Source organism: Geotrypetes seraphini, chromosome 9 (genome assembly GCF_902459505.1).
Source record: "Geotrypetes seraphini chromosome 9, aGeoSer1.1, whole genome shotgun sequence".
In the NCBI taxonomy this organism is placed as follows: domain Eukaryota; kingdom Metazoa; phylum Chordata; class Amphibia; order Gymnophiona; family Dermophiidae; genus Geotrypetes; species Geotrypetes seraphini.
In genome coordinates this window covers 133,342,424-133,403,684 of record NC_047092.1, presented here as the reverse complement: position 1 = coordinate 133,403,684, position 61,261 = coordinate 133,342,424, and the positions used below count along the sequence as shown (strand labels likewise).

General features: G+C 43.6%; 2 long non-coding RNA genes across 2 annotated transcripts; one reads left to right on the top strand and one right to left on the bottom strand.

Annotated features, from left to right (window-relative positions):
* Positions 1–29,574: 29,574 nt before the first annotated feature.
* LOC117367266 lies at positions 29,575–41,839 on the bottom strand. Its single transcript, XR_004540718.1, has 3 exons — positions 41,687–41,839; positions 40,126–40,198; positions 29,575–29,842 (listed from the first exon to the last, which is right to left on the bottom strand). It is a non-coding gene; the product is annotated as an uncharacterized LOC117367266 (long non-coding RNA).
* A 38-nt stretch (positions 41,840–41,877) lies between these two features.
* On the top strand, positions 41,878–51,261 carry LOC117367267. Its single transcript, XR_004540719.1, has 3 exons — positions 41,878–42,010; positions 45,558–45,639; positions 50,765–51,261. It is a non-coding gene; the product is annotated as an uncharacterized LOC117367267 (long non-coding RNA).
* Positions 51,262–61,261: the final 10,000 nt, after the last annotated feature.

Genomic DNA, 61,261 nt, shown 5'->3' with positions numbered 1-61,261 from the left:
GGGGAAGTCCCGTCATTTTGAAGAGGCGGGCTTGCTGGCTGGAGGGAGTAGGCATCCCTTCGGCCAGTCATCATAAGCAAGGTAAGGGGGAGGGGCAGGGAGTTGTTGGAGGCACGGAGAGGTTGCGTGGTGGCGGGAAGGAGTGGGAATCTCTCCCGCTGCCAGGGGGAGTGTAGGGGTTGCGTTGCTTGGCAGCAGGAGAGAGTGGGCATATCTCTCACTACTGGGGGGGGTGTCAGGTGGGGGTGGGGGTTGCTTGACGGCAGCGGGAGGAAGTGGGCATCTCTCCTGCTGCTGGGTGGTGACGAGGGGCATTGCTTGGTGGTGGGAGGGAGTGGGCATCTCTCCCATTGCCGGGGGCGGGGGGTGCCAGGTGTGAGGTTGCTTGACTTCGGCAGCTCAATTTATTGGAAGGGTTTTTTGCATTTATTCTGTGCATATGCCCATCACTAAAGAAGGACACATGCAAATTTAGTGAATCTTTGCTGCTCTCCGCCAACCTCATTTGCATGAGCTTTTTTGGAAAATGACTCGCTTTTCTCAAATTGCTTCAATAAGAGCTGCAACAGCGGCCCATCAGTTTTTAATGTGAATTTTTGAGAATCTAGCCCCGAGTTCTTGAGCTGAATGTGAAGCTGTGTGATAGTGAGCGAGGGTCAGGCACAGAGCCTGCTTAGCCACAGCCACACAAAGATTTAAAACAAAACTCTATTACCATTCAACATGGTATACTGAAGCTTGCTCACTTCACAGGTATGGTAATTGAAAATAAAGAGGGGCATTTTCAATAGGATGTCTAAGTCTGAGTTTGGACGTTTTGGGGAAAGACATCCAGAAATCCAGTACAGAAAACGCCAATTTTCAAAACAGCAAGACATCTATCTTTTTTTCTTTCTTTTGAGAATAACCTATGTAGACATTTTGGTCCTTAGTATGTCTATCTTTTTTGGCCTTCTCAAATATAAAGACATCCACATGAAAAATGCACAAAAGCAGTCTTTTTGGATGCTCAAGCAGCTAGCACTCGTAGGAAACTGTTCACAGACAGCTGAGTATTCCTGAGCACAGCAGAAAGGCATTCTAAGGATTATTGCAGAGAATATCATATTAAAATTCCCAAGTACAGACGTCACTATAATTTGCTTATATTGTATGGTGAGCCCTCCAAAGCATATTATACCTATCTGTACACTACAACAATAACCCTTATGCCTGCAGGTGTCATCTTTATGTAAGTACAGTAGGTTATGGAGGGCTCACCATACAATATAAGCAAGTTATAGTGACATCTGCCTGGGACTTTTAATATGACGTGTCTCTACAGTAACCCTTAAGAGAGACCCTCTGCTCTGCTGTGGAGATATCAGAGGGAATTCTGAAAAGTGCTCAGTCCAACCAATTTCCTAAATCTGATATTAAAATAACACTCTTTTCAGCTACAATGGCAAAATAGTTTATTTCATTAGAGTTTGTAAATTGGCACTTTGCAAAACTAAACTACCGTAATACTCTTTTCAGCTATGCAAAATAAAGTCAGATTTAGGAAGTTGGTTCGGCTGAGAACTTTTCAGCACCTCCTTGTATGTGAGCCATGTGAATCTCAACAACAAAAAAAGGGGATCTTTTTTGATACGCTTTACTACTGTTGCTGTTGGTGAACTTGATATACACAGGCACCCCGTCGAGATTCTTCAATTTTTTTTGTGGCATTTTTTAGCCCCCCTATTTTACCATGGACCCCTGACGAAGGTTTGTCCGAAACACGGACCGTGTCGGGTCCCTTTATTGGTAAAAGGGTTTTATATATTGTGTTCTTGTCATATTAAAATTTGCCTGCATCTTGTACACAGTCTGCAGTTTTGTTTTGGTTGCTCTTAGCCATGTGAATCTGTCATACAAGCTGGAAAATATTGGGGTTGTGTTTTTACATCTTTGGGTAGTAGAAGGGGGGTCAGTGACCACTGGGGGAGTAAGGAGGGGGGATCATGCCTTAATCACTCCAGTAGTCATCTGGTCAGTTTGGACACCTTTTTAGCATTTAGACGTTTTTAAAACAGGTCTAGCTCCAAACATCTAAAAAAAAGCCCAGAACGTTTTGTTAAAGAATTGATCATGCCTGCCGAGCGTCCAAATCCTAAGCCCACCCTCAGCCTGCCCAAAACACGCCTCCTGTGGAACCCCCACATCATCAGGCCCTGGCATGGGGTCAAAGGACAAAGAGAAGCAGGCCAAGCACTGAAAATTGATTTTTACGTAGCTCCACCTATAAAACTTTAACAGACTTTCTCTCATGTACTGTGAAACTTAAAGTTCAGATGCTGTTTCTGCAAATTATGTGGCAATTTCCTACAAGACTGGACTGACCATCGAGATAAGCAGGCATACATAAGTCCCGTTTTCGGACCAACCGTCCCGTTGTCCCGACCCACCGCTTCGGGACACCGAAATGTCCCGTTTTCAGGGACAGCGTCCTGAAGCTGTGCGAGGGGACACCAGGATGGCCGATCACTTTCACTCCCTGCCATGCCGATTCAAACTCTGGCCCGCCGCCGCTGATACTTGTCTTCTTCCCGACGTCAATCTTGATATCGGAGAGGAAGTTCCGGGCCAGCCAATCGCTACCTGGCTGGCCGGAACTTCCTCTCCGATGTCAAAATTGACGTCAGGAAGAAGGCAAGAAGCAGCGGCGGCGGGCCAGGGTTTGAATCGGCGCGGCAGGGAGGCAGGCTGGCAGGCAGCGGCGGTACACGGACGGACGATCGGGGGGTTTGAATCAGGCACTGGAGGGAGGGAAGGAGGTAGGCGGGCAGGCTGGCTTCGGCGAAGGGGGTGGGACAAAGGCAAGGCAAGACATAGGAAGGATGCACTGGGGGCACTATGGACATGGAAAAGAGGCACTGGGGGCACTAAGGACACAGGACAGAGGCACTGGGGGCACTAAGGACACAGGACAGAAGCACTGGGGGCACTATTAACACAGGACAGAGGCATTGGGGGCACTATGGACATGGGAAGGAGGCACTGGGGGCACTATGGACACAGGCCAGAGGCACTGAGGGCACTAAGGACAAAGGACAGAGGCACGGGGGGGGGGCACTATGGACATAGGAAGGAGGCCCTGGGGGCACTAAGGACATAGGAAGGAAGGAGGGAGGGAATAGAAAGGGACAATTGTTGGGCCTGAGTGCAGAAAGAAAGAAATGAAAGAAGTAATACACAAACAGGAGGAAACACAACCAGAGACTCATGAAATCACCATACAGCAAAGGTAAGAAAATTGATTTTATTTTCAATTCAGTGATCAAAAGGTGTCAGTTTTGAGAATTTGTATCTGCTGTCTATATTTTGCACTATATTTGTCTATTTTTCTATAGTTACTGAGGTGACACTTCATATTTTAAAGTCATTTCCCTTGACATCTTTGAAACCCCCCCCAATATAAATGATAATTAACATTTTCTCTGCGTATAGTGTGCTTTGTGGGTTTTTAAAAATTTTATGGCTACCATTATGAATTAATAAGATATTATGTGTACATGAAAAATGAATGGAAGAAATTGGGAGTGGGATTGGGGGCGGGGCTAGGGTAGGGTTGGGGTGGGGCTAGGGCGGGATTGGGGTGGGACTGACAATTAATAGATGTCCCCTTTTGATGAAAAAAATAAATGGTCACGTTAGGCACAAGAAACAGAACAATCTGCAAATTTGCAGGGAAAGAAAGTTATAATACTATTGCCCCGAAGAAAGGCCGAGATGGACCAACAGCTATAGGATGCAGATGTGGGACCCTCCAGCACTGGACTCTAAATTCCTTGTAAAGAATTAGGCCTGGTCAAGCAAGGAAAAAAATCAGGCCAAGCATAAGGACTATGCACAACATAGACTCTGTGCATCTGAAAACTTCTAGCATTCTTATCTTACTGACAGTTTCCAAGCCACAGATGGGCCGATTTCAGAATAAGCGCTAGAGGACATTGGTACAGCATCAGTGGGTATCAGATAACACTTGAGATCAGCACAGAGAGGCAGAAATAACTGCATTTGCCTTGGCACATGGAAACTTGAACACCAGCTGGCCAGCACGTACGCACAGAAGAATAAGAAACCATGAGAGGGTGGGGGGCCACTTGGGAAAGCCAGAGGTCATGCTCAGATGACTTTAATAAAAAGCCCCCAAAGACAGGGGGTTGGGAACAGATAAGGCAGGTGGTTTTCAGCCACCACCCCAAGTTTGGAAATGGCATGTGTAAATGCTAATGATATACGCCAGCAAAGGACAATAGCCAATTAAAAGAGTAAAGATATATCTATAGCCAATTAATATACAATTAAGATACCAGGGTAACTGCCACTCATATTAGCTTAGCAACACTGTAATGCATTTGTAAAAGGATAAAAGTAGTTGTAAAAGAGGAATTTGGGAAGAGGAGACAAGCATGCATCTGGGGGTATCGTTTCTGATCCCACAGTTGCTGTGTACCTGTCTTTGTGATGCATTTCATGTAAGCTGCCATTTGCTTTATTATTCATTAAACCTAAATAATTATATGAAATAGCAACTGTGTTGGGCTAACCCCTTAAGATTTGGACACACTGGAGACAAAACAACCAGAACAATGTCTAAAAAATCTATTTTGAAAATGCCCACTTGAAAGTTTTAACTAGTAAGATGTCCAAGTGCTGGTGCTGTCTTTTGGATGTACTGTATATATTTTTTTTAATGAGCTCCAAGGTTTCTTGAATGCCAGTTACCATTTCCACAAAAGCCTGTTTCTGCCAGTGTTAAACAAATCCAGGCTTGGTCATAAAAGGATCAAGACCCACAAAATTCCAGAATAAATCATTTCCCACCTTACCCAGCTTCTGCTTCTTTATACATAGGCTGTAAGGGCTGGATTCTGTATAGGATGCCGGGTCTCAAAAGCCACCTAAGCAGTTTTTGAGAATCACACACAGGCGTCCTATATAGAATCGCGTCTGTCCTCACATAGGAGGGTACTTAGGCACCTGGGCCAAATGGAATCTTAGGCCTCTCTCCCAGTGCATTCTGGGATGTGCTGGGAGTGGCCTAAGACTCTGATTGACCAGATCCCTTAGGCCACTTCCAAAATAGTCTCTGCACACATTGACTTCAACTAATGAAAACTAAAACTAAAAGCAACATTAGCTGACTTTGCACCATTTTTGGAGTGACAGTTGATGTCATGTCTCCAGGGAGGATAATTCCTAAAGAGCTTATCATCCCAAATTATACAAAGCTGTTTCTACCATGGGCCAGTGAGGTAAATGCTCTGATGCTCATAGAATTCCTATGAGCATCAAAGCATTTACCTTTCCAGCCTGCAGTAGAAACCTCTACTGTGGCTTTCTAAAAGCCAGTGTTAAATTCCTGCTAAATTTCTGTATCAAAAGCATTGTATTTGCAACAATCTGATTACCATATAAACTACTATGCAAGATCATAACCTCATTACTTGCAATCACATTACACAAAAAATATGCAAAGAGTAGCTACCCCCACCCCAGACTACCTTATTACCTTGTGGTCTAGTAGTGTAATCAGGGCAGGATTAATCCCCAGTTGTCTTGCCCATGTCAGCTCTTCTTTCAAAATGGCTGCCATAAGAACATAAAAACAGCCGTCTAGCCCAGTTTCCTGTTTCCAACACTGACCAATCCAGGTCACAAGTACCTCTCTCTTTCCCTCACTGTGCTGGTTCTTGTGAAGCTCATTCATGTTTTGGAACCTGCAGTTGGAAGAACTTTGCTCGTTTCATCCTAGCAGATGACGATAATGTGTCTGTGAGAGTACGCCAGATGTATGTAATTGAATTTTGTGTTAAACTTCTACACTGTGAATGTACCTTTGTAACCTTTTATGGGCTCCTTTGGGAGGATGGGCTAAATATATGAAAAAATAAATAAAAATGAAACTCTTGAAATGTTATGGCAAGCAAAAGGTAGTGAAACAATTAGCCGTGCTGCATACTCTCACAGACTTGTCTTCCTCATCTGCCATGACAAAATGTGCAAAGTTCTTCCTCTCACTGTGACCCAACAATAACAAAAACCAACATAGCATTGCCATGTGTACTTTTTGGAAAGAAAACCAGAGGCAATCCTATTACTTTTCAATCAGCCCTCTTATTTAAATGCAATGTAAATTATAGTCATGGTATAATATCACTTAGGTGCCCTATTTGCACATTTGTAGGTAAGTGCAAGTATTCTATTCATGTAAGGACTAGTATTCTATACTTTTACATACACAAGAGGCGCATACATGCATGTGTCTAGTTTATAGAATTGTCCTTCATACATTATTACATATTTTTAACTACAGTATTTCAATGCTCCTGCAGAGGAGATAGTGTCCACTAAGTGGGGCTGTTGTGCTACCATGAAAAGTAGTATGACCAAGGCTATGAATTCATAGCATGACAGTTATTGTTATTATTCCCTGCCTGCACTGTTTAAAAGCTGCAGCGATTAGCAATGGATCATTTCTCTATAGATTGTGTTCTCTCTCTGTTAAATATCCAAGAATGGAAAGAAGCCATAAATTCAGACTATTTCTTTCCTAGCTATTATACTGAAAATTAATCTTCAATGCTAATTTGCTGATCCTGTTGGTGAGGATGTTAAGAGTTCTCCATTTACAAGCAGCCACACTGTTGCTTTTGGATGCAAGGCATTGTCCCCTGAATTCTATACATGGTTCCCAATTCTGTATGTCTAAATGTGGGGGTGCACCTGAGATGCACACCAAAATTAATTGGCTAATGAGCTGTTAACCGTCAATAATTGCTTGATAACTAATTATTGAAATTAATTGGCCCTCATTACAATTTGCATGCACATCTGGCTGTGCATTATTTTATAAGGCAGTGCACCTAACTTGAAATCAGTCTAGGAACTTTAACATAATATTTATATTGATGCTGTTTTCCTCTGCAGGGGACGTTTCCTTGAGAAAGCCTGACAGCGAAACTGCACTACTAAGGTCTGTATAGTCTAAAAGAGATTTACGTTGGACAAGATCTTTGAAGTATTGAATCTATGATTATTTTGCACCACCACAGCTATTAAGTAGTGCCTGGCTTTTCCTTCCAGATTTATCTTATTTGTCTCACTCCTAAGGTTGATTCAGGATTGTTTTATAACACAACATAACATTAATACAATAAGTAGAACATAGCTATTAATACAAAAAGTAGAATTTATTATTTTTTTTACAGCTGTGGTAAAAATGGCCCTAATGCTTCTTCTAATTCACTTATCTCTATGGGAAGTATTTTTCATAATGACTTCAGAAGGAAAGGAAGGTGAGATCAGGCCAATACTTTGATCACAGACCTCTAAGAGACCCTGAGGGCCAGATTCTATAAACAATGCCTAACTCAGTAGGTGCCCAATCTAGGCCCAATCTAACTGTAGGTATCTTTTATAGAATCAGGGCCTGAGTGCTGCAGTCAGTGATACTGGTGACTCAAGAAAGGCCACCCCCTGAGCTGACACAATGGGTCATTTCTGCTTGTATACTAATTGGTTAAACTGGCATTTAATTGGCAGCAATTATCAATACTTGGCACTGTTTATAGAATAGGTGAGTACCTGATTGTAACCTGCTTAGATAACTTTGATAGGCAGTATATAAAATACCTAAAAAATAAATAACCCACTTGTCTCTTTGACCATGTATCTTCTTTTGGTCAAACATTTTTTACTCTAATTTATAGAACTAATCGTATGATCTAAAACAGTCTATCTGCACACAGAATCCACGAGCTTTATAGGAGTGTAGCCCCATTCAATCTCAAGATTACAAAAATTGGATAGCTCTAAGTCTAATAGATGTTGGCACTGTCATCTTGAAGCAGGGACTTTGGATCATTTATTATTCTATTGTGCATTTATTATGAATTTTTAGAAATCAATTTGGGACCAAATTAATTGTTTATTAGACAACCCAGTGGCATTATCATATGATACTGTGCTGTTTGGTATGGCAATGAGAGCAAAAAGTCAGATTTCTTCAAATAATAACAAATTATTACTTATAATGACCGGGGTTGCCATTCAACAAATTACCTATAATTGGAAAAACTGGAGTAGATTAAATTATAATTTCTGGTGGAATTCCTTGTGTCATATTTATAAAATGGAAAGATTTATTGCAACATAGCGAAGATGTTTTAGGAAATTTCAACATGTGTGGGAGCCATTAACAAAATATTGTACTGTTTAGATGACATATTTTCCCTTAAATTTACAGGTCCAATTATGAGGGGGAGGGGGTAATTTTATTATTACATATTGTACAAGGTATTTGATTTTATAATAGGAAAGAGTGGGGAGTGTGGTTGATAGGAGCATATCATTTGTACTATTGATGATTATTAAGTGATATAATTATTGTTCATCTGTTTTAACATATTGACACACTTATTGTAAGTTTGAAAATGAATAAAGAATTAAAAAAAAAAAAAAGATTTAAACCATTTGTTTGAATGGAGTTTAATTGAAAAATCCAGTTAGAGAATTGTGCCTGCCCGATTGAGAGATCCCTTGTCATCAGCTGATTGCAGCAAGGGAATCCCCAATCAGCTGGACCGGCAGGCCTCCCCGAAGCTGCAGCTAGGGGAGGCCTGCCAGCTCAGCTCATCGGATTAAAAATCCACAATCAGCTGAGTGGCTGCAGCAAGGGTCTGCCTGACTCAGGAGGGATGCCCACTCCCTCTTGCTGCCTCCCTCTCCCCCCAAAGAAGCAACACCCCCCTGAAGCAGCCTGGCAGGAGGGATGCCCACTCCTTTCATGGGACATGTTGGGGAATCCCCTGCTGCAGCCACTCAGATGATCGTGGCAAGTGTATTTTCCACCCCATCAGCTGAGCCGGTAGGCCTCCCTGAAACTACGGCTTCGGGGAGGTCTGCTGGCTCAACTGATTGGGAATTCCCTTGCCACAATCATCTCAGCAGCCGTGTCTATTTGAAATGTAGGCCAGCATTTTGGGATTTAATGGGCGTTGGAGCATTTGCCATGTGGAGGCCCGCAACTTTGTAAAAGGGGCGAGGGAGATAATGTATTATTTGTGACATAATTCTTTTTCAAAGTTTTAATACTACATTGCTTTGCTGCTTGATTGTATTAATTTTATACTTATGTGTAATCTTGTTTCAAATTGTCTTGTTAATAATGGTAAACTAGAAATGAATAAATTAAATTGCACTGAACTGAATTTCCCCTGAAAAAGAAAAAGTAGAGAAGAAGAAAGAGAAAAGAATTTAAAAAAGGGAGATGGGGCAAGAGAGAATCTTCCATTTCCTGAGCATTAAACCAGACTTTTCCTTTCTGCCTGTAACAGCTAGAAATAAATCAGGCATTGTTTGTGTAATATATATAACCTATCAGAAATAAGTATATTATCAAATTGAGTTATTCAGTATTGCTAGCTCTTCTGGCATTCATTACCGTTTTTCTTTTGCAGTTGACATTTAATGGAACAACCCAGAATTATGATTGCTGGTGGCTGGTTTAATAGTTTCTCACTTGAGTCTCTCACTACAGAAGCTGCCAGCATTTGGTCCTCTGTTGTACGAGGTATTGTTTTTCATGTTACTTTGAGCCATAATGTGCCATGTCCAAATGGTCACCTCCATTCTGTTTCTCAGCATTTTTAAATAGGTAAGTGAACATTATGCATCAAATAGTTTTAGGTGCTGTACCCATCATGTATTTAATTTTCTTTATTTTCAGCTGTTTTATCTGAAGTCTTTTTTGGAGTGTGAGTTAATGTTTGGGGGTTATATTTTGCAAGGTATTTGGTTTACTCCATTTGAAATCTTATCTGTCACAGAAGGATCTTGGTTTGGTCAGAGATTTAATAGTAGACATTCAGAATATAGCTGTAAAAGGGGAAGTATTACTAACAGGTGATTTTAACATACTAGATCAGGGGTAGGGAACTCCGGTCCTTCGAGAGCCGTATTCCAGTCGGGTTTTCAGGATTTCCCTAATGAATATGCATTGAAAGCAGTGCAAATAGATCTCATGCATATTCATTGGGGAAATCCTGAAAACCCAACTGGAATATGGCTCTCGAGGACTGGAGTTCCCTACCCCTGTACTATTGTGGGGTCTTCTAGAAGTAGGGAGATCCTGGATTCTCTACAAGGAGAACTGTTCCAGGTTTTTCAAGTTTCAAGTTTTTATTTTGGTTTGATGAATCGCTTATTTAATTTACTAAGCGAATTACAAATTTTAAAAAGTATAAGCATATACTAATTAATTATTAAATATAATAGGTTAAACTGACAGACTTACAGACTAATAGATACATAAGGAAAGAAGGGTAGAACTACAATTCAATTTTTTAGAATATAGAAGAGAACATAAATGGAAAAAACATTAGGGAGGGGAAAGTGAAAAGTGAGAAAAAGCTAAAATAAAACTTTGAGCATATTTAAAGATCAAAGGCATCTTTAAAAAGAAAACCCTTTAAGTTACTTTTAAAGTGACTCAGATCATTTTCTTCTCTTATATATTGAGGTAAGGTATTCCATAGTTGCGGAGCCATCACTGAATACATATCCTGTCGTTGTGTTCCTATAACTTTCAATGAGGGAATTGCTAAATGTTTTTGATTTGAGGACCTAAGGGAATGCGACTTATTATGAGGAATAAGTAATTTATTAATAAATTGAGGTTCGTTAGTAGACAGAGTTTTAAATACTAAAAGTAAGATTTTAAAAGTAATGCGGTGATTAACAGGTAACCAATGGTATTTGATCAGAAGGGGAGTAACATGGTCATATTTTTTGCCGTTATGAATCAGTTTAACGGCAGTATTTTGGATTATTTGAAGATGTCTTTTTTCTTTTTGTGTAATATTTATTAATAAAGAATTACAATAATCGAGTTTAGCAATAATTAGAGAATGAATTAGTATGTTTAATGATTTTGGCTCTAGAAACTAGGAAATTGAGCGGATCATTCGTAACCTATAAAAGCAAGATTTAATGGTGTTGCTAACATGTTCATGGTAAGAGAGTCTTTCATCGATGGTAACACCCACTATTTTTAAAGATGTTACCAACTTTAAATGGATGTTATCTAAGGTGAATGGAGCACTCAGATTTATATTATTTTTCCATGGAAAAAGTAATGCTTTTGTTTTCTGAATGTTTAGCGCTAACATATTGGAATTAAGCCATTGCTTAACCTTCGCTAACTTTCTGTTAGTCTCGACTATTTCTTCATTTTCTGGATTTAAAGGGTGTAAAAGTTGAACATCATCGGCAAATGAGAAAGTAGTTGGTAATGAAACCCACGTGGGATGGAGCTACACTGAACTTACCCCCAAATTCTATTTAAAGTGCCTACATTAGGCGTCGCTAGGTGCCCTAATTCCAACTGTCTAGCGATGCCTAAGTTGGGATATGCGCCTAGCTTTTAATTGGCTTAATCAGCATGGCAATCGACCATAAGTAGACAAATGAGGTGACTTGTGATGCTCAATCTGTTTATTCACTGTTAAGATATTGATAATAAGAACGGAGAGATATTCAATATTCTTCTGTGATAGTCTCGTATCAAATAATCACATTAATCACAGAATCACATTAATGTGATTATTCACTGTTAAGACCATGCCAATATTCAGCCAATAAAAAAAGAAATAATCAATTTAAGAGTTTGGCGCTGAAATCTTAGGATACCTAGTGATTACTAAGTGGAGGCATCCTCCTACACCTAGCAATGCCTAATGATGCTTATGTTAAAAGTAGGTGTGGTTATGGGCTGAGAGCAAGTACAATTGAGTTAGATGTTGTTAGGCATCCAACATAGGCACTGCCATAATAGGTGAGTAAAAAGCTAGCCTATATAGAGGATGCCTGAGTCCACTTAGGCACCATTAGGCATGATTCTATAAATGGTACCTAGGGATTGATTGACAACTGCACTGAGTGACACCTACAATGTAGGCATGCATAGGCACCATTTGTAGGATCTGGCCCTAAATTAGTGCTTACAAATGTGAAAAGTGTTTCTGATGTTACAGTGGTTGATCATTTGTCATCCATGATCACCACGTGATGTGGTATAATATTAACACAGATGTAGAGAGGATTCATTCAAAAGTAAAAGTTCTGGACTTTAAAAATACCAACTTTGTTCAGATAGGGCAGCGGTCTCAAACTTGCGGTCCCCCAGGTACTCTTTTGTGGCCCGTAGTCTGGAGTCATTTTTCAGTTCAAAGCCATGATCAGAGAGGCTTCAGTTCAAAGCCGTGTTCAGGGAGGCTTCCGACGCAGGCGCGGATCGTGTGAGGAACCGCCACTGCCGCCTGCGGCTTTGAACTGAAAAATGACTTCAGCAAGTTTTCAGTTCAAAGCCATGAGCAGTGGCGGCTCATGTGATCCGCGCCTGTGTCAGAAACCTAACGTCAGAGAGAAAGCTTCCCACACAGGTGCAGATCACGGGAAGAGCCGCCGCCCATGGCTTTGAACTAAAAAATGACTTTAGCAAGGGAGCCAGCCAGAAACAAGGCAGAGAAATGCTGCTGCCGATGCTGCACCGGGCAGGGGGAGAGGAGGGAAGTGGGAAGAGAAATGCTGCTGTTGCTCAGGGAAGTGGGGGAGGGGAGAGAAATGCTGCTGCTGCACAGGGAGGTGGGGGGAGGGAAATGCTGCTGCTGAACAGGGAGGTGGGGGGAGGGAAATGCTGCTGCTGCTGCACAGGAAAATGCGGGGGGATGGAAATGCTGCTGCACAGGGAAGTAGGGGGGAGGGAAATGCTGTTGCTGCTGCTGGAGAGTGAAGGGGGGAAGAGAAATGCTGCTGCTGCACCCAATTGGGGACAGAGAGGGAAGGAGGGAGAAGGAAGATGAGGGAGGGAGGGAAAGGAGATATCAGACCATGGAGGGGGAGGGGGAGATGGAGACATGCTAGCCAGGGAAAGGAAGGAGGGAGAGAGAGAAAGGAAGGAGAGAGATGTCAGACCATGGAAATAGGGAGGGAAGGAGAGATAGGAAGGGAAGGTAAGACAAGGAAAAGTAGATTTTGAGAAGAAAGCAGAAAAATTCTCATAGAATTCTGAGCATCAGAGCTGCTACCACCACGGCTGGCGCTAAAAAACGCTCCACAGTTTTGTAAAAGGGGGGATAAAATAGAAATACATAGACAAAGGTTAAATTGAACCAGTAAGATGCTGGACTCTGCATACAATGCAACACCATAGAAACAGTGACATGTCTCCTAAAGCAATAAATAAATAGAAATTTTTTTTCTACCTTTGTCTTCTGTGGTTTCTGCTTTCCTCATCTTCTTGTAACTCTCTTCCTTCCATCCACTGTCTGCCGTCTCTCTTCCCCTATATGGCATCTTCTCTCCTTCTATGCCCCTTCCATCTCTCCTTTCACCCCCATTGGTCTGGCATCTCTCTCCTCTCCTTCCCTCTCCCACACCTCTCCTCTGCAATCCCTTTCCCTTTTTTCCCTCATTTTCCTTTTCAATTTATTTTCTGCATCTGTCTAGATTACGTCCTTACTACCCTCTCATCAATGTCCTTTTTTACTGTCTACCTCAGCTTGCCACCTCTTTTCCTCACCCTTTCCAGTATCTAACTCTATCCTCATCCCTCAATCCAGCATGTGCCCTTTTTTCTTTCTCCTCCCCACTTCCTTACAGCGTCTGCTCCCCCCTTTCCCTCACACTTCCATTCAGTGTCTTTCCCTCTCTCTACCCCTTCCATCTACTGTTCACTTCTGTCTTGCCCCTTCCAGTCACTGCCCTCTCTGCCCTTTCCATCCAATGTCTGCCTTCTCTCTCTTCCATACATCTTCCTTCTTTCTATGCTCCTTTCATAACTATCTATCCTGTGCCCCTTCTCTCCTTTGTACATGATTGATTTCAACTCTGTCACCTCTCCATTTTTTTCTCTCTGACACCAACCCATCCCCTATGGGCACACGACTTGATGAAACCCAGTCAACATGGATTCAGGAAAGGGAAATCATGTTTGACGAATTTACTCCAATTTTTTGAGACCGTGAACGAGCAAATTGATAGTGGGAAGCCGGTGGACATAATATACTTGGATTTCCAGAAAGCGTTCGACAAAGTTCCACACGAAAGACTTCTCAGGAAACTACAAAGCCATGGCATAGAGGGGGATATACAAAGATGGATAGGCAAATGGCTGGAAAACCGAAAGCAGAGAGTGGGCATAAATGGGAAGTTCTCCGACTGGGAGAAAGTGACTAGTGGTGTACCCCAGGGCTCGGTACTTGGGCCGATCCTTTTTAATATTTATATCAATGATCTGGAGGAAGGAACATCCAGTGAGATCATCAAGTTTGCAGACGATACAAAACTATGCCGGGCGATCAGATCGCATGAGGATAGAGAGAAACTCCAGAGCGACTTGTGTCGGTTAGAAACATGGGCGGAGAAATGGCAGATGAAGTTCAATGTGGAGAAATGCAAGGTAATGCATTTAGGCAATAAGAATAAGGAATACGAGTATACAATGTCAGGTGCAACTCTGGGGAAGAGTGAACAAGAAAAGGACCTGGGTATACTGATAGATAGGACCCTGAAGCTGTCGGCACAATGCGCGGCAGCGGCAAAGAAGGCAAATAGAATGTTGGGCATGATAAAGAAAGGAATCTCGAGTAGATCGGAGAAAGTTATAATGCCGCTTTATAGGGCAATGGTCAGACCACACTTGGAATACTGCGTCCAACATTGGTCTCCCTACCTAAAGAAGGATATAAAACTGCTGGAGAGGGTGCAGAGACGAGCAACAAAACTGGTGAAGGGTATGGAGAAACTGGAATACGAGGACAGACTTATAACACTAGGATTATTCTCCCTTGAGAAAAGGAGACTGCGTGGGGATATGATCGAGACCTTCAAAATACTGAAAGGAATCGACAAAATAGAGCAGAGAAGATTATTTACATTGTCCAATTTGACACGGACTAGAGGACATGTAATGAAGCTAAGGGGGGACAGGTTCAGGACTAATGTCAGGAAGTTCTGCTTCACTCAGAGAGTGGTTGACACCTGGAATGCCCTCCCAGATGAGATTATTGTGGAATCGACCGTCCTAGACTTCAAGAGCAAACTAGATGCATATCTCCTTAAGAGAGGCATGTAAGGATATGGTGGACTATAAATTACGACAGGTGTACACCTGGCAGGGCCTCCGCGTGTGCGGATCGCCGGACTTGATGGACCGAAGGTCTGATCCGGAGATGGCATTTCTTATGTTCTTATGTTATGCTCTGGCATCTCTCTCTTCTCCTTTCTTTCCTTCGCACCCTAGTCTAGTATCTGCCCTTCTCTGATTCTCTGGCATTTCTCTCCTTTCCTTCCATCTTTCCCTCCCCCTCCATGCTCTGAGATTTCCCCCTTCCTTTTCCCTTAGTCTGGCATACCTTCCTCCTTCCCTCCAAGCCCTGGCATCTCCTTTCATTCCCTCCCTCATCTTCCTTCTCACTACAGCTGGGTACAGCAACACTCTCCCCTGCAGCTCTGGACTTCCCCACACCTGCTCGCCCCAAATTGTCAATGCTTCGGTTAGTCTTCTTTCTTCCTCCCTCCACCCCACGCGAGACCATCAGCTCTTAGTTCTTCTAACGCCGGCCCTGCAGCTCCAGACTTCCCCACACCTGCTCCCCCCCCCCCCCCCCCCCGATCGCTATTATTTTAAACTTTATAGCAGCTGCGGCGCTGTATTAATCGAAGGAGACTTCTAACCTCGGCCTGCCCCGGAACTCTTCCTTCAACAGCAACTTCCTGTTCCCGCCTAGGCAGGAAGAGTTCCGGGGCAGGCCGAGGTTAGAAGTCTCCTTCGATTAATACAGCTCCGCAGCTGCCATAAAGTTTAAAATAATAGCGATCGGGGGGGGGGGGGGGGGGGCAGGTGTGGGGAAGTCCAGAACTGCAGGGCCGGCGTTAGAGGCAGTAGAACAGCCAGCTGTGCACCCCCCAAGACGTACACCCGGGTCAGACCCTCCCCCCCCCCCCCCCGCACCCCTCTTGGTACACTACTGCAGGTATGAGTTGGCAAGCTCAGGAGATATTATTGAAGTGGCATGAAGTTAGGGAAGAAAGGAGTGCTGCGAGTTGAAGTTTTGAAGGAATATCCCTTCCCTTTGTGTTGTAACTTAGGACTATATGGGGTTGAGATGGGGAGGGTTAGTTTCAGGATTTATGGGCAAAGTTTTTGTTTCCTGGGTAGGGTGGAAAGATTTAAGGGATGAAAGGTGTTTTACTCAGATGAAGCCAGGGAAAAGGGAACAAAGAGGGGTAAGGAAGAAATATGATATACCTGTGTCTATCGCCATAGGTGCAAGTGGGATTCCTGTGACACTGTGGATCTCATTGAAGTTAGGGAGGTGTTGATGCTTCTGCATAGGTCATTGATGAGGCCACACTTGGAGTATTGTGTTCAGTTTTGGAGGCCATATTTGGTGAAGGATATAAGAAGACTTGAAGTGGAAGGCAACAAACATGGTGGAGGGTTTGTGCCATTAGTAAGAACATAAGAATAGCCTTATTGGGTCAGACCAATGATCCATCAAGCCCAGTAGTCCGTTCTCACGGTGGCCAATCCAGGTTACTAGTACCTGGCCAAAACCCAAGGTTTAGCAATATTCCATGCTACCGATACAGGGCAAGCAGTGGCGTCCCCCGTGTCTTTCTCAATAACAGACTTCTCCTCCAGGAACTTGTCCAAACCTTTCTTAAAACCAGCTACGCTATCCGCTCTTACCACATCCTCTGGCAATGTGTTCCAGAGCGTAACTATTCTCTGAATGAAAAAAAAATTTCTTCCAATTGTTTTTAAAAGTATTTCCCTGTAACTTCATCGAGTGTCCCCTGGTCTTTGTAAATTTTGAAGGAGTGAAAAATCGATCCACTTGTACCCGTTCTACTCCACTCAGGATTTTTTAGACTTCAATCATATCTCCCCTCAGCCGTCTCTTTTCCAAGCTGAAGAGCCCTAACCTTTTTAGTCATTCCTCATACGAGAGGAGTTCCATCCCCTTTACCATCTTGGTCACTCTTTGAACCTTTTCTAACATCACTATATCTTTCTTGAGATAAGGAGACCAGAATTGAACGCAATACTCCAGATGAGGTTGCACCATGGAGCGAAACAGGGGCATTATAACATTCTCAGCCTTGTTAACCATCCCTTTTTTAAAATAATTCCTAGCATCCTATTTGCTTTTTTGGCCGCTGGCTGGAGAAGATATGACAGGGAGATATGATAAAAATCTTTCAGGTATTTAAATGTCTGTTAATACAGAAACAAATATTTTCCAAAGAAATGAAAATAGTAAAACAGGGCATGAATTAAGGTTATGGGGAGGTAGATTTAGGAGTAATATTAGGAAATTCTTTTTCATGGAAAGGAAAATGATGATGGAATTAAAAAAAACAAAACACATGGGATAAACACAGGATCTCTAATTAAAAAATAAATGGTATAAACTGAAGAACTAAGGCTGATACTGGACAGACTTGCATGCTCTGTGTCCCATATATGGCGATTCAGTATAGGATGGGCTAGGGAGGACATCGATGGGAACTCCAGTAACTTGGAACATGAGGACATTATTGGCAGACTTTACGGTATGAATTCACAAATGAGATGGTTGGATAGGCTGGAGTGAGCTTTGATGGCAATTCCAGTTGTTGAAACCAAAGGACAGTACTAGGTGGGTCTACGGCCCAGAAATATCAAAGAAAAAAAAGACAATTTAATTTAACCATGAATTTATAATGTGTGTAACTAATGGATGAACCATTCAGGTCTTTATCTGCTGTCATTTACTACGATAATGTAGATATACTGTGTCTCATCAGACTAGTTTGTCACTGAATAGCTCTGCAAGGATGGGATAAGACCACATTGAGTAAGGGTGTGTTGGAGAGAATTTGAGTTGAAATTGTCGAAAGGTATTCTTGATAATAAGACTGCAGCCAATTCTTTTGCTACACTGTGACTGTTGAGTAGCATGTGCTGTTTTGATAGGATTGATGCAATTGCCTATGTTGAAACTGCATACCACTCCAGCTTCCCTAAAATGGACTCTATTGAATACATCTTATTGTTATGAGCTGTGGATGAGCATAATGTATTTCACACAATTTTGAATCGAGGACATATGTCTGAACCATAATTAAATTTCTATTATGGACAAAAGGTCTTCCAGGAAGCAAAACATTGGTGTTTTACCAAAGTAGTAATCTTGAATTCTAAATTGTTCTCATTGAATCAATCCATTGCTCAATCTATATTTCCAATATTTTTTCTTTCATAGAAAATATTGAGTCTTCATACATGCAGAGGAGAAATACTGTAATAAATTACCTTTGGAGAAAATCTTTTTGTTAAAGAACTATGAATATCAAATGAAACTGCAGATAAGGGGCACATAGGAAGAAGGTATTTCTTTTTGGATGCTGTTAAAGCATATATTGATTTCTGAAACTTCAGCCGCCAGGTCTTATTATAGGAAGAGAGACCCAATGTTTGCCCTTGTGATAGTATCTGAATCTAGTGAATCATTAAGAATTAAATACTTATCGGCACTCTAGTAGTCAGCAGCACAAAAAGGCTCTATGTCTGCATCACAATCCACAAAATACCTGTAGAATTAGACTTTTTACAATCTTTTACAATCTGAGTTGTTTCATAGCTATTCTCTACAGTTTTGTTTTAGCATGTTTTTTAAAATTTCAGAAATAAGTAATAATGGTAGGTCGTTAATTAGGAGTAACTTGAACCCTCACTTAGAACCAAGAAAGCCAACTCCTTCTGGTCTCCCTGAATATTTAGTGTGAATGAGACAAAATGCAAAAAGTTATAAAGTGGCCTAATCTATAAATTCTCATGGAATATAAGGATAAGCCAAACCCAAATATTCTTTAGTAATCCTCAGACTTCTTAAAGTCTTTAGAGGGAAGTTGTTCCCATGCCATAAAACTTTAGTCGAGTGACCCAGTACACTGAAATTAAGTAAGCAGTAGGAATCACTAATGAATAATCAGCTCCTTGTCTATTTTGCTTGTGTAGTGGGATCACTGCAGCAGCATCATTTCATCACTGGTGCAGCAAAGAAGCGTTAGAGCAGGTCAACCTTCTCATCTGTAGTGGCATTCCTGAAGGAGGACTTTGATAAAGGAATGGCAATGGCGGACCTTAGAGTTCAAGTAGCACCATCTCTGAAACATCGGAAGTGACCAGCGGAGTGCCTCAGGGCTCAGTCCTGGGTCCACTCCTTTTTAACATATTCATAAGGGACTTGACACGAGGGCTGCAGGGTAAGGTAACATTATTCACCGATGTCGCCAAACTATGCAACATAGTAAGTGAAGGCTGTTTGCAGGATAATATGACACAGGACCTTCTTGTGTTGGAAAACTGGTCCTCAACATGGCAGCTGGGTTTCAATGCTAAGAAATGTAAGGTCATGCACCTCGGTAGCGGAAATCCATGCAGAACTTACACCTTAAATGGAGAAACATTGGCTAAGACCTCAGCAGAACGAGATTTGGGAGTAATCATCAGTGCAGACATGAAGGCTGCCAAATAAGTAGAAAAGGCCTCATCCAAGGCAAGACAAATGATGGGATGTATCAATAGAAGTTTCGTCAGCCGGAAACCAGAAGTCATAATGCCACTGTAAAGGACCATGGTGAGATCTCATCTGGAGTACTGTGTGCAATTCTGGAGGCCACATTACCGTAAAGACGTGCTTAGAGTCGAGTCGGTTCAGCGGATGGCCACTAGGATGATCTCGGGGCTCAAGGGTCTCTCGTACGAAGAGAGACTGAACAGATTGCAGCTCTACATTCTAGAACGCAGGGAGAGGGGGGACATGATTGAGACATTTAAATACATCACAGGACGTGTCGATGGAAGATGACATCCTTTTTCTGAAAGGACCCTTGGCCACAAGAGGGCATCCGCTTAAACTTAGAGGGGGGAAATTTAGTAGTGACACCAGGAAGTATTTCTTCACGGAAAGAGTGGTGGATCACTGGAACAAGCTTCCGGTGCAGGTGGTCGAGGCCACCAGCGTGCCTGACTTCAAGAATAAATGGGACATCTATGTGGGATCCCTACGAAGGTCGAGTTAAGGAACTGGGTCATTAGCATTCAGACTTATTGGGGTGGGTCAGTAGAGTGGGAAGACTTGATGGGCTATAGCCCTTTTCTGCCGTCATCTTTCTATGTTTCTATGATTCTCCTGTTTCTGGGGCTGAGAGAAGAGAGCTTTGCTAGTGGCACACCTGGACATAGCCAGACCTCCAATTCAAGAACTATTTCCATGCTGGAACCTTAATATAGTCTTTACAGGGGCTCAATAGAGCCCCTACAGCAAGTTTCCCTTATGGGCAGTCTTCTTGGTGGTGCTGAGCTGTAAGAATTTCAGAGTTCACAGTGCTTTCAACTTGTAGATCTTAACCCCTGTTTGCAAAACAAATACCTTCCAAAGCTATCCCTTGCTTATAGAAACACAGAATCTAACAAATGGCATAATTGAACCCTTTCTATTTTGCTAATCATTTTACTCTTCCCAGTTAAACGGAATGTCACCCTCTGATACTTAACCAGTTTATCTCGGAGCTTTCTGCTAACTGCTCAGCCTGTTTTGAGTCTTGTTTGGATCAGTTCATAAGCTAAATGCAAAAAATTGTCTCCTACTACGAATGACCAGTTTGTGTATTCATAATTCCAGTGGCAAGAGGTATTTCTTCACCTTTTCCTTCAAAAGTATGGATTTAATGGACTACATGAACAGATCTTGAGTGAACATTTAAGCACTCTTTTCTCTTGCAATTGAGAGATGTTTGATGTAGCACGGGCTGTATTGCACCAAGGGATATTAATTTATTAAAATAAAATGGGTGGAAGCCAGTCTTGCTATGAGAATAGGGATATATTTAATTTTACAACCCTGCTCTGACCATTCCTTCTGTTCAGAGAGGTTTTGAGATGCATAGATCATTTCAGATGAACACTCAGCTTCTCACTTGGTGCCTATTTAGCAAATGATTAACAGGCTCTACCAGCATTAATAGGACACCTTTAGTAAAATGCTCATGATGGTTTGCATTGTACCATTAAAATCATAGATATTGTGTACATGTAGAAATTTTTTTTCCAGAGAATTGAAAGAAGCTGTAAAAAATAGGGAAGCATAGCAAGGACTAGCCTATAGAGCAGGGGTGCCCAAAAGGTCAATCGCAAAGGCAACGCGAGTCGATTGTGGAGCCCGGGATAGATTTGCGTTGCCTTTGCATTATGCTCTCTCTGCTTCCCCGTCACCAGGGCAGACTTGTACAAGCACCAGGCCCAAAACCTTTTCCCCCGACATCGGAGAGGAAGTTCAATATCAGAATTGATGTCGGGGGGGAGGGGGGGAGGCCTGTGTGTCCGCCGCTTGTAAGCACCTGGTGTCGTGGAAGCAGGGAGAAATCGGCAGCGGTGGCGGTTTTGTGGGGTGGGGTGGGCAGGGAGAGAGAGAGAAAGAAAGAAAGAGGGGACAGGGAGAAACAGAGAGAGAAAAAGAAAGAAAGGGGAGGTGGCAGGGAGAGAGGAAGAAAAAGTTGAACTCATGGAGGGACAGAGAGAGGTTGGTTGGGGAATGGAATGAGGTCTGGAAGAGAGGAAGCATGCCTGCTTCGTAGGGCTTTAAACTAGGTAAGTCGGGGGAGGGTACCCACTCAGATACAAGTGCAGTAAGGAACGATCCTGACGAGGTGAGCCGAAATTCCGATTCTAAGTCCAAAGTAAGTGCCCCCATTGCAAACAATTCTCTAGGAGTCACAATACCCCAGGTGGGAAACTCCCCACAGGGACTTAGCAATCACGGGGTATGGAGGGCTATGTATGTTAATGCACACAGTTTAGGCAATAAGATTCTAGAATTAGAGACCGAAATAATGAATGCCGACCTTGACGTGGTGGCAATATCCGAAACTTGGTTCACAGACTCTCATGGGTGGGATATGGCTATACCGGGATACAACTTATTTCGTCAGGACAGAGAGGGAAAGTCAGGGGGAGGGGTGGCACTATACATTAAAGAAGACATCAAAACTACCAGAATCACAGATGTCAAGTACACTGAGGAATCCCTCTGGGTGAACCTGGCCAGAGGCAGGGAAAAATGCCTGTATCTTGGTGTAGTATATAGACCTCCAAGACAACTGGAAGACAAAGACTTCGAATTAATTGAAGACATAGAGAATATCACTCTACGGGGAGACGCTGTTCTGCTAGGGGACTTCAACATGCCTGACGCAGATTGGAACTCATACTTAGCAACAACCAGCGGCAGCAGGAGACTGTTAACATCCATAAAGGGAGCACGACTCAAACAAATGGTATTGGAACCCACTAGGGCCCAGGCGATCCTGGATCTGGTACTCACCAACGGGGATAGCGTCTCGAAGGTCTCGGTAGGAGATACGCTAGCCTCCAGCGACCACAACATGGTGTGGTTCTACCTCAGGAAAGGTTTCCCTAGATCAAACACGAAAACAAAAGTACTCAACTTCCGAGGCACTGACTTCGAACGCATGGGAGATTTCGTCCACCGGACACTGCAGAACCAAGCTACGACCGATGATGTGGAAGCTATGTGGTCATCCCTGAAATCTACCATACATGAAGCGACAAGCCTCTACATTAAATCAGTACACAAACGGCGGAGAAACAACAAACCCCAATGGTACTCCGCAGAAATCTCGCACCTAGTCAAGGAGAAGAAAAAAGCATTTATTTCCTACAAACAAACGGAGACTAGGGAAGCTAAACTAGAACATAGAGGTCTGCAGCGGTCAAAACGGCAGTCAGGGAGGCCAAACTTCGAGTGGAAGAGACTCTGGCAAAGAACATGAAGAAAGGGGACAAATCCTTCTTCAAGTATATTAGTGATAGGAAAAAGAACACAGACGGGATAGTACGCCTTAGAAAACCAGATGGGAACTGCGCAGAATCAGATTCCGATAAAGCAGAACTACTGAATGAATACTTCTGCTCGGTCTTCACCAGCGAGGCACCGGGGCACGGTCCGCAGTTGTAGACAAGACCCAGCATGGAAGACCCGTTTCAGAATTTCGAGTTCACACCTGGCGACATCTACTATGAACTGTCAAGACTCAAGGTGAACAAAGCCATGGGACCGGACAATCTACACCCCAGGGTGCTCAGTGAGTTGCGTGATGTCCTGGCAGAACCGCTATCAGAACTCTTCAATCTCTCCCTAAGTTCGGGGAGAATCCCCATAGACTGGAAAACAGCTAACGTCGTTCCAATGTAAAAAAGGGTTGCAGGGCAGAGGCTGCAAACTACAGACCGGTGAGTCTCACATCAATAGTATGCAAACTCATGGAAACACTAATCAAACGTAAATTAGATGCAATCTTGGATGAGGAGAATCTACGGGATCCCAGTCAACACGGATTCACCAAGGGTAGGTCCTGCCAATCCAATCTCATCAGCTTCTTTGACTGGGTAACAAAACAGTTAGACTTGGGAGAATCCGTGGATGTTGTATACCTAGACTTCAGCAAAGCTTTCGATAGTGTCCGGCATCGCAGGCTGTTGAGCAAGATGAAATCAATGGGGCTAGGAGAAACACTAACTACATGGGTCAATGACTGGCTGAGTGGCAGACTTCAGAGGGTGGTAGTTAACGGTACCCTCTCTAAAACATCAGAGGTGACCAGTGGAGTACCGCAGGGCTCAGTCTTGGGCCCGCTCCTTTTCAACATATTCATAGGGGACCTAACTCAGGGGCTTCAAGGTAAGGTAACGTTATTCGCTGACGACGCCAAACTATGCAATATAGTGAGAGACGGCAATTCACCCGATAGTATGACACAGGATCTACATTTGTTGAAGCTTTGGTCCTCGACCTGGCAGCTGGGCTTCAACGCTAAGAAATGCAAGCTCATGCACCTCGGCAGCAGAAATCCGTGCAGAATTTACACCTTGAATGGTGAGACCTTAGCTAGAACTTCAACAAAACGAGACTTGAGAGTGATCATCAGCGCAGACATGAAAACTGCTGATCATGTGGAGAAGGCTTCAACTAAGGCAAGACAGTTGTTAGGTTGCATCCGCAGGAGTTTCGTCAGCTGGAAGCCTGAAGTCATAATGCCATTATACAGAACCATGGTGAAGCCTCATTTGGAATACTGTGTGCAATTCTGGAGGCCACACTACCGAAAAGATGTGCTGAGAGTAGAGTCGGTGCAACGGATGGCCACCAGGATGGTCTCGGGGCTCAAGGACCTATCGTATGAGGAAAGGCTGAAAAATTTGCAGCTGTACTCACTCGAGGAATGTAGGGAGAGAGGAGACATGATCGAGACGTTTAAGTATATTACCAGCCGTATCGAGATGGAAGAAGAGATTCTCTTTCTCAAAGGACCCTCAGCCACAAGAGGGCATCCGCTCAAACTCAGGGGCGGGAAATTTCATGGCGACACCAGGAAATATTTCTTCACTGAGAGAGTGGTTGATCCTTGGAACGAGCTCCCGGTGCAGGTGATCGAGGCAGAGTGCAAGAATTTAAGAGTAAATGGGATGCCCATGTGGGATCCCTTAGAGGGTTAAGCCAAGGGATCCTGTCACCAGGAGTGGGATCCCTAGGATAGTAGGGCGGGTCAGTAGAGTGGGCAGACCTGATGGGCTATGGCCCTTATCTGCCGTCATCTTCTATGTTTCTAAAGAAAGACATATTGGATTTAGTCAGAAGGAAGTGCAACCAGAGACTCATGAAATCACCAGACAGCAAAGGTAGGAAATATGATTATATTTTAAATTTAGTGATCAAAATGTGTCCGAATTTATTTGAAATTTAATGATCAAAATGTGTCCGAATTTATATCTGCTGTCTATATTTTGCACTACGGCCCCCTTTTAGTAAACCACAATAGCAGTTTTTAGCGCAGGGAGCCTACGAGCATCTAGAGCAGCGCAGGGCATTCAGCACAGCTCTCTGTGCTAAAAACCGCTATGGCGATTTAATAAAAGGGGAGGGGGGTATATGTGTATTTTTGTATAGTTATTACTGAGGTGACATTGCATATTTTAAAGTCATCTGCCTTGACCTCTTTGAAACCCCTCCCCCCAATATAAATGATAATTAACATTTTCTCTGCGTAGTGAGCTTTGTGGGTTTTTAAAAAAATTTTTTTATTGTTGGTAGATCATTTTGACTTGGTCATTTTAAAAGTAGCTCGCAAGCCAAAAAAAGTGTGGGTACCCCTGCTATAGAGTATCCAAGGGTCGAATACGACTGAAGGGATAGTTATAGTAGAAAAAAAGCATTTGGGCAACCCAAACCTTTCTTTTACAGCAGGGGTGTCCAACCCGCAGGCCGCATGCAGCCCCAAGAAGTATGTTTTGCGGCCCCGCTCATGCTCGAGGGTGATGGGGTGTTTTCTGTCTTGCCGGCGCCCTTCTCCATCTTCCTGCAACGTTCGCTGAAAGCCGTAGGCAGGGGATCCTATGTGCCTCTTGCGGCTGACCCAGAAGTGTTCCCTCTGACATCGCAATATCAGAGGGAACGCTTCCAGATCAGCCGCAGGAGGCGCATGAAAGCCGCTGCCCGCGGCTTTCAGTGAACGCTGCAGGAAGATGGAGGAGGGCGCCAGCAAGACAGAAAACACCCTCAAGCGTGAATGGGACCGCATGCATCTTGCGGAGAGAAGCCAAACCAGTGGTTTCTAGTCCCGAAGGGCAGCATGGAGTTCATTCATTCTCCCCACCACATACCCTCCCTCCCCTCCTTCTGTACAGCTCATAGATTTGAGGGAACTTCAGGAACTAAGCCCTCTCTTCTCCATTCTCATAATGATCCAAGCTCTTCCCATGTGCTAAAATAATCTTTAAAATCAATGGACTTAGGAACTGGGCGTTACAGACACCAGCAGCAGTAGCCCTTCAGGAGAAGGCAGAGGGCTGGGAGTAGCAGTGAAGGAGACAGAATGAAGGGAAAGATAGAGGGGAGCATGAGCCATAAGATGGAAGAATGGAGGGAATGAAGGAAAGAGATGCAAAGGTGGGGGAGATAATAGAAAGGGAGAATTGGGTGTCTGAGAGAGGGAAAGAGATGGTGCAATTGGGGAGAGAGAAGGGGGAGAACATATTGGGCCAAGGAAGCCTCCTGGACTTTATTTTTTTAAGTACAGAGGGGGAGGGTATTAAAAGAAGTGCTAGATTGGATATGGGGAGATAGCTTATAGGGCCAGAAACAGATTACAGACAGATGGTGGGCAATAGTCTGAAGGGAGAAAAGTTGGACCTGGGGTGATGTGGAGGAAGAGGGAAAGAGATACTTAAAAGGAGAACTGTTGGGAAGAGAAAGGGAGAAATGGTGGACCTGGGGAAGGCAGGCAGGGGGAGAGATGGGATGGGGCAGTTGGAAAGAGAAAGGGAGAGAAGTTGGATTTGGGGATGGGAGGGAGAAATGTTAGGCCTGTGGATGGAAGACAGAGAGATGCAGCATCTCTTTTTTCCCCCTCCATTTCATTGTTCAGCATCAAGGGGGGGGGGGAAGAAAAACAAAAGAAAGGGAGCAAAATGTTGGACCATGGGGATAGAGGAGCAGAGATGGACCCAGAGGAGGAAAGAGAGCTGGGATAAGAAGATGCTAGGAGATGGAAAGAAAAGGACAGGAAATTATAGCCTGACCAGAGGAGAGATGGAAGGGGATTCTTAAAGTGGTGAGCCAGGTGGATAAGGTCAAAAGGGAGATGACAAAATGAGTGACAGAGCAGTGAGTACAGTGGTAGAAATGTGGTAATGGGAAGTAGAAAGCAGGAAATAGGAGATTGGGAAAGGAGTGAGATGGAAAATGGGAGAGTTAGGAACTGAGAGAAGATGGAGAATTAAGAGGTAGCTGATCATTTAAAAGGAAGGGTGAGAAAGAAGGCAAGATTTGAGTGGACAGAGGCAAAAAAGAAAAGAATAAGTTAAGAAAGCTGAAAAGGAAAAATCAATACATTGGAGAAAGGCATAAGAAGGAAATGGAACGAGAGAAGAGGAGAAAAAAATGGACAGCAGACACTGGAAAGAGAATTAGTTGAAGACAGACAAAAAGCTGAAAGAGAAACTGGGACCAAGATGATGGAAAAACAAAACATCCAAACAAGGTAGAAAAAAAATTTGTTTTATTTTGAATTTATTAACTGGGAAATGTGCATCACAATTATTTTTGTATTCAATGGCGTAGTAATATACAGCTGATTTGGAGGAGGGACTGGAGCCCATAATTAGTAGATGGGCACCAAAGTTTCTCCCTGCTTGAATGCTATTTATAAATACTTGAGCTAGTGGGGATTGATTCCCAAGTCCTGCCAACTAGAGACATCTTCCTCCAGTCTTGCAACCCAAAATCTCCAAGCTTTGCAGCCAATGGCAATATCCTTAAGCTGCCACTGCTTTGATGCATGCATGAATGCCAAAGGGGGGGGGGAGCAGGGAAGGCAGTCACTCTGCAATATTGCTGCCAGCTGCAGAACTTGGAAAGTTGGAGGAGGAGGAAGTGGCTGTCAGTTTGTCAGTTGGTGAGGCTTGGGGATCCCTACAGCAGGGGAGATATTCATTTTGAGGGAGCCTAAGCTCAAAGTGAGAGGCCCAAAAAAGCAGTAATATTTACCCTGATTAAACGATCCTCCACATGTGCTGCTGACAGCTGATTCAGCATCCCCACTCTGATGAGGCTCACCTCTGAAGAGGCTCACCGTAGCTGTAATAGAAGTGAATGGGAAAACCAGGAGCACGCATCTCTGCTCATCAGAGTGGGGATGAGGAAGCCTGTGGCTGCTCCCACTGTCAGCGGTACACGTGGAGGATTACTCAGTCAGGGTAAGTATTACTGCTTTTTTGGGCTCCTCTCTACAGTGTCCCTTTAATGAAGGTTTATTATTAGATATGTACATCTTCTATTAGTGATTGCAAATTTGGGACCTGCTGAACCTTTTTTTGGCTCATCGGCTAGTGTTAGTGTTTGTGCAGCCCCAGAAAAAATTTTTTCGGCCAATGCGGCCCACGGAAGCCAAAAGGTTGGACACCCCTGTTTTACAGCTATTAAATCTTGCACACCTTCTCATTTCTGATTGTATCCTGTGGAAGGAAGGCCATGCTTTTATTATTTTACAAGCATATGAATTAAAACTGTACTGCCTAATATAAGTCAACCATTTATTTTTAATTTTCCACGTTGGAAAGGATTATGCAGCAGCAGGCAAGAATGTCTATATTTGGGGGAAAAATAACTCAAAAATGTTAACAGAATTCCACCTTTTAAAACTGTCTCTTCCTGTTCTCTACTCTCCTGATCCCCCCCCAAAATAAAAGCTACCCCTTCAAACTATATCCCATCCCCTACCCCAACATGCAGAAGGACTGGAAAGAATTCCATAAACCATGTTCTACACCAGGGGTGTCCGGCCGAGGGCTGCATGCGGCCCCATGAAGCATTTTGTGTGGCCCTGGTCAAGGGCAATCCAGTGTTTTCCTCTGTTGCCCCCGGTTGTTTACCATCTTGCCGGCTCCCTCCACTGTCTTGCTGCAGTGTTTGCACGGCCCCAGAAACTTTTTTTTTCAGCTAATGTGGCCCAGGGAAGCCAAAAGGTTGGACACTCCTGTTCTACATGCTTTACCTGCTTATTTCAAAATGTGAACAATGTACAGGAGGGTGTCTTAAATGCACTAGATTCAAATGTATGTATGAGGAGCACATAATGCTGCTTCAAGAGCCCAAATGCATTTAATTTTCAGGATAATCTAAATGTGTAAATACATTTTGGCCAGGATTCTATAAATGGTGCCCTACTGCCACCTAACGTCATTGCTTTAATTGGTATTAATCAGTGTGATAATTGACCATGCCATTAAAAACCAATTAAAAAGTTTTTTTAAAACTAGGCACCGGGATCTCATCTAAGCATGACGCCTAAGGTCATATAGTAGGTGTGGTTGGAGTGGAGATGACTTTAGGGGCCGCTATGCACGATTTTCCATCAAACTTAGGCACCAATAATGTAGACCAATAATGTAGGGTTTTGAAGACCTACATTACCGATGCCTACGTTTTTCGGTAGCCACGATTCTGTTAACACTGCCTACGTGTGACATGCAGCTGCCGCTGTTTTTGAAGTCACCAGTCAATGTAAGGACTGTTCACAGAATCCATGCCTTTGAGTAAATATAACTTTAATATTGTGTAGCCTGAAACTCAAAGAAGTTTGCAGCACTTACATGTGATACATACAGCGAGAGGTCTTTCAAAGCCACCTCAACACTGCAAAAAGCGATGGATTTGTGGTTTGCTCAGTACAAATAGAATGTTGCTAGAAAGTTTGCTGGCAATAAAAAAACAACCCAGGGCTGCAATGTTAACTTTTGCAAAAGCTCTAACAAAAGAAAAGGATTTCATTTTTATAAAGCTTTAGGATTTTTCAGAATACTGTTAACAGCTGCTGATATGAAGGGGAGGGGGGGACCAATCACACACACACAACCCCTTTGCATATACACAAGTACAGTTTTACTCAAAGCATATTAACAAATTTAACAATATATATGACACCTTCCGACAGGGAAAACTTTGCCAAGCATCTATTTCAGACATATCTAAGCAGTTTCTTATCCATGACATGTAAAACTGCCTTCCTCTTTGTAAATACAGCCAACCAGTCAAAACACTAAACTACAGTTGGATTGCAGGTCTGGCATTGCACAGTTAAGTGAATTTTCACTGGATATCATCGTCATCATAAAGATCTTCAAAATCTGCAACCAAAGCCAAATGTAAAAAGTTATTGTAGAGTAAATGAATACACAGAAAAACCCCCAAAACTTGCACATAGTTTTGTACTCATAAATCAGGATTTTGAACCTTGAAACAGTAAATTAACATTGATGTATTTTAAGTGATAAGCTTTATAGTAATCAGGGTTAGAAAACAGCCTCAATGCTACATCACCCAATTGCTTAATCAGGATACCATGCCATGCAGAAAGTTAAACATATTCAAATTTTATACACAGAGGCTTGTGCAGATGAGGATGGAGCTTACAGGAATGGGGCAGCAATAGGAAAAAAAACTCACATGGACGGGAAAATGAGTTCCCGCAGGGGCGGGGAAAAATTTGTCTCCATGTCATTCTCTAATCTGTAGGGGTTTCTCTGTGAGGTGTTTGTTTTTTTTTGTCCCATCTGCCTTTTAAACTTGCAGGCACTTCCTTTCTGGTTATATGCGACAAAAAAAACCTGGCATGAAATCCTCTGTAAACTCCTCTATGGTGCCTCAGACCTGGCACAAATGTATTAATGTGCATTTTTACCCATAGGTTTTTCTTGCAGTCCCTATGTCCTTTATAGACAAGTAGCATCTATATTGATGATTAGATATGATTTGTTTTAACATATACTATCTGTTTTATTCATGTTTTCAAGTTTTATTAACCTGATGCAGACATTGGATATGAGTTTTATCCAATGTCTGCACAATAAAATTGAACTTGGTTTCTACACATCTTTTTGGCTGTGCTGCTTTTCGTTAAGACTACCATAAGGTCATTCAGGCCTTTACCAAAGAGTAACTACCCTTAAATGGCAGTTTACTAAGGGGTCCTTTTATTAAAGGTGGCTGATTTAGCACACACTAAATACTAAGGCATCCATTATATTCTATGGGCACCTTAGCATTTAGCGCCCCTTAATAAAAGGACCCCTTAGAGTCGTCTTGGAGTAAGAATCACCTGACCACTGTCAAATCCACTGCATCCTGCGGGCAGAGACAGAGTAAGCTGACAGCTTGATCACAAACCTGAAAAGGTCATAAAAGGCATCAGCACGTAATCCACTCCAGTAATCAAAAATGAAAGATTCTTGTCCACAATAGTATTTGGATCGTGGCACAACTTAGAATGACAGGCTTGGATAACAAAAGATGCCGCTATGGCTGCTTTCAAACCAGGGGCCGCAGAGTCAAAAGCAGTATTGGGCGTCCAACACCAAGCTGCTTTCACTGGGAAGAGAGGTGCGCTTGGTAACCTGTGCCAATATAGAAACCACCTTTGGGGGAACCAAGAGCTAGTTAAATGCAGCATACATCAGAGTGGCCCTTCCAGCATCTCCCAATGATCTATAAGCATCTTTGCGATGTCTGAATGTGATGGAAAACATAATACTGTGGCTTAGTGCTACTCGTAAGTGAACAATGCGTAGCTGAGGCCTGAGGAACCTCTAGCTCTAACTCCTGGAGAGATTCTGAGATCATACCTATCAGTGCTGACAGTTTAAACCAGTGTATTGCAAACCGTGTGCTGCGGCCCACTAGTGTGCCTCCTGAGATTCCAAGGGTGCCACTGCTCACAGAGGAGGAGAAGCACAGAGGAGGAGGAGAAGCACCAGCCATATGTGCACCAGCCAGCCATATGTGCCTCTCGCCACATATCTCCATGGACTCCTTCCTTCCGCTACAGAGCCACACATCCTGCACTCAAACCCACTAGTGGACAAACCTGGGACAAGCTATATTCCCAAGGGAATGGTCCCTGAGCTCCCAAACTGTTAATACAGGCTGTCCAAGTAGGTGCACTACAAAGCAGCCTACCCCTTGGAAGTAGATCTTCTGCCTTAGAGTAAGTGCTCTCCCGCAGCCAGAGCTGTCCCCCAAGGGGATCCTCTGCAGCACAAAAACAAACCTCCCAAAATAGCAGAAAAAGACTGAATTATAAAAATAAACATGAGCAGAATCGACAAACTCCTACTGTCATGCTTGTAAGAAAACAACTGAGGAATTGGAGGACAGACCAGAGGTAAGAGAGCAGAATCAAAAGTATGCAAATGAAGCTTCCTACAAGACTACCCAAAGGTTCAGAAAGAGTGGGGTTATACAGGAAAGCTAGTGATAAGCCAGAGGAAAAAGAAGATGAGGAGGGGGGGGGGGAGGGGGGAAGGAGTGTCACGCTAAATGAATTAACCTCATCAATGAAATATGTTAAATTTGAAGCTGAAGGGCTATTGGAACAAATTTTAGAGTTAGAAAGAGATGATGTAAGACCTAAGAATCTGATATCTTGTCTGATTGAGGAGCATTAATAATTGCATTGAATAAAATTTCTTTAGCACGCTGTATAACTTGTAAGATGAAGCCCAAGTTTTATGATCTATGATGTGAAGAAGCAGAATGACATTTGAACCAAATCCTTTCAGTGATGTAATTGCCTTTTTAAGACTAGTAAATCAAAAGTAAACCACAGGTCTAAATTTTCTTGAAGTAGATATTGGCAAGATTTTAGATAAGGCAAGACCACTGTAAATAGTGCATAGTTCAGTAAAAGACCTTTTTCCTGTAGAGAGAGAGATTTATAAAAGCTGAAGAGTATAAAAGATTTTTCTACATGTCAAGAGTATGCTTTAACTCACCATGATTTATTTGCCTATTGGCAGCTTTGTTGCTACGTGAGCAGATTTTTAGTCACATATTTAGTGGAAGACATTTGTGAGATACCTTCTTCTGCCTATATCCTTGGTTCTCAGTTTAAAGTTCCTTTGTGGTATCTTCATGTTACTTTGCAGAAGGCAACTGAACCGCTGGATTATGTTAATTTAGCTCAGAGATGGACTGAGGATCTGCAGCTTGTAATATCTGCTGAACTGATAGAAACCAGCCTGAAATTCACATAAGCGCTCTCTAATGTGGTAAACTGGAAGCTAAAGAACAAATTTTTATTACAGTATGTTTGTAAATTTCTCCTCGACGTTCTTGCCAAGCATACCTGCAAGCACTGGCTGCCTGTCTTAAATATGGTACTTTTTCAGCTAACTTGGGACATATATTCTCGCACTGTCTGAGGGTACTTGATTTCTGGAAACAATTCTTGAACTTTAAATTTCAGAAATGGAATTGCGAGATGGCAGGTCAGCTGGATTTAAGTTGGAGTATATAACATCCAATTTCTAATACCCAGAGGGTCGAAGCGATTTTTTGATCGAGCAATATTGGTAGCCAAGAAAACTATTCTTCTTACATGGATTTTCAGGGAAGGTGCCACCTATACCAGCAAATAAATGATCAACCTCTCATCTATATATCACTGTGAAATACTGAATATTGACTCAAAAGCATGTACAATTCCAGAGAGTGTGATAATCCTTTTAACTACTCTTAACACCCACAGCAAAAAGTAGAACTCGGACTTTTCATTAGATTTCTGTTTTGTTTATATGGTCTACCGGCATTCTCATTGTGATGGGGGGGGGAGGGGAGGAAGAGATTTTTCTGTATTCAATAGTTATATTTTCTATACTGTAGTTGGAGTTGCTGTTTCTTGTCCATGTCAGGAGTCTTGTTTATTCCTAGTAAAGATGATACTAAATAAAAAGTTGGAGAGCTCAAGAAAAGTTGTTCCTTGAGATTAATTTCAGGAAAACTTTTCAAAACCGAGTAAATTTGGGAGGAGAGTTTTAGTGGAGAATGGTTTGGGAAGCGTAAGATGATATATAATAAGGACATGGTCAGTCCAAGGAACAGCTGTGAGAGAAAAAGAGAGTATGTACTTACCCTGGAAAGTTATTTTCCAGTAGATAGGTGAGACATTCTAGACTGCTGGATTATTTCCCCATACCCAAATGCTGCAGAAGGAATCCACTATGGATTTTTCACTCTGCCTTTGGTGTACTTCACTGTGCAGTTTAGCGCCCTCTACAGCTAGTACCCAAGCACTGAGGAGCAGCCAATATACATGAAGTAGAGGCACCTGTACCAACAGGCTAAACAAATTGATCTGCCCAAAAGTAATTAAATAGTACCATTAACCATCAACACAGGCTTCAAAGGAGCGCAGAAACTACTCCCCAATAAATGGAACACATATACTAAACTAAACTAAACCTTGGGTTTATATACCGCACCATCTCCACGAATGCGGAGCTCGGCACGGTTTACAGGAAGAAAGATGAGAGAGGAACTACAGTGGAGAGATTAAAGAGTTAGGTGTAAAGGGGGAAGGTGAGAGACCTAAGAGGGGGGAAGTGTTACAGTTTTGAGAATATACAAAGTCTTCCAAGCTCTCAAGGGCCGACAAGCAACAAGAATCAGCTTGGAGAAGCATAAACAGATTAAAAACTGTAAGCAGGCGTAGGATAGACAGGCGGGGAAGTCTAGAATGCCTCACCTATCTACTGGAAAAGAGCTTACCAGGGTAAGTACATAATCTCTTTTTTCCAGTGCAACAGGTGAGACATTCTGGACAACTGGGATGTACAAAAGCAGTCCCCCAAATAACTAGGGTGGACTTGCTGCGTCAGCCCTTAGGACCACGGACTGTAGAACTTGGAAAATGTGTGCCATCTAGGAAATCACATCAGGAAAGACAGATCTAGCTTCGGCCCATGAAGAAGCCATATGCCTGGTAAACTGCACCCTGATGGAAACAGGGGTCTGTTTCCCAGAAAGAATGCAGGCTGACGAAATGGCCTTACGGATCCATCTGGAAATCGTGGCCTTGGAAGTGGGAGTGCCCCGCTTAACTGAATGAGTCAGCGCAAACAAATGGTCAGAGAGATGAAACTCTTTGGTAACACAGTACTGGGTAGAGCTTTGGATTCTTGCCCAGAAATAGCTAAGAATCTAATCTAATCTAATGCTTGACTTTATATACTGAGTCATCATTCAAGGAAAGCTTGACTCTGTTTACAATAGATAAGTTATCAAATAAAAAACCAAGAAAAGAATAAGACTAAGTTTGGTAAAGATAATTTTCAAAGTGTTTAGCAAATAAAGTAGTTTTTAAGGATTTGCAAAAAGGTTGAAGTAAGTTGGAGCTCCTTAAAAGAAGTGGAAGGTCATTCTGCAGTTGAGATAGCTTAAAAATCAAAGAGTAACTGAAAAACTTAACTCCCTTAATCCCTTTTTTTGGAAGGAAGAGATAATTTGAATTGTTGATCACTAGATTCCTTTACACATCCAGGGAGGGTGGGGGGTGGAATATTTATTTGGAAGAGTAAAATTAATTCTTTTTTATTATATTGATAGTATAATATATAATTTTATTGTTTATAATTAGGATAAGAAGGGGATAAAAATTGTTTACTGTAATAATTGTGATGATTACAATGTATTTTCATAAAGTTTTTTTTCTGATTCTTCAATTGTATACATTATAAAGTTTGAAATGTCAATAAAGATTTACAAAAGAAAATCTATAAACATTCCAGGATAGAGGAAGGAGAGGAGTAAAAATACCATGTAAAATTTTAAAAACACAGGCACACTTAAATTGATCTCTAAAACAAATTGGGAGCCAATGAAGACTCTGAAGCAACGGCGTCACGTGATCAAATTTACGTTTCCCAAAAATCAATTTCACAGCAGTATTTTGAATTAATTGCAATCTGTAGAGGCAAGTTTTTGTAACACCAAGGTAAATAACATTGCAATATTCGAGACGAGATAAAATAATTGACTGAACTAAGGTGGAAAAGTGACAATGATGAAAGAGAATTCTAACCTTCCTCAGCATACGTAGATTAAAAAAACATTTCTTGACCACGGAGTTAATTTGAGCTTTAAAAGAAGAAGAAAAAATATTTAAATTGAATCAGGTTGGGCAGACTGGATAGACCAATCGGGTCTTTATCTGCTGTCATCTACTATGTTACTATCCAAATAACACAGAAGAACTCTGCGCACAGCCAGTTTTTTCAACAGGCGATCCTGTGTCCTGGAACCTGTAGACTGAAAAGGCAGGCAATACACTTCCTTACCTTTTCCTATCGTGTGTCCCGGATGACAGGACATTCCAAAAATGACATAGACAGTGAATAAACAGTCTGAATGGACTAATAAAGAGCCAGGAACACAAAATATTTGAATTTACAGACTTATGACTTATTTACATTATGTTTACAATAGCCGTAAATGATAACGGTGAATAATACAAAACTTTGCTAAAATAATTACGATGGGAACCAGCGTAAAATTTATTACGATAGGAAAAGGTTAATAAAATGGAAAGCCGAAACCACTTCGACAGGAAGGAAGGAAGGAACCAACCATCCGAATGGAAATCCCAGCCTAAGAAATATGGAGGAAGTGGACTTAGTAAGACAAAGCCTGCAGTTCTAATACAAGTTGTGCCAAAGGAAAGGCAACCAAAAAACGGTTTTGAGGGTCAAGTCCAAGAGGGAGGCATCTCAAAGGAGCTCAAAAACAGCCTTGGTAAGGGCTAGACGGCACCAGGTTAAGGTCCCAGGAAGGGCAAGGCTGCTTAACCGGTGGTCTGACATGAAGAACCACCTTCAGAAAATCAGTGACATCAGGAAAAGACGTCCACAAGGACTGACACTCCCGGATCCAAAGATAAGTCATAGAGAAGCCTTTATCCAGACCACTTGAACCCACAGAGAAGCCATAGTAAAGCCTTTATCCAAATCAGCCTGAAGATGAGAATCAGTGAGATTGGAGCTAAATACGGATCCACCTGGTTTTGGGCCTTCCATGCCTTAGCTCAAGCCGACACAGAGAACAGCTTCTTAGATGAGAGTATCAATAACCAGGGTAGAATATCCTTTTGCTCTAAGGCTGCGCGCTCAAGAGCCATGCCAGAAGAGCAAGTGACCCAGATCCTCCATGGCAACTGGCCCCAGTGTGAAAAGGTTAGAATAGGCGCACAACTGAAGGCGGAAATCCACGTGCAGACACAGCAGATCTGCATGCCATTGGTCTGCAATGTTAAACTGTAATCACTAGAATGACACAGCCCGATGAGCCACGATCCTCCGAATGACTCGGCCGATCATTGGCCAAGGAGGAAAGACATACTGGAGAATCTCCTGAGGCCATGGCTGCACCAGAGCGTCAAGCCCCTCATTTTCAGGCTCAGATCTTCAACTGAAGAAATGATCTGCTTTCTTAATTCTTGCCATGGCCATGAAGTCAAAGTGGGGCTGCTCCCAGCGCCCCATAAGTGCTTGGAATGCCTCTAGGGACAGAACCCACTCACCCTGACCTAGAGTCAGTCTGCTGAGGAAGTCTGCTTGAACGTTGTCCACACCTGACATCTGTCAGTGCCAGGAAATCATATACTGGTTTGTCTTAATAAGTCTAACTTCAAGGACTGACAAATAATAAATTCATCCACCCTTAAGGGATGTTACAAGGTATATGCAGCTCCCTCAAATCGTTTCCCTAGACCCTGAAGAAAGGTTTCTTTTTTGAAACATGCATGTCAGGAGAGGTGAAGACAGAACAGACTCACTATAAGCTAAGTGACGGTCTGTTATTGGAAAATAGAAAGGTTTTATATATACAAAATAATGTTACTGAGATAAATAGGAGATAAATACAAAGAATTAATAAAGGCTGGACCGAAGAAGTATAAAGCAACCTGTGTTATATACCCGACTGCAGTCTGAAAGTCCATACATATGAGAAACACACCCTTAAGGGTTTATTATTAGTCAATCCTTGAAGTTAGACTTAAGACAAACCAGTATATGATTTGATTGATACAACAGTGGCTTTTTGTATATTTGAGTGCCAGGAAATGACATTCCACATAAAGCAAAAGAAGGCCGGCCTCCTGAGCCAGAGGAGTGCTCTTTGGATTCTCCATGGTGATTGGCATAGGCGACTGCCGTCGCTTGGCCCTCCAGAGTCTTTCACAATCTCATCAGAATGGCCAAGTTCCAATCGGTTGGGTCACTTTCCCTGTGGGGGTGACCAACACCTGTAAATAGGACAACGATTGCAAAGGCTCCCCAGCAGCAAAGGCTGACATCCGTCATCATCACGATCCAGGAGGCACAGAATGAGAGCGGGCAAAGCCACCAGTCCACGCTTCCTCGAGTATCCAGTGTCCACAGCAGACAAGTCTGAAAGGCATCTCGGTGTGGCGCCCAGTGAGAGGAAGGCATGCTGAAGAGGACGAATGAACGCCCTCGTCAAGGAACTACATCCAGCGATGCAACCACGGATCCTAAAACTTGAGGATAATCCCTCGTCGAAGGAGCTGACCGCTCCAGAAGAGAAGAAATCTAGGCACACAGCTTCTGTCTGTGAGGTATCAACAAATAGACATGACCCTCAGCTGTATCGAAGAGGACTCCCAGGTAATCTAGTGACTACATGGGCGTCAGATGCCTCTTCCTAAAGTCAACAATCCAGCCCTCTAGCACCATGAGATGTCCCTCGGCCAACGAAGGAACTCTGATTAGTGAGTCTGCTAAGCAAGGGTAACCATCTTTCACAGGTAAGCCACCCTTACCACCATCATCTAACTGTAAAAGCTCATATTGCAAATCTTGGAAGTACCTCATAGTACATGTCTGCTGGTAAAGTTGTACCCTCAGCTGAATTACCTACCAGCAGAAGTATGGAGCCAAACTGTGTCAAAAATTTTCATTCGTGGATTTTTTTTGCCTATTTTGCTGGCCTGTAGAAATTGAAGCACGTTCGCAAAAGATTTCAAACTTGGCACAGAAACTTGCCCCAAGGTGTTGTACCAAACTGCAAAATTTCAGACTCCTAGGTAGTTTCCTTCTGCTGCAGTGCTTAAGCAAAGCTGGCATTTTAGGTCACACGAGGAATGCTTATCTTTGAAGCTTTAATTCTCACCAAAGAAAGGTTGTGTCTAAGATGAAACAGGATAGCTTCTGTAGCAAAAAACATGCTCTTTCAAATGATATAAAAAACAAAAAAACTACACATTAGAGATATTAGAAAAACAGTGAAAATTTGCATAAAGCCATATTTTTTTGGATGGTCATATCTTCAGCTTTACTTCAGCGTAAAGGCTCGTATTGCAAATTTTGGAAGTACCTCATGGTACATGTCTGCTGGTAAAGTTGTACCCTCAGGTGACTTACCTACCAGCAACAGTATGGAGCCAAACTGTGCCAAAAATTTTCATTCGTGAATTTTTTGCCTGCTTTGCTGACCTGTAGAAATGGAAGCATGTTCGCAAAAGATTTCAAACTTGGCACAGAAACTTGACCCAAGATGTTGAACCACACTGCAAAATGTCAGACTCCTAGGTAGTTTCCTTCTGCCGCAGTGCTTAAGCAAAGTTAGTGTTTTAGGTCACAAGAGGCATGGGACTGGATCAATTGCTTTTGTTCAACCACTCCTAGCTTCTGACCAAATTGAGATAGATCCAAAAAATTTTGCAGAGTTTCATTTGAGACCCTAGACAGCACCCTGTTAAATTTGGTTGGATTTCAAGGGGGGTCAAGCATGGGCTCCTAGTCCACTTGACTTTGGAATGACCCCATAGTATGTTATTGAGATAGGCATTTTTTTTTTTTTGGGGGGGGGGGGGCTGAGCCACCACTTTCCCTGGATCAGCAGCATGGAATGTTGCTACTATTTGGGTTTCTGCTAGATACTGTGACCTGTCACTGTTGGAAACAGGAAATTGGGCTAGATGAATCATTGGCCTGACCCCGTTTGGCTGTTCTTATTTTACTATGAGAAAGAAGACTAGGTTGAACTATAAGCAATTGAAGAGTATGAAAAATATGTTAAGAAAATGGAGGAGGAGAAAAAAAATAAGGGGTCAAGTAGATAGGAATAAATAAATGCTAGCACTTCCCCCTATCTTTCCATCCAACATAACTCACCCTAAAAACTACCATAGATTCCCCTGGTGACTAGTGGGAGAGGTAGGGGGAAAGGATAAATCCTGTCGCTCCTGACCCATTGGTGCCAGGATTCAAAATGGTACCAACCCACCACCAGTTGCCATTTACCACTTCAGAAATTTTTCAGTACTTATTTCCAGCTTTCATGTTCCTCATGGCAGCACAAAGGACAACATATGGACCAGTCCTGCTCCTGTAGTGCAAATGATTAATCTGACTTTCATACTTCTGCATCTAATTGTTTTGTAATTGTACTCACGTCATCTAAAAATAACAGGTTTAAGGAACTGTTGGCATGAGGTAACAAAAATAATACAAAAAAAAAGGAAGATATATAGTCTATTCTGAACACATCAAATCCAGAATGTTCAAACTGAATTACAGTAACATATTAAAAACAAGCTACATTCCTAAAGTCTCACCATTAAAGAAATCACAATGAACTGCTTTTTCATTGGCTGCCAAATCCATCAGCAGACCAGTACTTCCTCCAGCCTAAAAGAAAAATTATGATCAGTGCCAAATTATATTATAGATTTTTACCTATGCAAAATATAAGCAAGGAAATAAGGACTCCTTTTACTAAGCCACAGTAGAGGTTTCTACCATGGAACGGGGCACTATATGCTCTGACGCTCATAGGAATTCTATGAACATTGGAGCATTTAGCACTCCAGACCACAGTAGAAACCTCTACCATGGCTTAGTAAAACCCAGCATAAATGTGCAGTCTTGTATTTATATTTTACACCAACAACTTTATCACCTTCTTTTGCAGTATTTACCTTCAAAGGTAGTTTAAGTAGGGCATAGCGAATATGGGTCTAAGGCTTTTCTCCCATTCTGGGAGTAGTTCTACAGGGACATGTTAAAAGTACAAAAAAGGGCACTTGTTTTATAAAGGCTCCTACATAAAGCCACTGAAAAGCCCCAGCAGTACACAAATTCATAACTGCTTTGAAGGTGGTGCAAATCTGTACACATATTCTATGTGGAGATCATGTAATATGTGTGATTATCTTTATGCAGGTATACCTCCACATATTTTTTATAAGAGGCTGATAAACATTAGGGTGCAAGCTTTGCTGCTCTTTTTCCCCCCATACTAATTTTCTCAAAGTGATTAAACAGGAAAGCAAAGACCAGGTTTATTCGGTTAAACCAGTGCCTCTTCTATTGGTCTGATTGATCATTTAATGTAAATCTGAGCATTAGAAGGAAGCTACTGTACTCAGTGAAGGCACTTCTGGGGCAGGGATAGATATCAGCAGACAGGGTCAAAAAGTATGATGATTGAGCTGAGGCATATGGTAGGCAGGTAAAAAGATGTCAGAAGTGGAATCGTAGAACGTAAAAATATGATTTTATAGTACAATGAATAAGCTATTAAAAGCACAGTTTAAGTACAATCTAAGGGACCCTTATATTAAAACTTAGGATTCAGGTCCCATTTATAAACTATAAAGAGTTTTACCTCATGCAAAATTGTCATTCCTTTAATAAGACATCAACTATTTTTTTTGCGGCCCTCCAAGTACCTACAAATCCAAAATGTGGCCCTGTAAAGGGTTTGAGTTTGAGACCACTGCTCTACATCATACAACTGAGGCCATAAAACAGATTTTTCAAGATAACTTGGGGTACTGGATACAGCAAAATAATTACTCAATACAGGGGGAGGGGAGACGTTTTCAAACATACACTGCAAGAAGAGATAAAATTACTATCAGCCTGTTTCTGACGATCTGTAGCCATCTAATAATTCTAAATAAGAAAAACAATATTTCACAGTAAATGTAAAGCAAAATATACATAAAAAAGAGCAAAGCGTGAGATGTAAAAGGAATCACGCTGTCATGGAAATCGGAACTATCCAACTAACCACAACAAGCCTATTCCTATCCACTACAACGGCTGTAACGGTTTCCTTAACCCACTCATGATCCCTCGTCTGTTGTGCTGTTCCCCGAGACCTATCCCCACCTCATCCAGGTCCACATAAGGCCCCGCACCCTCCGGGAACATTTCATCCACCGCCGGCTTCATGGCGCCCGCAGCTTCGGGCAAAATAAGAACACCGCCGAGCTCCAGCGATCACCGAGCTACGGACACCTGAACGCTCTCTTCCGGCTCCTCTTCCGGTCAGATGACCTCACGCAAGCGAACGCTCCCAGAGTGAAGGCGTGAGGCTAGAGAGAAACAGAAAGCCGGCCTGACCGTTGGAGGACCTCTCTCTATTGCCAATCGTTCTTGTGCTTTGCATAGGAGTGGCGCATGTCATGTTTTATTTTATTTTTAAAAAGAGAGGTAGGGGAAGGGAGATATAGGCAGTCAGTTGTTCTGATGACTGCGTGCTACGGTGGAAAGGGGGGGGGGGTCTCCTTCCATCTGCTTTATAGCAAATGCTGCCTTGAAACCAGCTTGCGTGGATTAAAGCCAAATCTTTGTCTCTTTAAAAGGAGGTTTCAAATGTTGTATTTTATCGTCATTTATAATATTTATCTTGATTTGCCGTGACTCCGCTACTCGTGGTTCTCAGCGGTATCATTTAGGTAACATTTAGGTGTGGCTGCTATTGACATGGCATAAGTAGGTTCACCTAAATGTAGGAAAAAAGATACCAACTTATGCTCTGTTACAGAATCCTGGATGCTCAGATGCTGTTATAGAATTAGCAGTCAGCATGCCGCATCTAGGGCCCTAACTTGTAGCACCCAGTTAAAGATTTGCCCCCATACCACTTACGTACTCCTCTACAGAATAGCAGTTAGATACCCTGCTAGCACCTATGCACATAAGTGTACACACCTGTGAAATTGATAGTATTCTGTACATTTACACACATAAGCAGCCTATAAATGCAGGTGACCAGTTATAGAACTAGGGGTATTCTATAATGGGTGTTCTGGGATGGGTGGTCTTCACAGAATAGTGCTGGGATTTTTACCCCACTGTGCGCAACTGAAACCAGGTACAAATCTTATCACGCAAGTTACGTGCAGATTCCCAGTATTGAGTAATACTGCACGGGTCTTTAGTGAATGCCGCTGTCCCGACCATGCTCTTCCCATGGCCACGTCCTCTTTTGAGTGGTGCACTATAAGATTTGAGTGAAATTTAAGAGACAGAATAGCTTGGTGTGTGTTAACAATCAGTAGACACTAGGTAATTTTATAGATGACATCAACCCCCTCTTTTATGAAACTGCGATAGCAGTTTCTAGCGTGAATGGCCCGTGCTGCTCCTGACGCTCATAGGAACTCATTGAGCGTCGGAAGCAGTGCGGGCCATTCAGCGTGGCTCCCTGTGCTAGAAACTGCTATCACAGTTTCATAAAAGGAGGTCCTAGTATTTTGAACTATTTCTGTGCCAATTTTTCAGTGTGGAAAAATGTTATAATGGAGGTAAGGCATCTAAATGGCACAGATTGGTATGGTATTACAGTTATGCGCCAATTTATGGAATAGTGCCTAAGTGTTTCTGCATGGATCTAAAAACAGGTCATACCATGGGAGGGACATGGATGAGTCAGAGGCGTTCCCTTAAAATGCATAATGTTATAGAATTCAGGGGATCTGTGCCTGACTTGTACATTGGGATTTACACCTGGTTTCAGTTGGTGTAAATACTTGTACCCGAAGCTGGGCACAGATATTGGTACTATGCACTATTCTATAAAGGGTGCTCATCTTGGATTGTCCTTATACAACACTGTTTAGCACCAATATGTTTCTTAGGATTTAGGGCCAGGTTCTGTAAATGGTGTCAAATTTTAGGCATCAGAAAGCATGGCCCCCAAATGGCTAGCCATCCCAGTTTCACAGATGTGCCAAGTCGCATGTTTTGGCAAGTCATCTCTTGCACTCCCGTCAAAGTGGAAAATTCTCTTCTCACTGTGCCACCACCGAACCGGCTGCCGCTTCTGCTTCCCTCAACAAGCAGTGGCAGTAGCAAAACAATTAAAAGCAAGAACAGGTCCGCAGGCTTCAAACCTGCACTGTTGGCTCTGCTGGACCCCTGACCTGAAACAGAAATTTGACATCAGAGGGGCAAAGGACCATCAGGGTCAACAGCACAGGCTTGAAGTCTGTGACCCTGTTCTTGCCTTTTATTGTTTTGCCACCACCGCTGCTGCTCGTTGGGATAAACAGCAGTAGCGGCAGGAATCAGAAAACACAATGGAGGACAGGGAAAGAGAAAAAATGGATGGAAAATGGTTAGAGAATAAGGGGACATGCTGAATGAAAAGGGCAGGAGAGATGCCGATAGGGAGAGACCCTGGAAGTGCTGAGTCAGAAAGAAGGATGCAAGGAGGGAGAGAAAGGGGAAATGCTAGAAGGATGGGGACAGAAAGCAGGGAGATATTGGATGCAAGGGGGAAGAGAAAGAGGAGAGACACTGGAAAGATGGGGACAGAAAAGGGAGACAATACAAGGAGGGAGAGAAAAAGAGGATATGCTGGATTGAAGGAAAAGAAATAGAGGCTGCTGAAGTTGGATGAAAGGATAGGGAGATGAGCGGAGATACTAGATGAAAGGATGGGGAGAGAAAGGAGACATGCTAGATGAAAGGACTGGAAGATTAAAAAAGTGCTAGATGGAAGGATGGAGTGACAGAGGACAAACTGAATGGAAGGGGGAGAGAGAAGATGCTATGTAGAAAGATGGAAAGAGATAGGGTAGATGCTAGATGGAAAGATCAGGAGAGAGGAGATGGATGGAAAGATGGAAATTAAAGTTGAGACACTGGATGGAGGGGTGGGAGAGAAAGGAGAGATGCTGAATTGAAAGGGGTGAAAGGATACAATTAGTGAAAGACTAGAGAATAAGAGGAAGGGGCATGGAGAGAACAAGGGTGAGGGAAAGATGAATGTTTGTAGGTAGATGAAGTAAAAAGGAACATTAAAGACTGGTTAGTAAGAATGAATTAAATCTGGAAAGATGGGCAGGCAGAAAAATAAATTGAATAAAACTGAAAAGAAAGGAGAAGAGAAAATTGACAAATGAACAGGAAACCCTGGCAAGAGAATTTTGAAAGGATGAAGGAAAGAACAAACCAGAAACTGGGACCAACACAATTAGAAAATCACCAGACATCAAAGGTAGAAAAACATAAGAACATATGTAAGAAGATAAGAATAGCCATACTAGGTTAGAGCAGTGGTCTCACACTTGCCGCTCGGGTGCCACATGCAGCCCGCCAGGTACTATTTTGCAGCCCGCAGCCTGTACTAGTGCTGCCCGCTTGTTGCGCCGTCCTCCGGCTTCCCCCCTGAACTCCTGCAGCCTGCAGAGAGGATTGCTGGTGCTCTAGCAATCTTTGCAGGCTGCCGTTGTCCTCAGCAGCATGTTCCCTCTGTCACGATCCTGCTCCTGACGTCGGAGGAGGGGCAGGACCACGGCAGAGGAAACGTGCTGTGGAAGCTGATGGCAGCCTGCCGTAATTAGCTAAAACTAAGACCAGGAGGCCAGGGAGGAAGCTGGAGGATGCTGCAAAGAAGGGGGGGGGGGAACATTTATAAACTATAAAGAGTTTTAACTCATCCAAAATTGTCATTTCTTTAATAAGACATTAACTTTTTTCTAAGGCCTTTCAAGTACCTACAAATCCAAAATGTGGCCCTGCAAAGGGGTTGAGTTTGAGACCACTGGATTAGAGCAATGGTCCATCTAGCCCTGTATCCTGTTTCCAACAGTGGCCAATCCAGATCACAAGTACATGGTAGAAACCTAAAAAACTAGGGCTAAGTAATATGGTAGTTGTGTTAATAAAAGTTGAGAAAATAAATAAAACAAGAAATGGAAAATAAGTTGGTACCTTTCTATTGGACTAATTTTAATACATTTTTGATTAGTTTTCTGAGATCAACACTTCCTTCCTCAAGCCAGGAGAGGATACCATAACACCAGTATGCTGTCCTGACCTGGTTTCATGTGGTATGTATGATATATGGAAATTTCGCTTTGGCTCCCCCAACACACACATATCTAACTTGGCCTCCTGTTGCCACCCCATATATTTCTGTCTAGAGACACCTCTGTCGGAAAGATCCATGCTAAACTCATTCTATAAAAGTCTCTGCTCCAAGTACCCTTTATAGAAAAATACTTAATGTTGATTCCCTCACCCAACTTTGGGCGTAAAGAATATGTTTCCTGAACCAGGTGTAAATCCTTGTGTGCAAGCTGGACCCACAATCCAGTTTAAATTTTTGTAACGCCCCTAGCCTGCCTATGCCCCCTTTGGCTTGTACACGAGGCACTTTGGATTTACAGCATTATAACACATAGGCAGATGCATAAGTCCAAATTAGTGTCAACTAACACAAATAAATGTTAATGGTTAATTACAGTAGAAGTAAAAAAAAATCTGGAAACCAGAAATCCGGACTGCCTGAGAATCCGTACTCTTCCAAATTGCACCATCTGGACTGCTGCCCAAGAATCCCTATTACATATCTTCTCCCCCCCTCCCCACACAGTCTGGTATCTTTTCCTCTACTCCCTGCCCTGCCTGCGGGCTCTCCCTTGCTCCTTGTGCAACTCCCTTGTGTATAGTATTATATCTTTTCAGAGTAAGGAAGCCTTCCACAGTTAGCCTTATGAACAGGCTGCTTCCGGCCTGCACTGTACCTTTCCCTCTGACCCATCCCGCCCTTCTAAAAACAAGAAGTTGCATCAGAAGGGATAGGGAGGGTTAGGGGGAAAAGCATAGTGCTGGTCTGAGGCAGCCTGTGAAAAAGACTGCTGCTAGTGCTACACTAAGGAAGGCTTCCTTTCTCTGAAAAGGGACAATACTTTACTCTGGAGAGCCAGGAACAGAAAATGGAGAAAGATGCCAGACTGTTCAGGGGGTATGGGGGCCCTTCTTTAGGCTCGGACCGATTCTACTTGCTTTGAATTTTAGTACTGCTGAGAATCCCCCCAAATCAGGACTGACCCGATCCCTTTTGGACTTGTACTGCAATTAATTTGAATGTGCAATTACACTGTGTACCCAAATTTGGGCAACTTATAAAGAATCTAGGGGTTAGCATGTGCTAAGCTTTAGTAAGCTTTTGTGGTTTTATAAATGACAGCAGAACTCCTACATTGCTTTGTCTGAAAATCCAGTCTACTGGTATGTGCATTTTTTCCCTAACTTGCCCGATGTCTACTCCCTGAAACACCTTTCCTGGAGTGTGCCTAAAACTACATGTACTGTGAAAACCCACATATATTTTTGGCCAGTCAAAGGAGACTCATATTCAGCCTGGCTAGAATATACAGATAAATTGCTTTGAACCCCACCCTTCTCAGGTGCATTCTAGTAACAGTAAATTAAGGCAGATAAAGACCTGAACGGGCCATCCAGTATGTCCATTAGTTATTTTCATTAAAAATACACAATTAAATTAACTTGTCTCTTCTTTGATATTTCTGGGCCATTAGCTAAAGTCCACCTAGTATTGTCCTGGGTTTCAGCTGCTGAAGTTGCCATCTTAAGCTCACTCCAGCCTATCCAACCATCCCGTTGTTTGCAGAATATCTACCGTAAAGTCTAGCCAGTAATGTTCTCATGTTCCAAGTTAGTGGAGTCCCATTGATGCCCTTCCCAGCCCATCCTACACCGAATCACCATATATGGGACACAAACCGTACAAGGCTGGCCCAATACTGGCCTTAGTTCTTTAATTTATACCATTTGTTTTCATTTGTTTAGTTCAAAGATTTTATTGCTTTTATACAAAAGTAGAACTGTCATTCTACAAATTTTCATTTCATACCTTACAACTATCAATCATAAACCTATTTCATTTAACATATTACTGCCTGCTTTAGTGTTCTTTTCTTGTAACAGCAGAAATATAACAGAGACAATAGCAAAATCTCAGTGTGATATGATATACCACAGAATAATTGCCTTCTTATTAAAACATTAGTAATTGTGACATTTGCCATCATCACCATCATCCACTGCCTGGTATCTGCAAAGGAACAAGAACCTTATAATGAGAAGGTCATGGGGAAAAAAAGACTACAGACAACTCAAAGAATGTCTTTATTGTCTTCAAACTGGCAAACACAACATCTGTCTCCTGACACAGCTCATGAAAGAAATTCTCTGTTTCCAGCCAGCCAGTGGCATAAAAAGAAATATTGATACATGATATTTATACACAAATGCGACCAGAGATTTCATGCATACCATCTGATTTTAAATCTTTGTCCCAGAAGTTATAATTTATACAGGCAGAGAAAGATAAATCAGTATAGGTATTAATAATAAACTCACCAGTTAAAGTGCTAGCCAGGATGCAGAGGAGAATCAAGTTGGGAAAGAATCTTCAATTTCTCTGCAATTTATGGGTTCCTTTTACTATGGCATGCTAACCGATTTAGCGCGTGGTAACGCTATTCTATGGGCATGTTAGCATTTAGTACGCACTAAATTGGTTATCGCACCTTAATAAAATGACCCTTTGTCTGGTATTCAAAATTGTAACTTGTGCAACTGTAATACACCAGGATACATCACCAACAAAACATTTTTATCTTTCATCTATGTACATGTTCTTTTATCTTGTCAGACAGATCTCTTAGAATTGCCTTTTAGCAATATTGGAAAACAAAGAAAATATACAGTAATTATTCAAAATCAGTAAACTGCTGGATCATTTAGTTCTACAGCAGAATTCTTAAAAGTTAAATTTTCCATTCTTATAACATTATGGCTCCCTTTTATCAAGCCGCATTAGGGTTTAAAAAAAAAAATCACCAGTCGCTGTGGTAAAAGCTCTGATGCTCAAAGAATTCTTATGAGCATTAGAGCTTTTACCGCAGCAGCCAAAGATTAAAAAAAACCCTAATGTGGCTTGATAAAAGGGGGCCTAAACCTTGATAAAAATAAAAAATCAAGGTTTTGCTGTTCTATCACAGTTATTAATGTAGAAGTTAACTCTCTTGTTCTTTAATTGGTTGCGAGGTGCCAAATAATTCTGTTCCAGAGCTTGAAATTGAATAGGCTTCTATCTCAATAAAGGAGTTATATTTTAAAATCAGGCAGGTATTTCTTGCCTTAAAAAACCTCATGTTTTCACATTTAAGTAAACTTGGCTGTTTGCCCCTGTAACTGAATGCATTGCCCCACCAAAGAAAACGACAAATCTACGTAGGCAGTATAGTTCTATCTACAAGGGTGTTGTCTACAGACCTCTGACTCAATTGCAGCAAACTAATAAAAAATCTGGTTGCAGACAGTGGCATAGTTAGGGGGCAGGGGGACATTCCACCCCGGGTGCCATCTTGGTGGGGGTGCTGGCACCCCTCCTCCTCTCTGCTTCCTGCTCCTTCCCACTCTTTTTCCTCTGCCACGTGTGTGCCTTCACTTCACCCAGTGTACCTCTAGCTCTTCGCTGGTGCAAGCAGCAACTCCAACTTGTGCTAGCGTCAGCTCTCCCTCTGATGTCACTTCCGGGTCCTGCACCTAGGAAGTGATGTCAGAGAGAGAGCCAATGACGCACATAGCAAGTTGGTAATGCTGCTCGTGCCGGGAAAGTTAAGGAGGTATGGGGGAAGGAGCAGGGGAGGGAGAAGAGTGCCACCTTGGCGCCTTTCACCCTCGCTACGCCACTGGTTGCAGATATCCAAAAGTTGGGAAAGAAAGGGGAAGCACTGTGGCCGACTGATTTCAACCTTTGGATGTGAACTGGAAAGATCTGTTTGTGGAATTGGAAAGAAGTAGAGATCATGGATGCCTTTCAAGGGGCTCTGATCAGAGAAATGGTGGCAGAACCCATGAGAGAAAAAGCAATACTGGATCTGGTGCTTACAAATGAGGAAGGTGTCTCTATGTCTGAGTGGATGCCCACCTGGAAAGTAGCGATCAAACAGTTTGGATTGATATAACAGCTAAAGCCATACAAAACACAAAGTTCTGGATTTCAAATGTGCACACTTAGCAAGATGGGGGAGTACCTGAAGAAAGAGCTGATAGGACGGGAGAACATAAGAGAAGCAGAAAGCAGTGGTTCAAGCTGAAAGGAGCAATAAAAATAGCTAGCAACCTTTGTGAGGAAAATAAAAATAAGAAAAAGGAAACCGTTTGTTTCTCCAAAGTAGTGGCAGAGAAAATAAAGGCAAAAGAGTTGGCATTTGTGAAATATTAAAAAAAAACAAAAAACTCAAGAATAGGAGTACAGAAAGGAATACCAGATGAAACTAAAAGAAGCAAAAAGAGAGATGTCTGGTGAAAATGTAAGTGGAAAAGCAAATGGTTATAAATATAAAAAAGGGAGACAAAAATGTTTTTAGGTATATTAGTGAAAGGAGCAAATGTGCTAAACGAATACTTCTGTGTTCAAAGAAGAAAATTCTGGAGAAGAACCGCTTTTGGCTGGCAAAGGTACACATGAGATTGAAGTGGATACCACACTGTTCATGGAAGAAAGGGTTTATGAATGACACCTGGCTTATAATACCTGCTCAGTTGGTCTGGGAGCAGTGAGCCTCCTGAAATAACGCATTGGTCTCAAGCAGCATTATTCCTTTAAAAAGGGATTCAGTAATCTGCGGGACTGAGATACTACAGGTTGCTGAATCCTGCGGGAAATCAAGATGAGGTAAAAGGCAGTCTTTTACCATTCCTTCATAAGTTCTCCGCTAAGTTTTTTTTTACTTACTTTCAAAATAAAGTTAAAGAAATCTATGAATTGGCACCTCAGTCTAGGGTAGTGTTCTTCAACCTTTTGACACCTATGGACCAGCAGAAATAAAATAATTATTTTGTGGACTGGCATTTACTAAAATGAAGGCAAAAATCAGTGCACTTCATGCATCACAAGCTGTGATGACTGTTCTTTCATGATGTGATTTACTGTGGTAGGTTCATGTACTCTGTGAAGACTCCAGGCCACAGACTTATTTCCAAACTAAAAACCTGGGAATTGATTTTGGATTCTTGAACACCTGGTGTTCTCTCAAAATTTATTCCCCTGATGCGATACATTTTGAATTTTCTTCTCTGCAAATAAAGGGAGATGCAAGTGGCTATTGTATTAATCCTCTTTTTTCATTTTGATAGTGTTGTTTTGAATCCGATTAATGCCTGCACCCTCCAGTCGCTGTAAAAGAATTTACCAGCTGGCAGCATAGATGAACAAATGCCTCAGTCCCTCTCAGCTTTGCCAGAAGATTATAATGCATGTTTTGCTGTACTGAACTTTGCAGTTTAACATCATTTACAACGAGAGAATGTTATAATAGGGTGCATAGGCTGTAAAGGTTCATGGGCTTAAATAGTGTGTGTATTGTACTTTTAATATTTTTTTTAATTATAGGCTAAAAAGTAAAATACTGATAAAGACAACCTAAGCACCTGTCTGCCTTAATTGCTTCCCTGAAATCTCATGCACAAAGTTGCACTTGCTCTGAGGCAAGTCACTATATTATACTATTAATATGAATCTTCTCTTATCTTGTAACTCCACTGTTCTCGTCTATCTCCATCCCTCCAATTACATGCACACCATGTACAAATATCAGCAGAACATTTTCTGTATATCCCCAGGCAATTTTATAAGTGGCCTATTTCTGCTTATCGAATACTGCTGTATATGCAGAAAGGTCTACAAAATATTCATGAGAGAATTATGTGTAAACCTTTTGGAAATTCTGCATATAATTCTGCATATAAAATTCTGCATTGTTTTTGCACAAAGGCCCAGATTCTATAAATGGCGCCGTTGGTGAAGGCTGCCTTAAATATGGCCGACGATCACTTGTCAGTCATGCAATGGCCCCATTTATAGAATTATGGTTTTGGGAAAGATAGGCGCCGGAAATGTAGGTCAGGGTTTTTAAGGCCTATTTTTCCAACATCTACCTTTCACATAAATCATATCTATGGAGGCGCTTTACGATGCCTAATGCCACTTTTGGCATTAGCCATGCCTTCAGTGGCATTAAATGTAATAAAGTGCCTCTGTAGGTGTGATGTAAGTGCCGTTTAAGATGCCAATAGACACCTACAGTCTGTTTTAAATTGCTTTTAATTTTTTTTTTTAATGGCATTTCTTTAGCACTCTCCAGACCAGTAGAGGTTAACTTTACGATTGGGGTATATATCTAATCATGACCAGCAGGTGGAGACTGAAAACAAAACTTTGGGACAGTATATCCTAGCCCCTCCTCTCTATTTCCCTCAGTCTGTCTTCTTTCAGTCTCCAGCAGGTGTTGAGTGATCTGTACCCATCTCCCTTGGTAGGGCTGTTGGAATTTGTTTAGGGGTTTATTGTCCCTGTTTTTAGCCGGACGGAGCTTGGACGGACTCTGTTTAGGGGTTCGTCCGACCTCGGGGGTGTCAAACCCGGCGGGTCACGAGCGGGGTCCCTCCCCCCACTTCCTCCACCTCCCCATATTTTTTTAGAGGAGCCTCAGCAGTAAGCCTTGCCCCCTAAATCAAGCAAGGCATATTGCTTCGAGAGCCTGTGGAGTCTGTTCTGTAAAAAAAAAAAAAAAAAAAAATCCTGAGGTAGTGCTGGTCTGGAGGGTTGTATCCCTTTAAGAAAACTGTATTTTACTGTATTTTTTCAACTAACCGGCACTTTTTTACAGCTAGGTCGCGTATGGAGCAATGAGCACTTCTAAAGGGAAAAAGTGCTCATTGTGCTCCAGACGCGAGGCACTCGCGGCCGGCCTGTGCAAGCGGTGTTCAGGCCGGTGCGGTGGAGGAGCTCCGTCGGCAGCGGCTGCAGGCGCCCAGAGCTCCCCGCCGATGGTGCCTCGCGAGTCGGCAGGGAACGGTGGAGAAGCCCGGTCTTCTCCGGCCGCCCACGGAGGGATTCCCCGAGCCGCCGACGGTCGGGTTTTAGAGGATTCCCTCTCAGCTGATATTTTGACAGCTGATGCCGGCTTGCCTGTTTTAGCGGCTGAGACTATTCAGGTCTCTCAGCCGCTGCAGGCTGTGGAGGGAGCTGTTTTGGCGGGAAAGACGCCATCTTCTCTGTCTGGCCCCTCCATTTTGTCTTCCACCTCAGGTGACCTTCCCCCTGTTTTGGCTAAGCAGGGGCAGGTTTCTGCTGGGTCCCCTGCTGTGGCAGGGAGTCCCTTGGGACCCTCGGGGGGTTTTTCCCCTGATTTTTTCTTTTCATTATGCAAAGCCTATTTTCAGGCGGCTGGGGGTCCCGGTTGCGCCCAGGGGGTCTCGGGGGGTGGGGTTTCCTCCGCGCTCCCTGCGGCTTTGCCTCTCTCGTCTGACGTGACGTCCCCTCCGCCGCCTCTCTTGTCCAAGCGTCCGCGGGTGTCGTGGGACGAGGATTTGTGGTCGGAGGAACGTGTCGGTCTGGAGGAGGACCTGGACCCTTCTGAGGAATTCCAGGACCCTCTGGAGGGGACGGAAGCTGGCGGCGGGTTGTCGGGTTTCCCGTTCTCCAGTGACGAGGCGTCCGTGGTGCGCCTTTTTCAGAGAGATGAGCTGCCTGACCTTATTCAACAGGTTTCTTCGGCTTTGCGTTTTGAGGACGCGCCGCCGGAGACTCCGCGTGTGGGGGACCCTCTGTTACGAGGGATCCGTTCCGTTTCCCGCTCTTTTCCTATGCATCAGGATATTCGGGATATTATTCTTGAGCAGTGGAAAACGCCGGAGACGCCGTTTCGGCTGGCGCGCAGCATGGCTCGCCTGTATCCCATTCCTGAAGGGGATCGGGCTACGTTAGCTTCGCCAGTCGTGGATGCGGTGGTCTCGGCTATTTCCAAGCGGCATACCGTGCCTGTTGAGGGCGGTTCTGCCTTGCGGGACTCTGAGGAGCGCAAATTGGAGACCATCCTTAAGCAAAATTTTCAAGTCTCTGCCTTTGGGGTCCAGGCGGCTATTTGTGGGGGACTGGTCGCTCGCGCCGTGTTTCGGTGGGCGGAGCGGGTCTTGGATCGAGAGTCTGACGACTGGTCTCTGGTGGATCAGGAGGTAGCGAAGATTGAGATGGCTGCCTCATTCCTCTCGGATGCTCTGTATGACTTGGTGCGGATCTCGGCTAAGTCCATGGCTTTTGGCGTGGCCGCAAGGCGTGTGTTGTGGCTGCGCGCTTGGGCGGCGGATGCTGCGTCCAAAGCTAAGCTTACTAAATTTCCCTTTCGGGGGTCGTTTTTATTTGGAGAGGACTTGGATAAGTTGATTCAGACTCTGTCGGACTCGAAAGTTCCCCGTTTGCCGGAGGACCGTGCCCGCCCGGCGTCTCGGGGTGGTGCGGCCCGGGGGCGTTTGCGGGAATTTCGCAAGTATCGCCCTGGGCGTGGGGCTGCTTCTTTCCAGTCTCCGGGGTTTTCCCGGGGTCGGTTCTTCCAGCGCATGCAGCCCTTTCGGGGGGCCCGTCGGGGGGCAGGGAATCCCTCCGCCGGTTCCCCCGCTTCCCGTCCTGCACAATGACGCCTTGCCGGCGCCCCCCTTGGTTCCGGTGGGGGCCCGGCTGCGCGACTTTTTTCCCAAATGGGCCGAGATCACGTCCGATCAGTGGGTCCTGGAGGTGGTGCGGGACGGTTATGCCCTGGAGTTCGCCCGCTCTCTGCCGGATTTTTTCCTCGCTTCTCCATGTCAGACTCCTGGGAAGACGCTGGCGTTTCGCCAGACCCTTCAGCGCTTGCTAGATCTCAGGGCAGTAGTTCCGGTGCCCCCCCCGGAGTGGGGCACGGGCAGGTACTCCATTTACTTTGTGGTGCCCAAGAAGGAGGGGACTTTTCGGCCCATCCTCGATTTGAAAGGGGTCAACAGGGCTCTCAAGGTTCCCTCTTTCCGTATGGAAACGCTGCGGTCGGTCATTCTGGCGGTTCAGCCGGGGGAGTTTCTCACTTCTCTCGATCTGACGGAGGCCTACTTGCATGTTCCTATTCGGGCCTCTCATCAGCGTTTCCTGCGCTTTGCGATCTTGGGTCGGCACTATCAGTTCTGTGCGCTTCCCTTTGGGCTGGCCACGGCTCCCCGGACGTTCACCAAGGTGATGGTGGTCGTCGCGGCAGCCTTGCGGTCGGAGGGCATCCTGGTACACCCCTACCTGGACGACTGGTTAATTCGGGCCAAGTCGTTGCAGGAAAGCTCCCGGGTTACGGCTCGGGTGGTGGAGTTTCTCCGGTCGCTGGGCTGGGTGGTCAACCTTTCCAAGAGTCGGTTGGTTCCGGCTCAGCGTCTGGAGTACCTCGGGGTGCTGTTCGACACCTCCTTGGGGAAGGTCTTCCTCCCAGAGGCCCGGGTGAGCAAATTGCAGTCTCAGATTCGCCTGCTTTTGGCGTCCCGGTGTCCTCGGGCGCGAGATTTCCTCCAGGTCCTGGGGTCGATGGCGGCGTCCCTGGACGTGGTGAGGTGGGCGCAGGCCCACATGCGTCCTCTCCAGTATGCTCTGCTCCGGAGGTGGTCTCCCCAGAGGCACGGGATGGATGTTCCGGTTCCCCTGCGAGGCTTGGCGCGCTGCAGTCTGCGTTGGTGGCTCCGGACCCCTCACCTAGTTCAGGGGGTGGGTCTGGATCTTCCGCAGTGGACGGTGCTCCTTACGGATGCGAGTCTCCTGGGTTGGGGGGCCCAGTGCCTGGGTCACTCAGCTCAGGGAACCTGGTCCACGGAGGAGGCCTCCTGGTCGATCAACGTGTTGGAGACCAGGGCGGTCCGGCTGGCGCTGTTGGCTTTCCACTCCCTTTTGTTGGGCAAGTCGGTCAGAGTCCTGTCGGACAATGCCACGGCGGTGGCTTATGTCAATCGTCAGGGGGGCACCAAGAGCACGCTGGTGGCGCAGGAGGCGGCTCGGCTCATGGTTTGGGCGGAGTCGCATCTTCTGGACCTCTCGGCCTCTCACATTGCCGGGGTAGAAAACGTTCAGGCGGACTTCCTCAGTCGTCACTTCTTGGATCCGGGAGAGTGGTGTCTCGGCGCCGAGGCGTTTCAGTTGCTAGTGCGTGCTTGGGGGCAGCCCCTGATGGATCTGATGGCTACAAGTGGCAACGCCAAAGTACCCCGCTTCTTCAGTCGTCGCAGGGACGGTCTGGCCGAGGGTCTGGATGCTCTGGTCCAACCGTGGCCAACGGAGGGGCTGTTGTATGTGTTCCCTCCTTGGCCATTAGTGGGCAGAGTACTGCTTCGCGTTGTTCGCCATCCGGGGCTGGTGGTTTTGGTGGCTCCGGATTGGCCTCGTCGTCCGTGGTATGCGGATCTGGTGAGGCATCTGGTGGCGGATCCTCTTCCTCTGCCTCTCGGGTGCGATCTTCTGACGCAGGGTCCCATTCCCATGTTCGACCCGTCTCCCTTTTGTCTTACGGCTTGGCTCTTGAAAGGGGCCGCCTGAGTAAGAAGGGATATTCCGACAAGGTGATCTCTACACTTTTGGGGTCCCGGAGGCTTTCTACCTCTCGGGCTTATGTACGGGTTTGGCGTCTTTTTGAGGAATGGTGCCGAGCGTGGGGAGTGGTCTCCTTTCGCGCTTCTCTGCCTAACATTCTAGAGTTTTTGCAGGATGGCCTGGATAGGGGCCTGGCCTGGTCTTCTCTTCGGGTTCATCTGGCGGCCCTGTCGGCTTTTCGGGGGCTGGTGACAGGTCAGCGTTTGTCAGCCATTCCTGATGTGATTCGCTTTCTTAGGGCGGCCAAGTTGCTCAGGCCTCCCATAAGGCCCTCGATTCCCTCTTGGGATCTCAATCTGGTTCTCTCTGTTCTAGTGCGCCCTCCTTTCGAGCCGTTGGATGGCTGTTCGTTGAAGGACCTTACGCTGAAGTCGGTCTTTTTGGTGGCCATTACTTCCGCTAGACGGGTGTCGGAGCTACAGGCTTTCTCTTGTAGGGCTCCCTTCCTGGAGTTTTCGAAGGAGCGGGTTGTTTTGCGGCCTGTTCCTTCCTTTCTGCCGAAGGTAGTTTCTCCTTTTCATGTCAATCAATCGGTGGTCCTCCCGGTCTTGGGTAGTCGGGAGGGTTCTTCTGAGCAACGACAGCTGCGCAAGTTGGATGTCGGTCGGGTCCTCCATGCTTATGTGCAGCGGACCCGGGAGTTTCGGAGCTCCGATCATCTCTTTGTGCTTCTGGCGGGTCCTCGTCGGGGGGCTGGCGCTTCTAAGGCTACTATTGCGCGCTGGATCAAGGAGATGATTGCTTCCGCTTATCTTCTGAGTCAGAAGCCGGTTCCGGAGTTTCTCAAGGCTCATTCCACTAGGGGTCAGGCGGCTTCTTGGGCTGAGTCGTCGCTTGTGCCTCCGGTGGATATTTGTAAGGCTGCGGTTTGGTCCTCCTTGCATTCATTTGTTCGGCATTATCGGGTAGATGTTCAGGCGCGTCGGGACGCGGTGTTCGGTGAACGTGTACTGGTATCGGCCCTTCGGGGGTCCCGCCCGTGAGAGGGACTGCTTTGGTACGTCCCAATCGTAAAGTTAACCTCTACTGGTCTGGAGAGTGCTAAAGAAGGAGAAATTAGGTTCTTACCTGCTAATTTACTTTCTTTTAGCTTCTCCAGACCAGTAGAGGTCCCCACCCTGTCTGTTGTTGTTGTTGTTGGGGCTGTTGCGCGGGCAGTTTTTGGTTTTTGCTGCGGGTTCTAGTATTTTTCTAGGGCCGGGGAGTATTGAAGAACAGCGGCTGTGGCTCGGCTGGCTTAGCTGGCGAGCTGTGGGGACCTTCTTCCTTCGGGAATTTCTCCTCTGCATTTTCCAACAGCATTTTTGGGTATGTTATTTGTTACTCCTTTCGGAGTATTGTTTTTTCTCTCTGTTGTTTTCCAGTTCTTGGTTCTGCTTGGCTATTCGGCAGACTGAGGGAAATAGAGAGGAGGGGCTAGGATATACTGTCCCAAAGTTTTGTTTTCAGTCTCCACCTGCTGGTCATGATTAGATATATACCCCAATCGTAAAGTTAACCTCTACTGGTCTGGAGAAGCTAAAAGAAAGTAAATTAGCAGGTAAGAACCTAATTTCTCCTTTCAACTTAAGAGCCGGTAGGATGCCTACTGGTACTTAAGGCACCATTTATAGACTATGGCCTAAAATGTCCTCATTATAAAGCCTGAAATTCCCTCCTGCCTTTTCCTTCCTCAGACTCCAGCTTCCCCAGTTCCATCTCTCACACTAAATGCAGTTCTCTCTCTCCTTACATCTAGCAATGTGGAAATGGAAAAATTCCTCCTTGAAAGTATACTTATTAATATGGTACTAGTATTAGGCATGAATTCTTCTGGAATTAGTAAGGTCACCAACTATGTATCATCTCTTTGATGAATGTGCATTACCTTATTGCCCTGGAAAGGAAAATCATTGTAAGCCACTGATATCTTGGGTAGTGACCAGTTTATAACCCTAGTAAGTGCTAGGTATCTAGATGGTCAAGGGATGAAGGAGAATATCATGGAAGAATAACCTAACCTAATAAACTAACTCTACAGGGACACCTTGTAATAATGAATCTATTTTTATGAATTTGTGTGATCCCTTTGTATTCAAGATGCCAAATTCCCTATATAATGGGCTGGCCTCTGACCAGAATTTAGAATATACCTTTGTCTGCCTTTAAGATTTGTATTTTCTCATTTATCTATATATTAATAAACAATTGTTAAATTGAGCACAGGCTAATGCATATTTATTCCCACAGCAAGACCCCTAATTCTATGTCCCCAAAGTCTTTTCCCACATGCAATACTCCCACCTCTCATTCTCCTTCTTCCTAGGTACACACTTCCTACCTCTCATTCTTTCTCGTCCCCTTCCCAGCAATCATTGCATCTGTCCCTCACTGTCCCCATGGCATACCCTCAAGCTTGATCTTCCTCTATACCAGGGCACACACTTAGGGCTCTTTTTACAAAGGTGCGCACACACAAGATTAGCGCACGCTAGCCGAAAATCTACTGCCTGCTCAAAAGGAGGCGGTAGCGGCTAGCGTGCTATTCCGCGCGTTAAGGCCCTAACGTGCCTTCTTAAAAGGAGCCCTTAGCTTGTTCTACCCTCACCTCCATAGTTTCAGCTTTGACCTCCCGTCAACCCCCATTCCCAGGGCACACTCTCACTTTGCCTCACTTCAATCTCCATGTTACACTTCTTGCTTTGCTTCCCCCATCTCAATGACACATTCCCACCTTATTCTGGCCCAGGTCCAGTCCCCAGAGCACACTGATCTTGTGTGTCCTGCTCTCATTTACAGGGCATTCACTCACCCTGCTGTTCCTCTTTTTCCTACTCTCCTCATGACACACTGTCACTTTGCTTTGTCCTCCCACCCTCTCTATGGTACATTCTCACTTTGCTCTATCCCCCTATCTTCACTCACTTTGCTCTGCCACCCCCCCTCCCCATGACACACTCCCCTTGTTCTGTCCCATACTCCCCCTCCCCTCATTGCACCTTGCTCTGCTTCCCCACCGACCCCATGGCACTCATCGTGCTTTGTCCCCACTCAGAAGAAGTTGGCAGGATGGGAGGAAAAAAGAAAGTGGATAGTAGCGTAAAGTAAAAAGGGGCTATTCAACAAGCCAAAAAAGAATACTACACTAAACTTATAACTACCACCCGCAACTCTTCTACTCTTTTCAATCTAGCTCAATCTCTTTCAAAATACTCTAAAAAAAACCTACCCCTAACTACCACCCCTTCTGCAAATGAACTAATACTTTTCTTCGATAAAAAAATCAAGGATATTAGATCTCATCTCGGACCTGCCTCTTCTGCTCCTCCTTCACATATGCCCAACGATTCCTCTCATCTTTCATTCAGCTCTTGTTCAACCTTTAAAATGCCTTCGTTAGCCAACTTACTTCCCATCCTGCAATCTCTAAATACCTCTAACACTCCTTTGGAGAGTATTCCTCCTTCTCTCCTCAAAAAATTCTTCTCTTTCTTTGGTCCGTATCTCTGGGAAATGATATCCAAATCTCTTTCCGACTGCTCTGTTCCTTTGGCCTGGAAAACTGCCCTTGTCTTTCCAAAAATTAAACAATACAACTCTGATCCCTCCCTTCCAGCAAGTTACCGTCCTATTGCTAATCTTCCTTTAATATCGAAACTAACGGAAAAAATCATTCACACTCAACTTTCTGAATTTATCGAAAAAAACTTTGCTTTACATCCCTGTCAAACCGGTTTTCGTTCTTCGCACTCAACGGAACTGTCACTGCTAGGCCTCATCTCAACCATACACTATTATCATGATCATCAAAAATCTGTCCTTCTTATCTCACTCGACCTCTCAACAGCCTTTGATACCATTGACCATTCTCTTCTCTTAAACAGACTCAAAGATTGCGGTATCACAGGATCTGCACTTTCATGGTTCACGTCTTATTTCAAAGAACATAGCTTTAAAGTCCATGCAAGGAATGAAACCACTACCTCATTATCACAAACCTATGGCGTCCCACAAGGATCCCTTTACTATTTAATATCTTTCTATCTCCTCTCCTAACCTTAGCTCATTCTATTGGATTTACGATCTTTGCCTATGCAGATGACATACAACTTCTTCATCCAATCAACACCTCTAACATTTCTGATATAAAAGATATAAACAATAAACTGGACACCATAAACGACTGGCTCTACTCTAATAAACTTTCTCTCAACATTGACAAATCCCGTGGTCTCCTATTTTCAACTAAAAATACCGAATTTCTACCGGAAAAAATTTCTATTAAATCTGTTCCAATTCAAATGGAAACAAAAATAAAACTTTTAGGAGTCATTATTGATAAAGATTTATCATTCCACGACCATATTAGTTCAGTAATAAAAACGTGTTTCTATAAACTTCGTATCATTCGCTCATTAACTTAAGTCTTGGAGACCGATTCTATCAAAATTCTGGCTCACTCTGATTATTTCCCACTTAGACTACTGTAATTCCCTTCTCAACGGTCTCCCCCAAAAAGAAATCCGATGCCTTCAATTAATACAAAACACTGCAATAAAACTCATCTATAAACTAGGTAAATATGTTCATGTTACTCCAGTCCTGAAAGATGCACACTGGCTTCCTGTAGCTCATCGAATCACCTATAAAATCATCCTCTTGACTTTCAAAATAAAATCTTCTCATCAGCCTTCATACCTTCATAAACTCCTCATTCCTCAATGTTCATCACGAACTTTGAGATCTACAAATCAAAATCTCCTATTAATTCCCTCCATCAAACACTTCTATTACACACGGAAAATAAATTTTGCTGTATCTGCCCCAACATTGTGGAATTCTTTACCACAACCACTTCGAGATGAACAAAAACTAGATAAATTTAAGATAGGCCTGGAGACTTTTTTATTTCGCGATGCATTCTCTTCTGTTTAGATTTTACTCTTCTCGCTAATTTCATTCACATAACTTTCAATTTTTTTTTTTTTTTTTTTAAAGAACCTTCCCCAGCCAATATGTTTTATTCCCACTTCCCCTTTCTCCCTTTTCTCTCTACAATGTAACTCTACCCTCCCATTCCCTTTTTTCCTCACTGTCAAGAAGTTTGTCTTGTTAATGTCTTAATGTTCACTATATGCACTTCTAAATATTTATTATTTTAACTTCCTTTCAATACTTATTTTTTTTTTTTTTTAAATTTAATGTAAACCGGCCAGATATTTGTT